Consider the following 72,089-nt stretch of genomic DNA (forward strand, 5'->3'; position numbering starts at 1 on the left):
GAGTCTCACAACAGAACCACCCAAGGCCTATGTCCGCACATTGGCTGCGTCTCAATCCAGGGGCTAGACTATTATGACCACGTTCATGTTTTGCTCTAGGATGCCCACAGTACCAGTCAAAAGTTTGGACACCTACTCATTCCAGGGTTTTTCTTTATTTTTACTATTTTTTACATTGTAGAATAGTAGTGAAGAAATCAAAATGAAATAACACTTATGGAATCATGTCATGTGTGACTTGATAAAAGTTCATTTGTGGAATTTCTTTCTTTCTTAATTTGTGTTTGAGCCAATCAGTTGTATTGTGACATGGTAGAGGTGGTATACAGAAGATAGCCCTATTTGGTAAAAGACCAAGTCCAGATTATGGCAAGAACAGCTCAAATAAGCAAAGTGAAATGACAGTCCATCATTACTTTAAGACATGAAGGTCAGTCAATGCGGAACACTTTAAGAAATTTTCTTCAATTGCAGTTGCAAAAACTATCAAGCGCTATTATGAAACTGGCTCTCATGAGGACCGCCACAGGAAATGATGACCCAGAGTTACCTCTGCTGCAGAGGAGTTACGAGCCTCAGATTGCAGCCCAAATAAATGCTTCACAGACTTCAAGTAACAGACACATCTCAGCATCAACTGTTCACAGGAGACAGCGTGGATCAGGCCTTCATGGTCAAATTGCTACAAAGAAATGACTACCAAAGGAGATCCAATAAGAAGAGGAGACTTTCTTGGACCAAGAAACACAAGCAATGGACATTAGACCACTGGAAATCTGTCCTTTGGTCTGATGAGTCAAATTTGAGATTTTCGGTTCCAACCACTGTCTTTGTGAGATATTTTGATTTGTTTAACACTTTTTTGGTTAATGCATGATTCCATGTGTTATTTCATAGTTTTGATGTCATAACTATTATTCTACAATGTAGAAAATAGTAAAAATAAAGAAAAACCCTGGAATTAGTAGGCGTGTCCAAACTTTTGACTGGTACTCTATATATGGAGACTGTTTAGTGCTAACATCTTTTTTTATCCTTTATTTAACAAGGTAAGTCAGTTAAGAACAAATTCAAATTCTTATTTACAATGACGGCCTTCTTTTTGTTGAGTTTAGTCACAGAAATTCTCAATTTGCTGTAAGTAAGCCAGTCAGATGTACAGCCAGACTTATTAGCCACTCCTTTTGCCCCATCTCTTTCAACCATTCTGTTTTTCAATTCCTCATCAATCCATGGAGCCTTAACTGTTCTAACAGTCAGTTTCTTAGCAGGTGCATGTTTATCAATAACTGGAAGAAGCAATTTCATAAATTCATCAAGTGCAGTGTCTGGATGCTCCTCATTAATCACATCAGACCAACAAATATTTTTAACATCATCCACATAAGATTCACAGCAAAATATTTTGTATGATCTCTTATACACTATTTTAGTTCCAGCTGTTGGAACTTTGGCTTTCCTGGATATAGCCACTATATTGTGATCACTGCATCCAATGGGTACGGATTTACATCACACACACTATCAAGAATTTCACACATATTATTTAGATACTGACTGTTAGTACTTGGTGGCCTATAGCAACACCCCAAAAGAAAAGGCTATCGATGTGCCAATTGAACCTGCAAGCACAACACTTCAATAACACTTGACATAAGTTATTCTCTAAGCATTACAGGGATATGACTCTGAATAGATACATCAACTCCTCCCCATAAGCATTTCTGTCTCTTCTATAGATGTTATATCCTTGTATTGCTACTGATGTATCATCAAATTAATTAGCTAAGTGAGCATCAGAAATGGCTAATATATGAATGTTATCTGATGTTAGCAAGTTATTGATTTCATGAATCTTATTTCTAAGGCTACATATATTAATATGGGCTATTTTCATCCCTTTCTTGGGTAGCTTATCAGAGATAGACATAATGTTGAAAAGCGCAGACAAAGCAAGAGAAACAATATATACATTCAGCAGTCCATTAATCAATTGGTGTGTGTGTGTGTGCTGCGGGGTTGAGGCTACGAACCCATAGGGTTGGCTCTCTCATCCCTTCCAGGATTCTGGGAAGGAGGGTGGACAATGAGCCTGTCATAGTGGACGCATGTCCCCATGCGCTCTGGCAGCTTTCATGCCTGGGATCAGTTCTTTCCACTTCTGGTGTACAGGTCCTGGACTCTCTGGTCAGGTTGTCCATTCTTTTATTAGTAGAATCCACGAGTATTTGGACAAAACACTTTAACCTCTCTGGTACAAGTGGGACGGTAGCGTCCCACCTTGACAACAGCCGGGCACCAATTGCAGGGCACCAAATTCAAAACAACAGAAATCCCATAATTAAAATTCCTCAAACATACAAGTATTATACACCATTGTAAAGATAAACTTCTTGTAAATCCAACCACAGAGTCCGATTACAAAAAGGAAATTGGAAATTTCCACTGTCCACTGATTGAAAGTCCTGTATCTCCCTCATTTTTCAGAGTAAAAGCCTGAAACAATGCCTAAAGACTGGCCACATGTAGAGGAAGCCACAGAGCTCGTGAACTGGGTCCTAAGTCTTTGTATAGGCTTTCAATGGAAAAACAGCATTTCAAAATAATAGTGCCATATCAGTTCTGTTATACTCACAGACATTATTTTAAACAGTTTTAGAAACATTGGAGTGTTTTCTATCCAAATCTACTAATTATATGCATATCCTAGCTTCTGGGCCTAAGTAGCAGGCAGTTTAATTTGGGCACGCTTTTCATACGAAATTCTGAATTGCAATTGTTCCCGAATGAGTGAGCATTCATGTGCAACAAATTAGCATTTCAATTGTTATAATTATCAACTCTGTAGTGACTTCTCAGCTGACCCCCACTCTCCTTTTGTCTAACAAGCCGCAATGCCGGTTTAGCCCACTAGGGCACGTCCCCAAAGTAAACAGGCTATTTTGTCAGGACAAGATGCTAGAATATGCATATAATTGACAGCTTAGGATAGAAAACACTCTAAAGTTTCCAAAACTGTAAACATATTGTCTGTGAGTATAGCAGAACTGATATTGAAAGAAAAATCCAATCAGGAAGGGACTCTTATTTAGAAAGCTCTGCGTTCCTATGCGTCCCTATTGAGCAGTGAATGAGATATCAACCAGATTCCTTTTTCTATGGCTTCCCTAATGTGTCTAGTGTCACAATACATAGTTTCAGGCTTTTATTTTGAAAAATGAGCCTGAACATCAACATTGCGTCAGTGGTCAGCTGAAGTCTCTCAGAGTGTTTTGTGCGTAAAGGACAAATGCGGCCATTGATTCTCTCTTTCCTACTAAGAAGCCACCAGTCCCGGTTGATATATTATCGAATAGATATTTGAAAAACACCTTGAGGATTGATTATAAACAACGTTTGCCATGTTTCTGTCGATATTATGGAGCTAATTTGGAATATTTTTCGGCGTTGTCGTGACCGCAATTTTCGGTCGATTTCTCAGCCAAACGTGAAGAACAAACTGGAGCTATTTCACCTCAAAAAATAATATTTTTGGAAAAAATGAATTTTGGCTATCTATCTGGGAGTCTCGTGAGTGAAAACATCCGAAGCTCATCAAAGGTAAACGATTTCATTTGATTGCTTTTCTGATTTTCGTGACCAGGTTGCCTGCTGCTAGCTAGGCATAATGCTATGCTATGCTATCAATAAACTTACACAAATGCTTGTCTTGCTTTGGCTGTAAAGCATAATTTCAAAATCTGAGATGACAGGGTGATTAACAAAAGGCTAAGCTGTGTTTCAATATATTTCACTTGTGATTTCATGAATAGAAATATTTTCTAGTAATATTTATGTCCGTTGTGTTATGCTAATTACTGTCAGTTGATGACAACGCTCCCGGACCCGGGATGGGTAGTATCAAGATTAAGGTGCCTTTTGGCAAACTCCAATTGGGTTGAGGAGTGACTTTGGTCTGGCCACTCTACCATAAATGCCTGATTGGTAGAGTGCTGTAGAGATAGTGTAGTTGTCCTTCTGGAAAGTTTTCCCATCTCCACAGAGGAACTCTGGAGCTCTGTTAGAGTGACCATCAGGTTCTTGGTAACTTTCCGGACCAAGGCCCTTCTCCCCTGATTGCTCAGTTTGGCCGGGTGGCCAGATCTAGGAAGAGTCTTGGTGGTTCCAAACTTCTTTCATTTAAGAATGATGGAAGTCACTGTGTTCTTGGGGACCTTCAAAATTGCAGAAATGTTTTGGTACCCTACCCCAGATCTGTTCTTTGACATAATCCTGTCTCGGCGCTCTACAGACAATTCCTTTGATCTCATTGCTTGGTTTTTGCTCTGACATGCACTGTTAACTGTGGGACCTTATATAGACAGGTGTGTGCCTTTTACAAATCATGTCCAATCAATTGAATTTGCCACAGGTGGTAGAAACATCTCAAGGATGATCAATGGAAACAGGATGTACCTGAGCTGAATTTGGAGTCTCACAGGGTCTATATATTTATGTAAATAAGGTATCTGTTTTTTTTATTTTAATGAATTAGCTCAAATTTAAATAACCAGTTATTCCTTTGCCATTATGGGGTATAGTGTATAGATTGCTGAGGATTCCTTCTTTTAAAATACATTTTTGAATAAGGCTGTAACGTAACAAAATGTGGAAAAAGTCAAGGTGTCTGAATACTTTCCAAAGTTAAATTCACTTCAATCATTGTAGATGAAGGGTAGGAGACAGGTAAAAAAAATGTTTAAACCTTCATACAACTGAGACATGGATTGAGTGTGCCATTCAGAGGGTGAATGCAAGACAAGAAGTGCCTTTGAACGAGGTATGGTAATAGGTGCCAGGTTCACCGGTTTGAGTGTGTCAAGAACTGCAACGCTACTGGGTTTTTAATGCTCAACAGTTTTGCGTGTTTGTCAAGAATTGTCCACCAACTAAAGGAAATCCAGCAAACTTGACACAACTGTGGGATGCATTGGAGTCAACATGGGCCAGCATCCCTGAGGAATGCTTTTGACACCTTGTAGAGTCCATGCCCCATCAAATTGAGGTTGTTCTCAGGACAAAAGCGGGTGCAACTTAACATTAGGAACACTTTCTAATGTGTTGTACATTCAGTAGCAGCATCGTATATGATGATTTTATGTAAGTTGGTCTGCGTGTGTCTAGAATCAGAATAAATTGATATTTTGTGTGTGTGACATTATGGCGTGAGCGTTTGTGTATGTGTTGGAGTGTCAGTGTGTGTGTGTGTGTGTGTGTGTGTGTGTGTGTAGGGCCCTGTCAGTGCGCAAAAGTGAAAATAAAATAGAAGGGTCAACTCACATAGTCCGTGTAGAAATGTTGTTATTTATTCAGTTAGCTATTTAGCAGTCTTATTGCCTGGGGATAGAAGCTGTTCAGGATCCTGTTGGTGTCAGACTTTATGCATTGGTGCCGCTTGCCATGCAGAGGCAGAGAGAACAGTCTATGGCTTGGGTGGCTGGAGTCGTTAACAATTTTCCAGGCTTTTCATTCACACCGCCTGATATAGAGGTCCTGGGTGGCAGGGAGCTCGGCACCAGTGATGGACTCGGCTGTCCGGACTACTCTCTGTAGCACCATGCGATCGAGTGTGGTGCTATTGCCATACCATGCAGTGATGCAGCCAGTCAAGATGCTTTCAATGGTACAGCTGTATAACCTTTTGAGGATTTGAGGTTGTTGTTCCGGCACCACACTGCCAGGTCACTGATTTCCTTCCTCCTCCATCTCATTGTCGCCGGTGATAAGGCCTACCACCGTTGTGACGTCAGAAAACACATTGATGGTGTTGGAGTTGTGCGATGTTGCCTACCCTCACCACCTGGGGTCGGCCCTTAACCTCTAGTGACACCCCATCCCGTGAACGGGACCGTTGTCATCATCTGACACTAATTAGCATAACGCAACGGACATAAATCTTCCTAGAAAATCTTCCTATTCAAAATATGCTTTACAGCCAAAGCTAGACAAGCATTTGTGTAAGTTTATCGATAGCCTAGCATAGCATTATGCCTTGCTAGCAGCAGGCAAAATGGTCACGAAAATCAGAAAAGCAATCAAATTAAATCGTTTACCTTTGATGAACTTCGGATGTTTTCACTCACGAGACTCCCAGATAGATAGCCAAAATTCATTTTTTCAAAAAATATTATTTTTGGAGGTGAAATAGCTCCGTTTGTTCTTCACGTTTGGCTGAGAAATCGACCGGAAATTGAGGTCACGACAACAACGAAAAATATTCCAAATTAGCTCCATAATATGGACAGAAACATGGCAAACTTTGTTTAGAATCAATCCTCAAGGTGTTTTTCAAATATCTATTCGATAATATATCAACCGGGACAATTGGTTTCTCAGTAGAAGCTATTGGAATAATGGCTACCTAAGAATTTCTCTGGGAGCATCAGGTGACCACTTGCGCAATGAAGCCGCCTACGGGTATTCTTCAACATTAATGTGTAAAACTACGTCACAATGCTGTAGACACCTTGGGGAATACGTAGAAAGCGTAATCTGGTTGATAGGGCATTCACAGCTCAATAGGGACGCATCGTAACGCAGGGCTTTCAAAAGATGAGTCACTTCCGGATTGGATTTTTCTCAGGCTTTCGCCTGTAACATCAGTTCTGTTATACTCACAGACAATATTTTTACAGTTTTGGAAACTTTAGAGAGTTTTCTATCCTAAGCTGTCAATTATATGCATATTCTAGCATCTTGTCCTGACAAAATATCCTGTTTAATTTGGGAACATTATTTTTCCAAAAAATGAAAATACTGCCCCCTAGTACCAACAGGTTTTAAGGAAGTCCATGATCCAGTTGCAGAGGGATCCTGGTGTTAAACGCTGAGCTGTAGTCAATGAACAGAATTCTCATGACGAAATGTATTTTATCTAGGTCGGTTAGCGCAATGTGGAGTGCAATTGAGATTGCGTCGTCTATGGATCTGTTGGGCCAGTATGCAATTTGGAGTGGGTCTAGCGTGTCTGGGAGGATGTTACCAGCCTCTCAAAGCACTTCATTACTACAGATGTGAGTGCTACAGAGCTGTTGTAATTGTGGCATGAAACCTTAGAGTTATTGGGAAAATGAATGATGGTGTCACACCCTGATCTGTTTCACCTGTCTTTGTGATTGTCTCCACCCCCTTCCAGGTGTCGCCCATCTTCCCCATTATCCCCTGTGTATTTATACCTGTGTTCTCTGTTTGTCTGTTGCCACTTCGTTTTGTTTGTCAACCAGCGTTTTGTGTCTCAGCTCTTGTTTTTTCCAGTCTCTCTTTTTCTCCCCCTTCCAGGTTTTGACCCTTGCCTGTCCTGACTCTGAGCCCGCCTGCCTGACCACTCTGCCGGCCCCTGACCCTGCCGACCTGCACCTTTGCCCCACCTCTGGATTATTGACCTCTGCCTACCCTGACCCTGAGCCTGCCTGCCGTCCGGTACCGTTGCCCCACCTCTGGTTTTCTGACCCCTGCCTGCCTTGACCTGTCTATTGCCTGCCCCTGTTGGATTATTAAACCATTGTTAATTCGACGAGTACTCCGGTGGGAGCGAGTACTCTGGTGGGCCATATGGAGACCTTTTCTGCTTCCTTTACTCGCACCCCTTTCATGTCATTCCGCTGTGGGGAAAACAGTCCAAATCTTTCCGGGTCCTCATTGAGTCTGAGGCCGATGAGAGCTTTTTGTACGTCACACTGGCTTCCGAGCTGAACATCCCCACTCAGCCCCTCTCTGTTCCCATGCATGTTAAAGTGCTGGACGTGTGCTCTATACGTCAGGTCACCCTTAATCTTCAGTTTACCCCCTACTTTTTTGAACATTCTGTTAAAAATCGCGCAACATTTCAGCGTCCTGCTACTCATGCCAGGAATATAGTGTATGCATATGATTAGTATGTGTGGATAGAAAACACTCTGAAGTTTCTAAAACTGGTCTGTGACTAATGTCAGTGACTATAACAGAACGTGAACAGCAAGCGAAATCCCAAGAAAAACCTGGTCACAAAAACCACAGAAAAGTATTAATCCGCCAGTCTCTGAATTGTTTATTGCAAGCAAAAATATATAGCAGGGAGCTTGCAGTTCCTACAACTTCCACACGATGTCGCCAAAAACGTCATTTTCATTGACAAAAATCTTTTGTGTAATGACAAATAGATCCTTCATTTCGTCCAGCATACAGCAATCGATTTTGGAAGAGAGACAAAGGACATTGTTTTCTTGAGTAGCTGCTATTGAATACAGATCGCCCAGTGATCAATTTGATCGCTTATTAACGTTTACAAATACCTAAAGTTGGGTTACAAAAGTAGGTTGAAGTGTTTTGTCAAAGAATATAGGCAAAAATGACGTTGCGTGTTGGAAGGGAGCTTTTTTCCTGAACCAGACAGGCTATACAAATGGATATTTTGGGCATACATGGACGGATTTAATCGGGAAAAAGACCCAATTGTGATGTTTATGGAACATATAGGAGTGCCAACAAAGAATATCATCAAAGGTAATGAATGTTTTATATTTTATTTCTGTGTTTTGTGTAGCGCCGGCTACGCTAATTATTTTGTTTACGTCCCCTTCAGGTATATTGGGGTGTTGCATGCTATCAGATAATAGCTTCTCATGCTTTCGCCGAAAAGCATTTTCAAAATCTGACTTGTTGGCTAGATTCACAACGAGTGTAGCTTTAATTCAATACCCTGCATGTGTGTTTTAATGAACGTTTGAGTTTTAACAAGTACATTTAGCATTTAGCGTAGCGCATTTGCATTTCCAGGTGTCTAGATGAGACATCTGCATCTCAGGTAGGAGCAAGAAGTTAACACCACTCCCACCAATCTACTTGTGTCAGGGAATCACAGCAAGACCATTCAATTCCTGCTCATCAAGTCCCCCCAGATTCCTGTGTTTTTGGGATTCTCCTGGCTCCAGCGACACAATCCCCTCATCAACTAGTGTACAGGTGCTATCATGGGCTGTTGTCCGTTCTGCCACACCCATTGTCTGAAGTCGGCGCAACCTGCCCCGGGACGTTTTTCTGGGGGCTCGGATGAGGTTCCAGGACCTCCGGGAGGTGTTCAGCAAGTCCAGGGCCTCTCTCCTTCCTCTGCACCGCCCCTATGACTGCGGAATTGACAGTCTCCCTAGCACCACCCCGCGGACGTCTGTACTCTCTGTCGAGAATGGAGACCAAGGCTATGGAGACCTACATTGGGGACTCCCTAGCTACATGATTTATTTGTTCTTCTTCCTTTCCCGCAGGTTTCTTCCGCGGAGAAAAAGGACAAGACCCTGTGCCCCTACCACCTGGTGCGGATACGAGAGGGGGACGAGTTGAAAATCACCTTCAATGTTGCCAGCGGCCACCATGAATAACTCGTCATGCCTTTTGGACTCACCAACGCCCCTGCTGTGTTCCAGGCTCTGGTGAATGATGTTCTCCGTGACATGCTGAACCTGTTTGTCTTCATCTACATTGATGACATCCTCATCTTCTCCCGCTCCCCCCAACAACACGTGCTCCACATCCGACAGGTTCTCCAGCGCCTTCTGGAGAACCAGTTGTTTGTTAAGGCGGAAAAGTGTGAGATCCATCGCTCCACCATTCCCTTTCTGGGCTACATAATCTTTGCTGGGAGTGTCCAGATGGATCCCGAGAAGGTGAGAGCAGTGGTGGATTGGCCTTAGCCTACGTCCAGGGTGCAGCTGAAACATTTCCTGGGGTTTGCCAAATTTTATCGCCACTTTATCCAGGGTTACAGCACCCTGGCCTTCCCCCTGTCTGCACTCACCTCTACCAAGGTTCTGTTCACGGGGTCCTCTGCCGCAGACCTTGTCTTCCGGGACCTTAAACACTGCTTCACCACTGCTCCTATCCTGATTCATCCTGACACTTCCTGTCAGTTCATGGTGGAGGCCGATGCTTCAGATGTCGGAGTGGGGGCTGTTCTGTCCCAATGTTCTGCCCTGGATCTTAAGCTGCATCCCTGCGCCTTCTTCTTCCACCGCCTCAACGCCACAGAGAGGAACTACGATGTCAGGAATTAGGAGCTTCTCACGGTGAAGATGGCGTTGGAGGAATGAAGACAATGGCTAGAAGGGGTGGAACATCTGTTCATTGTGTGGACCGACCACAAAAACCTGGAGTATTTCTGCACCGCTAAGCGACCCAACTCCAGGCAAGCGAGATGGACCCTGTTTATTTACCCAGTTCAAGAACATCAAGCGGGATGACCTGTCTCGCAGCTATAACCCCACGATTACCACCCTAGAGCCCAAGACCATCCTTCCCACCTCTTGCCTGGCGACAGCAATCAGCTGAGGTATAGGGAAACAGGTCCGAGAAGCGCAGTGGTCCCAGCCGAACCCTGGGGGGACCATATAACCGGAGGTTTGTGCCTGACGCTGTCTGCTCTGCGGTCCTGGAGTGGGCCCATTCCTTCAGGCTTGCCTGTCACCTGGGCTCTCGTCGGACCCTGGCCTCCGTGCGACAACGCTTTTGGTGGCCTACTATGTTTCCAGAGGTTGCCACGTTTGTCGCCACCTGCACAGTCTGCGCACAGAACACGACTCCTCTGCAAGCTCCGACTGGTCTTCTCCAACCACTGCCTGTCCCTCATCATTCCTGGTCCCATATATCCCTGGATTTTGTCCCAGATCTCCCCCTGTCTGAAGGCAACACACCATCCTGACTTTGGTCGACCAATTTTCCAAAGCGGTCCATTTCATTCCTCTCCCCAAACTACCCTCGGCCAAGGAGACGTTCCAGCTTATGGTGCAGTACGTCTTCCTGATCCACGGACTCCCAGTGAACAATGTCTCCGGCCCAGGGTCCACAGTTCTCGTCCCAGTTCTGGAAGGCGTTCTGTATGCTCATTGCGTCGTTGGCCAGCCTGTCCTCCAGATTCCACCTCCTAGTCCAACGGCCAGTCGGAACCAACCAACCAGGACTCTTCGCTACCTTGTCTCTGCCAACCCTACCACCTAGAGTCAGCAACTGGTATGGGTTGAGTGCGCTCACAACACCCTTCCTTTCTCTGCCACATATCTCTTGCTCTTCGAGTGTTCCTTGGGATATCAGCCTCCACTCTTCCCTGATCAAGAGGAGGAAGTCAGCAATCCCTCTGCCCAGATGTTCATACCTGGAAGAAATCCCGGGCCACTCCGTTGAAGACCACTTCCAAGTATAGGCGACAAGCGGATCGCCACAGGACCCCTGCTCCACGCTATCGGCTCAGGCAGAGGGTATGGCTCTCCTCCCAGGACCTGCCCCTCCGGGTGAAGTCCCGTAAACATTTCATCGGCCCGTTCCCTATCTCTAGGGTCCTCCGTATTCATCCTACTTTCCTTGTGTCTAGGATTAAGCCCATGTCTTACAGCCCTTTGTCTTCAGTTTCCAGGCTCTCCCCCATCCCTTCCCGAGTCATTGATGGCCATCCAAGCCTCCTGAGTGTTCGACCAAGGGGCAGGAGTTTCGAGTACCTGGTTGACTGGGAGGGTTATGGCCCAGAGGAGAGGTGTTGGGTCCCCGCTAGAAACATCCTGGACCCAGCCCTCATCGCTGACTTCCACCACCGGCACCCCGGTCAACCAGGTATGCGCCCAGGTAGGACGACAGGTGGCACCCCTAGAGGGAGGCGTACTGTCACACCCTGATCTGTTTCACCTGTCTTTGTATTTGTCTCCAGCCCTCTCCAGGTGTCGCCCCTCTTTCCCATGATCCCCTGTGTATTTATACCTGTGTTCTCTGTTTGTCTGTTGCCAGTTCGTCTTGTCAAGTCAACCAGCATTTTTGTGTCTCAGCTCTTGCTTTTTCCAGTCTCTCTTTTTCTCGCCCTCCTGGTTTTGACCCTTGCCTGTCCTGACTCTGAGCCCGCCTGTCTGAACACTCTGCCTGACCCTGAGCCTGCCGACCTGCACCTTTGCCCCACCTCTGGATTATTGACCTCTGCCTACTCTGACCCTGAGCCTGCCTGCCGTCCGGTACCGTTGCCCCACCTCTGGTTTTCTGGCCCCTGCCTGCCTTGACCTGTCTATTGCCTGCCCCTGTTGGATTATTAAACCATTGTTAATTCGACGTTATCTGCATCTGAGTCTTACCTTCGTACCTGATAGATAGTGGTCATTTTCTGTTCTGCGCATGGTGATGACCTGATAAATGACTTTACTCACATCAGCTCGGACATCGAGATCACCCAATCCTCTGGGTCGGTGGTGCACCTAACACCAGGCGTGATGTTGTTATTGTCGAAGTATGCATAAAATGCATTAAGTTCATATGGTAGGGACGCATCGTGGGGCAGCTAAAGGCTATGTCTTCTTTTGTAATCCATAATGGATGGTAGTCCCTGCCACATATGGCGGGCGTCGGAGCCTGTGTAAAATGATTCCACCTTATTCCTATTTTGTCCTTTTGCTCATTTGATGACTCTGCTGAGGTCATAGTGGGACTTCTTGCACTTGTTCCTGTCCTCAGCTGTAGCCTCACGGTTGTCTGCTATAGTTCTGTGTGCAGTAGCCATGTCCTTAAATTTAGCACCAACCTCTGTGTTAATCCAGGGCTTTTGATTTGGGAAGCAGCGAACCTTCACTATGGGGACAAAGTTGCTGATGCATTTCCTAATGAAACCGATGAAGGAGGTGGTTAGCTCGTCGATGTTATCAGTAGAGTCTTAAAACATATTCCTATCAGCGATAGAAAAGCAGTCCTGTAGCATAATCTCTGATTCTGGTGACCATTTCTCGATGGAGCGAGTCATAAGTACTTCCTGTTTGAGCTTCTGCTTGTAAACAGGAAGCAGGAGTACAGAGTCATGATCTGTTTTGCCAAATGGCAGACGACAGAGGGCCTTGCATGCTTGTTTGTTGTTAGAGCAACAGTGGTCTAGGACTTTATCGTCCATAGTGGCGAGGGAGATGTGTTGAATTAAAATCGCTGGCAACCAGAAAAGCAGCCTCTGTATGTAAGGTTTCCTGCTTGTTTATAGCCTTCTACAGTTCGTTAAGTGCTAGTTTGTTATTTTTATTGTCCTGAGGTGGAATGTATACAACTGTCAATAACAGCTGAAAACTCCCTCTGGAGGTAGAAGGGTCGGCATTTGACCATCAGGTATTCCAAGGTGGGTGAACAATGGGTTGAAACTTGCACCACTTTCGAGTCAGCTCACCAGTTGTTATTGATGAAGAGGCAAACCCCTCCCCATCTAGGTATCCCTGACTCCACTGTCCTGTCCGTGTGTGTATAGAGTCGACTGTCCCTGTCAGCACGTCTTAATTAGCAGTAGAGGTCTGACAACTGGATCTGTGTGTTTGTTTACAGGATGATCTTCTAACACTGTGTCTGTGATTACACCCTCTACACGCACACACACACATTGTATTTGTTTGAGGAAGAACCCCTCATCCTCCAGAATCTCGCCATCTCACTCCCCTCTTCTCTTACTCCCTCATTTCTCATCTGCCTTCCTTTCTCCTCAGGCCTGGTGGGTCACTCCAGGTCTGAAGAGAGAGAAGAGAAAAAAAGGAGTGAAGAAGAGAAAAAGAGGGAGCAAGGAAGAGAGTGAAAGAAACAGAAAGGGATGAAGGGTAAGGGTCAGCCTGAGGTCCAGATAATTTCTAGCAGATGAAACATGACCTTTGTGCGCACACACACACACACACACACACACACACACATACATACACTGCCCTGGTGCCTGCAAATCTGGAGGAAATCAAATGGACCCCTCTGCCCTAGCACCCTGCACCCCTTCTCCGCAAATGATGCCCAGTTCCAAACCAACCTTTTAAGAATCAAATAAACTTTTATTTGTCACATGCTTCGTAAACAACAGGTGTAGAGTAACAGTGAAATACTTACATGCAGGTCCAACAACGCATAGTAAAGATGACGATACAAAGTAAATGACATAGAATGTGCCTGCACCTTTATTAACTCCTAAATGTGGCAGGATGAACTGGATGGTTACAGAGTGTATGTGGAGGAGCTGTTAAGTGGACATTCTTAGCCATATCTTACAGAAACAAAACAAACCAAGGTGCTGAATACTGCATCGTGCAGTCTTAAATGGTTCCAGTGGTATGTAACAGAGCGCTACCAGAGCTCTAATCTCAGTCTAATATCTGAAAGCACACACACACACATGCTTCTATCAGATCGTTAGATTGAACTAATGGAGTTTTACTCAACCCAAAGCATGTGAGTGATCTGTACACATCTGCTTCTAGTTACGAGGGTATGAGGGTGTGTGTGTGTGTGTGTGTGTGTGTGTGTGTGTGTGTGTGTGTGTGTGTGTGTGTGTGTGTGTGTGTGTGTGTGTGTGTGTGTGTGTGTGTGTGTGTGTGTGTGCACGTATGTGTGTGGTTATGAGAGTGAAAGTCCCTGATTCATTGGCAGGGATTGTTCATTATCATGGAGAGTGACTCTGCGGTTTCTTTCTGAGTAACAAAAAACCTCCTATTAGTCATCTACAAAAAGAGAGAGATAAAAATGAATATGCATAGTGTGTGTGTGTGTGTGTGTGTGTGTGTGTGTGTGTCTGTGTGTGAGATCGATTATAAAGGAGGCGAGGTGATCCCACAAGTCCCAGGAGATATGGAGGAGAGGAGGTAGTTCATCCTGGTTGAGGATGATGTGTGTCACCCATCAAGACAGAACTGTTTATAGAAGCTGAGATAAACTCTGATACTTTTGCTCATGTGTATCATGCTGTCATCACTGGGACTTTTCCACTGATATTCCACTGATATACCTACCCAACATATTGTTCAACAGTGAGTGAGTGGGGTAGAGGAATAAAGTGGGAGGAGAACTGACAGTGTGTAATATGGCTGGCGCTGAGAGAGAGAGAGAGAGAGAGAGAGAGAGAGAGAGAGGTCCACACGGTGTGTTTCTACTCAGAGGCATCTCTGCTGTAGCTGAGTGAAAATCCCCAGTCTCTTCGTACCGTCGTCTGGACTTTATCAACGGACGGCAATACCTTTACTATTATTGGGATATCATATAGGTAATAGTTTGGATATCGTGAACAGCCTTTGAAACAACCATGTGGATTTACAACATTATTTTTATGCTCTTAATTGTCCACTATTCTGGTAAGTTGAGGAGACAGTCGTAATAGGAATTCAGCCTTGCAGCTTGTTATTGAGATTCAGCATAGTTGTTTAACTTTTCTCCAGCCTGGTCCCACCAAACTTATCTCAGCGTACATTGCATTTGTGATTTAATAAAATCTTATTTTACGAAGGTAGGCTCTGAGCCTAATGTCGAATGGTGGAGTTTATTGATTTTTATTTTTTTTGTAGCACAGCACAATAACCTGTGTAAAATCTCTTACCTTGCAGTCAGCTGAGCAAGTTTTCCATTCTAACTGACTACCATCTCTTCGATCTTGCTAATGTAACATGTCAGGGCAGAAGAGCTTCGATTAGATAAAAAAAACTGTCATCCTACAAAATTAAACTGTAAAAATAAACAACAAAAACATTTTGCGATGCTCTCTGTGGGGAATGGAGAAACTGTGAACCTCATCTCTATAGACTTTCAGTGATGATTCTACAGCAAACTTGCATAACATTATTTTATTTTTGAAAAGCCCAGCGAACCCTGTGTGCTTGGCGGCCCGCCTATTTTTATATATATTAAACTGCGTCTAACGATCTGTAGCACGAGATGCAGCCTCTCAGGTAGAAGCACGTGCACCATCTCCAGCTCTCATATCTCCATTCAGCTATAGATGTGCTGGTGGAACTATAGACGATGTAAATTTGCGGTTTTCTCTCATGATAATCACTCATTCTAAAGCTTCTAGAAGAGTCTGACATGGACTCTGATCCCCGTGCTTTCACTATTTAGAAGGAAAGTATATCATGTTTGTTACAGGCTATTGATAATACTTGTGTAGACTAGGTATTTATCCATAATATGGTTCATATTAACTTAGACTTTTTTCTCTATTACTTTTATTGAGGAAGAAAATACCGGAGTTTTAAGAAACATACACATAGCCTGACTGTCTGCTACTGGGCTGTTTATGTATTCACGTATGAGTCAACACAGCATGGTGTGGAGATGAGAAACAACATAATGAGTCTATCAATCCCTGCTGGAGAGAGGAAGGGGGATTGAGAGAAACGGTGTGTGTGTGTGTGTGTGTGTGTGTGAGAGAGAGAGAGAGAGAGAGAGAGAGAATGCATCCCATTAAGTAATGTGGCAGTGGAACCAGGCTAATTGACACATCATGATGCTGCTGGTTTTGTCTCTGTCCTGATGGGAACATCAACACAGCCTCACTGGCCAGGGGATGGACACTGCATTCAACACCTTTATTTCATGCTGTGTGTGTGTGTGTGTGTGTGTGTGTGTGTGTGTGTGTGTGTGTGTGTACACTAGAGTGCAGGAGGAATGCATTGCAGGACTACCAGAGAAGCGATAGTGTGCGATTGGTCCAGCTACCAGACTCTGCCCTCCAGACTATAAGCAGGAAGTTGAGCGTAGTGAAGTGTGCCCGGGGCTGCAGCCGCAACAAGCGACTACTCTTCACCTGCAGGTACGTGTGGTGCATCTGTGAAAAAACTCCTGGGGTTCTGTGCCTGTAGCTTCACCTGCTGTGTTTCTATAACTTTCTCATCTCCGTATGATGTTTTGGCTACTCTGGGGATTGTTTTTCACCTGTAGGTAAATATATGTATTGTCCATGCCAGTATGACATCATCCCCTCGCTTTCCTTGGCAGCAGTCCAAACTCTCCATTGTAAATATGGCAGCTCTAACTCTTACTATAGTCTAATACCCTCCCATTCTCTAATGAGAAGTCTGGTTTCTCTTAGTGTCGTTCAGCAGCAGCAAGCTTGAGTCTGGTGTGCAGGACTAGGTTTCCCCTGGCAGACTGAGTCCTCTCTGATATCTCCTCTCAGCAGTAGCAGGCTAAGGGTCAATCCTATTTCAATTCAGGACACATACTGTATAGTCTCAGCCAGATTGCTCAAGATCCACTTCGAAATCCGACGTCCGTCCAGGTAAGCAGGACATTGAGAGATGACTTCAAAACTGGCCACTAGGGCCAATGGTGAGCACTATTATCATCAAGTAGCTTGGGGTTTGCTAGGGTGTTCTGGACGGGGATGGTGGATAGACGCAAGCCATGAGTTCCGGCTCTGAGGTTCGCATGTTCAATCTCAGTGCTAGGCACTCATTTTTTTATTTGTTTGTTTAAAACCTATCCCAAAACTTAACCCTTACCATTCCAAATGAATGCCTAAACTTAACCATTATGTCAATGTTTTTCCTTATCCCAGACCTTAACCCTTAATTTAACCATTCAGAATGAATGCTTAAACTTAGCCTTCGAAATGTGACGTTTCTTCAGTGAGACTGAGACCACTATCTGCATGTTAATTGTAAGTTGCTTTGGATAAACATGCCTGTTAAATTATTATATTACGTAAATCGATCAATATCTCTCTCTTTCTCTTTCTGTTTCTCTCTCTGTTTCTCTCTCTGTTTCTCTCTCTAGAGCATTTCTGTACGATCAGAAAAACAGGAAATGCCAGTGGCTTTCATTCGACAGGAACTCACCAGGAGTCCATAGCCAACACGACTTCAACTACCAACTCTACCAGAAGAAATGTATTGTACTATATTCTCTCTCTCTCTCTCTCTCTCTCTCTCTCTCTCTCTCTCTCTCTCTCGTCAGTAGAAAGGCACTGCAGTGCTTACACTATGTGTCTAAAGCAGGGCTGCATCTCTTTCTCCTTGTATCATCAGAGTTTGGTTGCCGGGTTAGTATTCTCACATATTGGAACAGTGAAATGGAGCATTATGGTAGATGTGAGACCTGTCTTAACATGATCTGTCAGATGAGTAAAACAGAAAAACATATTTTTCAGATTCTGTTCTTTCAAACACTCACAGTCTGTTTTTCCATTCCTTTGTTGACTCTTTCTCTCTCTCTCTCTGTAGCCTATGTGCAGGAGTGCATAGTAGGGACAGGAGTGAACTACAGAGGGAGGAGGTCAGTAACAGCCAGTGGAATAAAGTGCCAGGCATGGGCCTCTCCTATCCCTCACGAACACAAGTAAGCTAGAGCCTGTGTTTGTGTGTGCATGTGTGTGTGTGTGTGTGTGTGTGTGTGTGTGTGTGTATGTATATATAAGTTGGTGATTAGTCCTAAGGGACCGGTTATTCATCAGTACTAGTCCTCTCTGACCTCACTCTAACACTACACAGTCAGGGATCATTTCCTGTTGTAGTCACACTGTTTATATATGTGTGTGAGAGAGAGAGAGTTTACACTGTAGTAAAACCTAATTAATTTAGTGATAAAGTATACAACCTGTGACAAACAGCAGCCCTGATACAGAGATAGTAGCAGAGGATGATGACATGCAGCCTTGTTACGGGAACAGAGAGAGAAAGTGAGTGAGATAGAGAGGGACAGGGAGGAGAGGACAGCGAGAGAGAGATAACAGAGACATCTCGTGCCAGAAGTTCATTAGAGCAGCACAACCAGAGGACAACCAACCATAACAACCCCGCCTTCCTCATCCTTACTCTTCCTCCCATGTCTTCTCGTGTTCCCCTCTTACCTCCCCATTCTCATATTTTCTCCTCTTCTCCTTCCTCCTCTCTCCTCTCCAGTGAGCTCACACTGGGACAAGCACACACACCTCCATCACTCCGTTACCATATGTTGCATTATGTTGCCTAACTCTGTGCCTTCCAAACTGTTTCAGCTGTGACCCATATAAACCAAATGATCATGTGACTCAGCAAACAAAACCACAATCTAGTGAGGACCTCAGTCAGTACGTAGATGTGTATGACTCAGTGTTGTTTAACTACCACATGTTTCACAACACATGGAGCAGGCCTGGTCTACACTACGCAATGGAGATTTCCCTTCTGCTTCTCAACTTTCTGCACCAGATAGAAAGGGAATATTGTCCTGATGCTGGGAGGTATTGATTAACACTAACTGAAGTCCTTCTCTCGCTCCAGTTTCCTACCAAGGAGGAACAGGAAGAAGGACCTGAGAGAGAACTACTGTCGTAACCCTGACAATGCTACCTCAGGACCATGGTGTTTCACTACAGACCCCAATGTCAGACACCAGGACTGTGGAGTACCTCAATGCTCACAAGGTAGGACACATACACGCATGTCCATTTCCTTTTTCAGAATACCATTTAAGTGTACTGTCAGATATGAGCTCTCCCTTCTCCCTGTGGCACTGGACCATAGCCTGCTGTGGTATCTACAACTGAAGGACGCAAACTGTCACAGGATAAATTATCCTCTGTGGATATTTTTTTATGTATGTATAGTTAATAAACAGCTGACAGTGATGTGATTAGGTGTGTATGAGAATATACAAGACCATCAGGGATGTGTGTGTGTGAGTGAGGAATCTACTGGGTTGTTTTCAGTCTGAGGAAATGTAGTGGGTCTGTCCAGAGAGAGTGTGTGTTCTGGTCAAAGGAAAAACTGGTTAAGTTGATTTCAAAATAGGTTTCCAGTAATGACGAACACTGGAACATGAGATAACCAAACCCACAAACAGACGGGCGGACGGACAGACGGACAGACGGACACACACACACACACACACACACACACACACACACACACACACACACACACACACACACACACACACACACACACACACACACACACACACACACACAGATTGTTGACTCATTTTACATTACATTCTAAATAGATAGACAGGACAATTATCCGGAAACATTTGTGGTACAGCACCTCATGTTGATTATGTATATAACAGTATATGCAAAAATAATGTCAATGGCATGTGAGAAGATTAAAATATCACCCTTGTGTGTGTCCAGTGGAGTGTGTGAGCTGTAACGGGGAGAGCTACAGAGGTCCCATGGATCACACAGAGACAGGATGGGAGTGTCAGCGCTGGGACCTGGAGGAACCACACAAACACCTCTTCCACCCCAAGAGGTAACACACACATATGCACGCACACACACACACAGAAACACACACACTCACGTTCTCTCAGTATGAGGCTCTGGGGCCTCTTCATTACAGAAACAAAGGGATGATTAAAGACGTGTTAACAAGTCTAACACTAATCCACACCACCTGCTGCTGGGGCAGGACACACACACACACATTCACACACACACACACACACACACACCCTTCACCTCTGTGATGAAGATGCCCTCAGCACCTCTGAATCTCTGTTAGTATTACATTAAAAAAAATATATATTATTATATATAGATATGTTTTTATCAGGGGAGCCCAATTGAGACCATGGTCTCATTTCCAATGGTGCCCTGGGACCATAAAGTAAAAGAACAAGCACACTACACCAGAACATCACCAACATCACAGCCATCATAAACAAGTTATTACATCAATGTTTCAAAACAAATGCACACCTCAGTGAACTAATTTATCATCAGGGTTTTAAAATGCCCTAGTGGCACCAGGAAATCCAAATGTAATTAATTGTATAAGTGATTCCAAAAATGTGGCGCATGAAAACTAAAAGCTGATTTCCCAAATTCCATGGAAACTCAAGGAATCTGAATATTTACCAAACCCGTTCACAGGGTTGGTTATCTCATTCTTTTATACATTAGCAATGAAGTTAGGGAAGTTGGAAGCTTGTGTAGTAGGGCTTTGTAAACACAAATGGAGTAATGCATTTATCTAAGGGACTTTAATGAGGGCCAGCCAACCTTTTGATACGGGATGCAGTGGTGAATATTAAATCTATCACCAGGAGGAATGAGATGGAGAACACCTGCACTATAAAAAGTAATCACTTCTGCTAACAACATTTTTGGCTGGAAACCAGTTGCCTAGAACCATTCAAGTAACCCAACTAATTGTATTTCAATGTTCAATACGCACAAAAAGCTTATTTCTCACAAACGTTGTGCACAAATTGGTTTACATCCATTTTAGTGAGCATTGATCCTTTGCCATCTACCTGATATGTGTGGCATATCAAGAGCATAATCATTACACAGGTATACCTTGTGCTGGGGAGGATAAAAGGCCATGCTAAAATGTACAGTTTTGTCACACAAAACACAATGCCACAGATGTCTCAAGTTTTGAGGGAGCATGCAATTGGCATGATTACTGCATTTTAGAGAATTTGGTAGTACGTCCAACCGGCCTCACAACCGCAGACCACGTGTATGGAGTCGTGTGGGCGAACAGTTTGCTGATGTCCACATTGTGACCACAGTGCCCCATGGTGGCGGTGTGGTTATGGTATGGGCAGGCAGGCATAAGCTACGGACAACGAACACAATTGCATTTTCATCTATAGCAATTTAAATGCACAGAGATACCATGATGAAATCCTGAGACCCATTATTGTGTCATTCATCCGCCGACATCACCTCATGTTTTAGCATGATAATGCACGGCCCCATGTCGCAAGTATCTTGAAACAATTCCTGGAAGCTTAAAATGTACCAGTTCTTCCATGGCCTGCATACTCACCAGACATGTCACCCATTGAGCATGTTAGGGATGCTCTGAATCGACGTGTATGAGAACGTGTTCCAGTTCTCGCCAATATCCAGTAACTTCGCACAGCCGTTGAAGAGGACAACATTCCACAGGCCTCAATCAACAGCCTTTGAATTAATTTTTTCTATGGCAAGACCTGAAAAGAGTTGTCTAGCAATAATCAACAACAAATTTGATAGAGCTTGAAGATTTTTTAAAAGAATAATGGGCAAATGTTGCACCAGGTTTCGAAAGCTCTTACATGCTGACTAGACAGGCACGCACGTACGTCTGCGTGCGCAAACACGCACGTATTGATTTTGTTAATTCACACTAGACACGATCAGGACACACAGGTTGAAATATCAAACGAACTCTGAACCAACTATATTAATTTGGGGACAGGTCGAAACACATAAAACCATCATGCACATTTAGCTAGCTAGCTTGCTGATTCTAGCTAATTTGCCCTGGGATATAAACATTGGGTTGTTATTTGTGACCGACAGCCTTGATTCGGTCATATGTAGCAAAAATATGAATAGTTTTTAAAAAATATTTGATAAAATCAGAGACACAGAGCTACAAACTGGTATATCATACACTGCATTTGAGGACCAATGTGAAAGTAATTCTGCTTTGAAAGTTGATAACCTCTACGGGATTTGTGTCCCTATACCAGGACTGTTGAGCTAAAGTGCACTAATGTGATTAGCATGATTTTGTAAGTAACAGCAAACTTTCCAGGACATAGACATGTCTTATATGGGCAGAACGCTTAAATTATTGTTAATCTAACTGCAGTGTCCAATTTACAGTAGCTATTACAGTGAAAAAATACCATGCTATTTTTTGAGGAGAGCGCACAACAACAAATACATTTTATCACGGCAACTGGTTTGATACATTCACCTCTGAAGGTATATAATGTACTTACATTCAGTAATCTTGCTCTGATTTGTCATCCTAAGGCTCCCAGCGATAAAATGTAGCATAGTTTTGTTTGATAAAATACATTTTTATATTCAAATGTAGGAACTGGGTTCTTATCTAGATTTGTGAAAGTTAGTGTAAGCTAAATGATCCATAATGTAAGACATTCCTGGGAGAGTGTAAACTTACATGTTGTATTACCATATAATTTTTGTATGTTCTCTGTAGTTATTAACTTGAAAATGTATAAATTGACCAATTCGGCACATTTGGGTAGACTTGATACAAAATACTGTGCAGTATTGCAATGCTCCACTGGATCAATCTGAAACTTTGCACACACACTGCTGCCATCTAGTGACCAGCATCTACATTGGGCCTAAACTGCAATATTATATTATGTCCTTCAGGTCCTGAGCAACAGGCCGTTAGATTTGGGTATGTAATTTTAGGCTTTTTTTTTTTTAAATGGTCAGATCCATGTAACCTCAGTTTTGAGAAAATGGTCTATGAATGTTTTGGTATGCACTGGAGACCTCATAGTTGTCTACACCCATTCAGCATTTTTACACCCTCTTAAGCTTTAGCCCCACCCATCTCTTTAAGGGTTGATCCAAGTGTTCTGTCCTAACAACAGCAGTCAAGCACCCAAGCTAGCTAGCTAACGTTGGCTTTTCCCAGACACAAATGAGAGCTCATTGACGATTATACTCACCATAGCAGAGCTGGTTAGGCTATTTTGTTATGTTATCCAGAGCGTTGGTGACTGCAGCTGCGCTCCTTGCAACAATTAACACTTTTCCCCCAACGTTTACTGACACCGGCCATATTCAAAGGGTGTTAAGCGTTCATAAATTTGTCAGTTATTCTGCACTCTGGCACAATCAGATGAGAGTGCACTAAAATCGGAGAAGATAGCCAGAGCGACGTCATGTCCAGCCCACTCATTATCTCAGCCAATCATTGCTGTCTTTTTCTGTGGCTAAACCAACTAGGCTTTTAATTTAACAATTGTACTCATATTTACAGATATTAAGGCACAGGAAAGTTTGCCTGTTCCAGAAGTAATTTCTGCCAAAAACAAATGATTTAAAAAAAAGTTTACGTTCTAATGGCTCTGCTGTGAAGTAGTGACCAGAGACATATGCTTAGTTTCCTGAAATGAGTCACATTTTACCTGACATGCACAAGGTCCTTTTTTTCTGGGTCTTTGTAGAATTTGGACCCATTTTGAGTCATACAAAATTGTGTGTTCTCTACTCAGACAATTAATCCACAAATGAAAGGGAAACCTAGTTAGTTTCTAGTAATCTTTCCTCCTTCAGTCTTTTTCTTCTTCTTCTGTGGACTTTTTATGGTGATTGGCAACCAACTTTAAGGTGCATTACCGCCACCAACTGGACTGGAGTGTGGACCTCAGTTCATCTTTCAATCACCCACGGGGCAGCAGCGGGGCGGCAGGTAGCCTAGTAGTTAGAGCATTGGGCCAGTAACTGAAAGGTTGCTGGATCGAATCCCGGAGCTGACAAGGTAAAAATCTGTCTTTCTGCCCGTGAACAAGTCAGTTAACCAGTTAACCTCATTGCTCATGTGTATCTCTATCTGTCCCAATGACTTGTTGAAATCCTACTCTTCCCTCTGTATGTTGTGTTGCAGGTATCCTGATAAAGGCCTGGTTGATAACTACTGTAGGAACCCAGATGGACGTCAACGACCGTGGTGTTTCACCACGAACCCACACACACTCTGGGAGTACTGCAACATCACAGCCTGCTGTGAGTGTCTGTGTGTGCATGCATGTGTGTGTGGTGTGAGTAACTAATCCAAATGTACAGCTTCCTTTACCTGTCATTCTGCCCCCTCCTCTCTCTCTGATTGGCTAAGGATGAGGAATGCTGTTTGAAGGAATACACACCCTCTCATTTTACTCTGGTGTCCTGCTTCATTCACTGTTTATTGTTCTAAACAGGCCCTTGCAACTGTCCTGTAATTATAGTAATTTTCACACACACACACAAACACACACACATGCACAAGCACACACACATGCATGCACACACTCACACACGCACACAAAGACACACACATACAGTACATGCGTACACAAACACAAACGTATGTGCACACACACTTTAGAAAGCTCAGGTACTCTGCTATATAAACCTCATATCAGACACACAGAAGTCACACATATTATGCTCCAGTTACATACAAGATGAGGGGGGGTGTGTACCTGTTTATACAAGAGAGGAAGAGAGAGAAATACATCTCTATAGTCATCATATTTCTGCTTGTTGAGGGCTGAAGTGAAGAGAGTCTATCTATAGAAGGTTGACAGAGAACAGCACTTAAACGCTGCAAGTGTGTTTTGTTTTTCTCTGACTGGCTCTTCACTGCTCTGTTTGAGTAATCAGGAGCTCTGAAACTCGGTCTTTACAAGATGGCGTCTTTTCAGTTGGACTCTTTCTTTGTCTCATTGTAGTATCTGATACAGGCCTTGGAAGTCAACCCAGTCTAGTTTTATGGTCTAACCCTTAAACTAGGTAGAAGGCAAGGCAGAAAGAAAGACATAGAAACAAAGAGCTATATTGTTTTGGCCTGTTCTACTCCCTGTACCTGTCTTTATTATCCTTACTAGTAGCAGTCTATTTTCAGACAGATCCACAGAAAACTGTCAGTTTAGATTCTGGACAGCTAATATGCTACCGTATATTTCTGGGAAAATTTAGTCAGAATTATGTCCTTCTTATTGCAACTTAATTCATCAGCTAATTGAGTACAATGTATTGTATAGAGCAGTTAAGTCCAAGTCAGCCTTGTCCTTGTTACAGTGTCCGAGTGGCACGTTGGCCTCAAGGAGAAACTATTTCAGTATAACAGAGGGTATAGGTGATATGGCTATGTTTAATCTGTCTCCGTCTCTTTCTCTCTCTCCCTTTCTCAGCCACAGACAGTGTGGTAGAGTTGGAAGTGACTACTATGTGTTTCTGGGGTCAAGGTGAGGGCTACAGAGGGTCAGTAGCAGTAACACCCAGTGGGGTGATCTGTCAACGCTGGGACTCACAGTACCCCCACAACCACTCATACGTTCCCCAGAACTACCGCTGCAAGTGAGTGAACCGCACTTGTATCGACAGCCCTACACACAATATGTTTGTCTTTGTGTGAATCTATCTTTGTGTGTGTGTGTGTTTCAGAGACCTGAGGGAGAACAACTGCAGGAACCCAGATGGACGTGACCTCCCATGGTGCTTCACTTCAGACCCTAACGTTCGCACAGCGTTCTGCACTAACATCCCCCGCTGTGGCAAACAGAACGCTGAACCTCAAGGTGAGAGCCTATTGTAACATAGCTCCAGGAGATGATACAAGTCTTCAGGTCTCAGACAATCATAGTTCAATGAGTGCTGTAGAGTGTGCAAAGCTGTCAAGGCAAAGGGTGGCTAATTTGAAGAATCTATTTTGATTTGTTTAACACTTGTTTGGTTACTACATGATTCCATATGTGTTATTTCATAGTTTTGATGTCTTCACTATTATTCTATAATGTAGAAAATAGTAAAAATAAAGAAAAACCCTGGAATGAGTAGATGTTTCCAAAATTTTGACTGGTACTGTATATTTAAGACCAAAAACTTTTAGACTTTTACTGAAGTAGTATTTTACTGGGTAACTTTTACTTGAGTAATTTTCTATTAAGTTATCTTGATACTTTTACTCAAGTATGACAATTGGCTACTTTTTTCCACCACTGTGAATTATTTTGCTGTAACAATATTGGTAAAATGAAGATCCCACATCTGTAGGACTCTGGTAATGATAGCCCACTACACATAAACAAACTAGCTCTGACAAATTGGACAGTGATGTGAGGCTCTGTCCCATTGGATAGAAGCTATAAACCATTGGATAGAGAGGAGAAAGAAGCTACTGTATGTCCCATTGGATAGTATCAAAAGGGAGGAGCTGTGAGGGACTCTGTGGGATTCATATTATGTAGGGTTGTGCTTTTCTCACACTCAGATGGGAACCTCGGGCCTGGGACAGTTTTGTGACAGTTGTTTTATGGTCATTATACTCGACTTGTTAAAAGTACAGTAGCCCTTATTCAGCTATCCAGTTAGCTAAACACTCATTCAAATAACTCTGTGAGAAGCAGGGTGCCGTTTTGGAAGTTTATTGAATCACAGTGTGAAACTGCAACAAACACAAAAGTACATGTTTTCAGTTACAGTAATATAGAGCACAGAATGTCTTCCACAATAACTGTACTAAATGTATGAAATAAGGAATAAGAGTACTCACTCAAGAGCCAAGTATAAAATAAAGTTACTAGAATGCAACTGTATGCTTGATATTGTTCAGCTAGGTGTCCCTAGGGAGAAATAGCATTGAAGCTGATTCAAAGTACTTCAACTGGGAACGACATCTTCAACGCACGTTCTAATGAACTCGCACACCGAATCAGCGTATTCGTCAATGTTGTTGTCTGACGCAATACGAAACATGTCCCAGTCCACGTGATGGAAGCAGTCTTGGAGTGTGGAGTCAGCTTGGTCGGACCAGCGTTGGACAGACCTCAGCGTGGGAGCCTCTTGTTTTAGTTTCTGTCTGTAGGCAGGGATCAACAAAATGGAGTCGTGGTCAGCTTTTCCGAAAGGGGGGCGGGGCAGGGCCTTATGCGTCGCGGAAGTTAGAGTAACAATGATCCAAGGTCTTTCCACCCCTGGTTGCGCAATCGATATGCTGATAAAATTTAGGGAGTCTTGTTTTCAGATTAGCCTTGTTAAAATCCCCAGCTACAATGAATGCAGCCTCCGGATAAATGGTTTCCAGTTTGCAAAGAGTCAAATAAAGTTCATTCAGAGCCATCGATGTGTCTGCTTGGGGGGGGATATATACGGCTGTGATTATAATCGAAGAGAATTCTCTTGGTAGATAATGCGGTCTACATTTGATTGTGAGGAATTCTAAATCAGGTGAACAGAAGGATTTGAGTTCCTGTATGTTTCTTTCATCACACCAGGTCACGTTAGCCATAAGGCATACGCCCCCGCCCCTCTTCTTACCAGAAAGATGTTTGTTTCTGTCTGCGCGATGCGTGGAGAAACCCGTTGGCTGCACCGCCTCGGATAGCGTCTCTCCAGTGAGCCACGTTTCCGTGAAGCAAAGAACGTTACAGTCTCTGATGTCCCTCTGGAATGCTACCCTTGCTCGGATTTCATCAACCTTGTTGTCAAGAGACTGGACATTGGCAAGAAGAATGCTAGGGAGTGGTGCACGGTGTGCCCGTCTCCAGAGTCTGACCAGAAGACCGCCTCGTTAAACTGCCACAAGGGGGTGCTAAACAACTAACAGGTCCAGAACACTCCACGCCTGGGGTCTTTAACGATCCCCATTAACCTAACTCTGACCACTGTGGTCTTCTGAAGAAAGAAGGATAACCACTTCAGAGGTAGGCCGAGAGAAGACCTTCAGAGTTCCCTCCTTGACAATTCTCACATTGACTTTCCTCACCATCCCATCCCAGCTGTTAAGGGTGTTCACAACGATGGCCATAGGCCATTTATTTATTTTAGGCTGACTGTCCTTCATTAAGACAACTTCCCCTTCTTTAAGATCTGTGCTCTTGTCCTGCCACCACCGGTTCCAAAAGGTGTCAGCAAGACTTTGTACCTGCTTCCACTCTTGCTTGTAGTGTGACGACCCTCCCACTCTGTCTGCCGTATTCTCTCTTTGTTGTTTCCTTATTAGGATGCTGGTGGGTGGAGTTGGGAGGGTCGTCAGCTACATGGGAAACACCTGGGCCCGGTGTCTCCCAGGATAAATACACCACTTCCCCATTCATGGAGGAGACTCTTTCCATGCAGACACTTTGATAGTTTTTGTTGTGTGTCTTGGTGGTTTTTGGTTGTTTGCCTTAGCACCTTTCAAAACCCTGCATTATCACATTCATGCATGCAAAACACTCACTTACACTACTGATTACACACACCATTGTATATTTTCCTTAGTTGCTTTAGTTAATAAATATATATTTTGTTACTCCTTATCTCCACGTTGTCTCCCTTTTGTTACGGGCTTTGAGCCGGTTCGTGACATGTGGGGGCTCATCCGGGATATTTGAACTATTGGTTTGGGAGACCGTGGAGGTACGTGTTTGGTTTGCATATTGTGTTTGAGTTTGATAGGCCCAGTATTGGTTGCCTTTGTTGTTTGGTTTGTGTGCTGCGTTGGAGAGAGTATAATGGTTAGTTTCCAGGCCCTGCCTTTCCTGGAAACTCTTGTTCTACTTTCTGTTGGGACGTCAGTCTGAGGTGAATAATCGGCTGTGTACCTCGGTGGGAGATTTGGGTAGGGTAGTGGAACTTGCTACCCGGAGCTATAGCCTTTTTCCCCTGATAGGCTTAGTGACATGTTTCATTTTTTTGGAATATGTTGGGCATGGTTAATGTTTGTTATTTTTGTGTGGTGTCTGTGGACTGAGCAGTTGTCTCGGGGGCACATCCGTGGCTTGGTGGAATTTGCCAGCATGCTGGGGAGTTTTTCCTTGCCAGCGGGCTACAGTGCGTAAATTCCCACCGCAAATCCGCACGAAGACAAGGGTTGAGCCCGACTCCCATGGTAAAGCTAACTTTGGGCAGGAGTGTCACTACTGTCAAGGTTCAGGTCATTGGAAAAATGAATGTCCACTTCCCAAAAACGAATGTTCTGCTTCCCAGAACATGCCTGGTGGAGGAGAGGGGACACCAGTCTTCTGTGTCAAGAGCATAGCTGGGATGAGGGGTGATTCCGGGTCTGAAGATGCTTGGATGAAAGCCTGGCATTCGTCACAGCAGTGACCTCAGCCATCAATGCTGTCAGGACTTTGTGTGTAAGGCACAAAGTGCCTTTGTGTACAGCTCTTTTGCATAAGCACATGAACATCGCCACCCACCATTTGCTATTGGCATGACCTCCTCTGGTGAGGCGTGAGACCACCTCCCATGGTCCAAAAACGTCCACACCGACGTAGGTGAAAGGTGGTGCAACCTGTAGCCGCTCAGCTGGCAGTTCTGTCATCTGCTGGTGTTCCGTCTTCCCGTGGAGCTTCTTGAACACGACACACTTGAAGAGTGCACTCCTGATATACATCTCTTAGCTCCAACCAACCAGAGTCCATCTGCTTGGATGGCATCCTCTGTGAAATGTCTCCCTTGATGTTTCATGGCGGTGACACACAAGTAAGATTGCCAGGTGGCAACGACCTGGATTGATGATGGTGTTGACATTGTTTGTTCCTAATTTAGATTGCTTGATTTGGCTTCCAACTCTGAGCAGCCTGTCACTGTCAACGATAAGATGCAGACTTCGTAGACTGCTGTCAGTGGGAAAACTGTGTTCTGCTGTTATGCACCTAAATTCCTCTGCATAACATTCGTCTTGGACACTTTGGCTCTTTCCAGCTCTTCTTCAGTGGGATTCTTCAGACAGATGTTTCATCCATGGCAGCTGCTCTCTTGTGCAGACTGAGAGAAGATCCAAGCTATGTGGATTAAGCGTGCTACTGTCCTTATGAGACTGTTCCATTTGGAGAAACGCTCAAAACGTTTGGAGCTCAGCAGGTTCTTGGAGACTTGAGTGATATTAGAAGTCACCTGTGGCCGTATCTCAGAGTCGGAAGCAGAGTTGATAAGGCCAAACAACTCTAGAGATTTGGAGGAGTGCAGGGCAGGATTCTGAAGAAAAGCTGGTCCAGACAACCATGTTGTGTTGCTGAGGGCTACTGTTACGGATCTAAACTCATGGTCAGCTGGGTTGAGATCTGCGGGCACGTACCTCCATTGGTCTGGGGACGGGGATTCGCTGAACTCTGTTGCTCACGTAGCCGTAGTACCGCCTTGTTTGGTTGTGGATGTACACAAGCACCACTTTGCTGTCCGAATAGTATGTGATGCTGTCAAACTTCAGATCCATCTCCTCAACTATCAACTCTGCGATCTGGACTGCCACCATGGCTGCACATAGTTCCAGTCTAGGGATAGTGAGTTCTGACTGGGGAGCCAGCTTGGCCTTTCCAAAGACAAAGCCAACTTCACTTTTTTTTCGCTTTGGCAATAACTATACTAGCCCTTGAACTGGCTGACGACCTCGAACTGACTGACGATTTGTAAGAGCGCAAACTTATAGACTGTGAATTGAATGTTCCATGTTTCTCTTTAATGTTTTCATCTTTCTGCGTAGAATTGTCCTTACTACTTTCCTCCATGATGTGAGGTAAGCGTGGCATGTAGGGGAAGACTAAAGCTGGCGATGTCGTGATGGCTTCTTCTGCGCCGAGATGACAGCCCATTAAATCTTTAATCCTTACTGCTAAACATGGAGGTTCCTCTCTTACGTGTAGCCGTGCCTGTCTTTTCACTATACTGGACTGGCTAAATGTACAGTAGCCCTTTCACAGTGTGAAACTGCAAACACAAAAGTACATGTTTTCAGTTACAGTAATATAGAGCACAGAATGTCATCCACAATAACTGTACTAAATGTATGAAATACGGAATAAGAGTACTCAATCTAGAGCCACATATAAAATAAAGTTACTAGAATACAACTGTATGCTTGATATTGCTCAGCTAGGTGTCCCTAGGGAGAAATAGCAGTGAAGCTAATGCAAAGTAGCTAACAGCTAACTCAAATATTCATATTTTACAGAAACATGAACATTTTTTGTGATAAACATTTATCTTGTGTTAATAAACACATGTACTTACAGACATTGCGTCATATGAAGCTTATAAAGAATGATGTTGAAGGATTGTAACTACTCTGTCACACTTGCACATTGCTTCACATCTGAAACTGCTTCCTGTCACATGACACAAACAGGTACATTTTACACTGCTGCACATAAACTGCCACTAGGTGGTGCTAAACAACTAACAGGTCCAGAACAGTCATGTTGTGGACTACCAGTCAAGACAACAGAGATCAGTATAGTTTTCCTAATATATTCCCCTGGGGCTGGTTTGTAATATTCTATTACATTAACATAAATATGTTTTCATATTTCATTAGCTTGGTCTCATGTATGTGTTTCAGACTGCTACACGGGTAGTGGAGAGAACTACAGAGGCGAGGTTTCCAGGACTAGGTCAGGTCTTCCCTGTTCCCTCTGGAGTGACCACAGCAACAGGTAGCAAAACCACACACTACACATCTTTGATGGTAGGGAGTGCCCTACCTATATGGAAAAAACCCATGCATTTCACATGTAAATGGATGAAGTGTCCCAAAAACACTTAGTTTTTGCATGACCTGACATATCAAACAAAATGGATGACGTAATACACAATTTGATGACGTAGTAAACAAAAAATGTGAGCACTACTGTCTGAAATCACACAAACGTTTGAGAGTGCGTCTTTAACCTGTAGTTGATCCCCTCGTTGGGACATTCCCCACGTCCCCATAAAGACAAAGGTTATTTTAAGCTTACAGTAGGTGTTAGGTTTAGATTTAGGGTTACAGTTAGAATTAGGGATAGGGGTTAGGGAAAACATATGCTGTGTGTGTGTGTGTGTGTGTGTGTGTGTGTGTGTGTGTGTGTGTGTGTGTGTGTGTGTGTGTGTTTGTGAAAGCATCTGGGACATGCTTCAAGCCTCACCTCTGAACCTGAGCCTCCTCATTTTTCGGGAACACTTCAAATCCAAACAGCTCCTCTGCTTGGCTCCCACCCAGGGGTTAGACGTCAGAGGTCAGGGATAGAGTTTAATATTTTCCCGGTGATTTACAAATGTTTAATCCCGAGAATTAATCACTTTTCCCCCGGGTGACCTGGTATTTCCAGTCAAAACCGGAAGTGTCATTCTAAAACATATAAAGCATATAAATATGTCTCAATTTGATTAGAGCACGAATCGGCATGAAAATTCAAGCATGATGCTACCTGAGCTTGATGAGCCATACATTAAAGACATTTTAACAGTCCATTCCCAAAAGAGTGTAAAAGATTGTGCAGTTATCCAAGACAGCATTTACGGTGCATTCGGAAAGTATTCAGGCACGTTGACCTTTTCCACAATTTGTTACGTTACAGCGTTATTCTAAAATGGATAAAATCGTTTTTTCTCCTCATCAATCTACACACAATAGCCCATAATGACAAAGCAAAAACAGGTTTTAAGACATTTTTGCAAATGTATTAAAAATAAAAAAGTTTACTCAGTACTTTGTTGAAGCACCTATGGCAGCAATTACAGTCTCGAGATCCTCTCAAGCTCTGTTAGGTTGGACGGGGAGCGTTGCTACACAGCTATTTTCAGGTCTTTCCAGAGATGTTCGTTCAGGTTAAAGTCCAGGCTCTGGCTGGGCCACTCAAGTACATTTAGAGACTTGTCCCGAATCCACTCCTGCGTTGTCTTGGCTATGTGCTTAGGGTCGATGTCCTTGTTGGAAGGTGAACTCTCTCCCCAGTCTGCGGTCCTGAGCGCTCTGAAGCAGGTTTTCATCAAGGATCTCTCTGTACTTTGCTCCGTTCATCTTTCCCTCGATCCGGACTAGTTTCCTATTCCCTGCAGCTGAAAAACATCCCCACAGCGTGATGCTGCTACCACCAAGCTTCACCGCAGGGATGGTGACAGGTTTCCTCCAGACATTACGCTTGGCGTTCAGGCCAAAGAGTTAAATTTTGGTTTCATCATATCAGATAATCTTTTTTTTTCATGGTCTGAAAGTCCTTAAGGTACCAACTTGGCAAACTCCAAGCGGGCTGTCATGTGCATTTTACTGAGGAGTGTATTCCGTCTGGCCATTCTACCATAAACGCCTTATTGGTGGAGTGCTGCAGAGATTGTTGTCCTTCTGGAAGGTTCTCCCATCTCCAAAGAGGAACTCTAGAGCTCTGTCAGAGTGACAATTTCTTCGACCTCATGGCTTGGTTTTTGCTCTGACATGCACTGTCTACCGTGGGATCTTATATAGACACGTGTGTGTGCCTTTCCAAAACAAACAACAATTAATTGAATTTACCACAGGTGAATACCAATCAGTTGTAAAAACATCTCAAGGATGATCAATGGAAACAGGATGCACCTGAGCTCAATGTTGAGTCTCATAGCAAAGGGTCTGAATACTTATGTAAATAAGGTATTCTGTTTTTTTTTTTTTTTTTACATTTGCAAACATTTCTAAAAACCTGTTTTTGTTTTGTCATTATGGGGTATTGTCTGTAGATTGATGAGGATTGGATTTGATTTAATGCATTTTAGAATAAGGCTGTAACATAACAAAATGTGGAAAAGGTCAAGGGGTCTGAATACTTTCCGAATGCACTGTATAATATACTGTTTATGCTACCGCACATTAAGCATGACAGAAAAACATAAAAGGCCATAAATGTAGCTATGCTCTCTTTGGTTTATAAATGTGTTAAGCTCCAGTAGGCCAGTATTTTTGAGTGTGGTATTACTGTACTGTATTGTATTGTATTATAGGACTGGAATTACTAACCTCTTTCAATGAAGCTCGGAGAGAACATGCGATGCTGGTGCAGGATATGTGTTCAACAAGTCGGTTTGTGATATTTCTGCCCTGCTAGAGCTGCCCTGGTCAACTGTAAGTGCTGTTATTGTGAAGAGGAAACATCTAGGAGCAACAACGGCTCTTCCGCAAAATGGTAGGCCACACAAGCTCACAGAACGGAACCGCTGAGTACGGAAGCGTGTAGCGCATAAAAATAGTCTCACTCACTACCGAGTTCCAAACTGCTTCTGGAAGTAATGTCAGCACAATAACTGTTCGTCTGGAGCTTCATCGAATGGGGTTCCATTGCTGAGCAGCCGCACACAAACTTATGATCACCATGCGCAATGCCAAGAGTCGGCTAGAGTGGTGTAAAGCTCGTTGCCTTTGGACTCTGGAGCAGTGAAAATGCCTTCTCTGGAGTGATGAATCACGCTTCACCATCTGGCAGCCCTACGGACTAATTTTGGTTTGGCTGATGCCAGGAGAACGCTACCCGCCCCAATGCATAGTGCCAACTGTAACGTTTGGTCTGTGGCTGTTTTTTATGGTTCGGCCAAAACCCCTTAGTTCCAGTGAAGGGAAATCTTAGCGTTATAGCATACAATGGCATTCTAGACGATTCAGTGCTTCCAACTTTGTGGAAACAGTTTGGGGAAGGCCCTTTCCTATTCCAGCATGACAATGCCCGTGCAAAAAGAGGTCCATACAGAAATGGTTTGTCGAGATCGGTGTGGAAGAACTTGACTGGCCTGCAAAAAGCCCTGACCTCCAACCCATCAAACACATTTGGGATGAATTGGAACACCAACTGCAAGCCAGCTTAATCACCAAACATCAGTGCCCGACCTCCCTAACGCTCTTCTGGCTGAATTGAAGCAAGTCCCCGCAACAATGGTCCAACATCTATTGGAAATCCTTCTCTGAAGAGTGGATGCTGTTATAGCTGTTATATGGGGACCAACTCAATATTAATGCCCATGCTTTTGGAATGAGATGTTTGAAAAGCAGGTGTCTACATACTTTTGGTCGTGTAGTGTGTGCGGATCTATATACAGTTGAAGTTGGAAGTTTACATACATTATTCAACAATGTAGAAAATAGCAAAAATAAAGAAAAACCCTGGAATGAGTAGGTGTGTCCAAACTTTTGACTGTTACATAAAAAATAAAAAATAAAAAAAAATATATATATATATATATATATATATATATATATATATATATATATATATATATATATATATATATGAATCTTGAACAGTATTATCTGTTTTGGAGGCAATTTTAAAGGAATAGATTGCGAGAAAGATTGCAATAGTGTGCATGCTTATTCATTGATCCAAAGCAATGATTTTCAAGTGATAGGCTGTTTTACCAACAACAACAAAAAATCTCTACAATTAAAAAGTTAAGGTGACCCCCGAAAGCCAGATGGAGATGTGTAAATTAGATGCGCATTCGGTCCTTACTACAGTAGCATGATCTATGCTGCCAACTAGTGTAACAGGGTTATATTGGTGATTCCCCTTGCCACTTTATTGTTAAGCCAATGGGTTTTTGGTTTTAGTTTTGTCTTGCCTTCACCTACTCAACATGGTATCTTATTGGCTGGTTTGCGTGGCTTGCTTATGAGGGAGGATGTTTCATTAGAATCGTCCCAGTGAACAAGCACCAAACCAGCAGTAAGTTGTTGGTTGCAAAGCACTATGTCAAAAGTGATTTTTATACTCCCAAGTGATGATTTAAATGTACAATTTATATCAAATTGTTTGCAAATGTTATTAGAACACCACACATAAGATTTAGTGTTTTTTGGTGCATGTTTGTTGTGCATTTTGTTGTAGAGAATTCCAGCTAATACTAGCTAGCAACTTCCTGTGTCTGGTGGGGGGGTTCGTATATATTTTGTGAGTGCAGAGTTGGATGGTGAGCCGTGCCTTGCATGATGTGCAATTTTGTGTTGTTTCTATCAGAATAAATCTCCATGACTGGTGCTACAAGTTGGAGTTTGTGTCGATGATTGATTGTACACAACGCAAGAAGAGTACTGTTACACTAGCTCTCAAAGTCACACTTCAGAATTAGACGTTCATCCATGTTTCTCAAATGTCAAATTTCGAGGTTGTTACAAATGTCAAATTTCAAAGTGTTTAAGGTTAAGTTTAGGCTTTAACTCAACATTTTTAAGGTTTGGTTTAAATTTATTAATTAACTCTGAAATCTTAAGGTTAGGCATTAACTCTGAATGGTTAACGCAAGGGTTAAGGTTTGGGATAGGCTTTCTATCGCTGGATTCGAAATTCCAACTTTTGGAATCCGAGGTAGATCCACCATCCCTGTGCCTTAGACTGCTGTGCCTCTCAGGGATTGTGCATGCAGATAGAAGGCCATAGAGAAGACAGATTTAGACATTGCATACAATTGAACAGTTCCATTTCACATCATGCTGTTCATAGAAATAATTTATTATAATATACCGGTTTTCTCGCAGGTATTTATCCCGTGAAAAGGAAGTGGGTTTGGGCAGGAAATCTCGGTAACCCGTTTCCCGGTATTCAACCCTAGTCAGGGATCAGCGGTTTATTGTTTATGTTAAAGAGACTCAGAGGGATCATCCCTCTCTCACACTCAAACTCACACTCACACACACACACACTAGCTGTGCGTCAGTGATGGGTCCTCCTCTGAATTCCCCTCTTCTTATCATCCAGGAATGTCTGGGAAAGAATTCTGTTGGTCACGTTCCAAACATTACGATAATTTCTCTGTCAGTGGAGGTGTGAGGGTGTATGTGAGGGAGAGAGAGAGAGAGAAAAAGAGAGCGAGAAACCATACACACCTGTGGTAGGCTTAATATGCTAGGCTGACTGTATCTCTTACACTGTTATATAAACTCTACGCTTCTTCTTTGCGTGTGTTTAGTGGTGACAGAGATGCAGCGGTGCTGACTGTCAGACAGGAGGGGAGTTTCTGTAGGAACCCAGACAGAGATACATACGGCCCCTGGTGTTACACTAACAGCACTGCTATACCATGGGACTACTGCAGCATCAAACTATGTGAGTCTCACACACACACACACACACCTGCTGTAGTGGCATCATCACTATGTTGTCACTGAGACCTGAGACCTGAGACCTCCATCTTGTGTTTCATCCTCTGTCATACAGGTGAATCATCAGAGAACACCATTCCACAGAGAGGTCAGTCCTTCAACTCACGCCTTCTGGTTTTCATCTTGTGCCTCTTCGGGTAAACCAAGTTTTTTCAACATAGTTTCCTCTTTCTAAACTTGTCAGTGGAGGTGTCCAAGGTGTTGTGTTTCATCCATAAGAGGACCAGGATAGTAGGAGGAGCTCCAATTGCCATTACAGACGGAAGCTGGATGGTCAGCATACAGAAAGGGTAACCACACATAGACACACAATTGGCTTTGCATCTCTGTATTATATAGGTGTAAACTGCTCTTGTGGCAGATGTATAGACCATCTGTCCCAGTGTTGGAGTTGGCAAAGGTCCATCCCCAGTGTGTGATATCATGTGTGTTGTGTTTCTTCACCAGGTCCAATCACTGGTGTGGAGGTTCTCTTATACGGGAGGAGTGGGTTCTCACTGACAGACAGTGTTTCTCCTCATGGTAACTGGACCTCTAGCTCTCTCTCTCCCTCTCAATATTCATTTTTAGCTCTATTCCTTTCTTCCTCTGTACCTATTTCTTTCTTATACTTACATCTACCTGTCTCCAACCAGTGTTCCAGACCTGAGTGAGTACCGTGTTTGGTTGGGTGTGTCAGACATCCGTGGCTCGGCTCCTAATGGCTCCTTCAGACAGGAAGTCTCCATCTCCCATGTGGTCTGTGGTCCTGAGGGCTCCAACCTGGCCCTCATACGGCTGGCCAAGTGAGTGCATAAACAGAAATATACAAACACAGCTGGTCGATTTACATAGTTCTACTCCTGAAATAACTTTTTGTTGATGTGATTATGTCTTTGTCTCTGTAAGGCCTGCCCTCCCTGCCGACAGTGTTCACACCATTCAGCTGCCGGTGGCTGGGTGCTCTATTGCTGAGGGTACGATGTGTAGCATGTATGGATGGGGCGAAACCAAAGGTACACACACATACCATCATACCCATCAGGATTTTATCATCTAGATAAGGAACTGGTTATTCATTAGCTCTACTGATCAAAATCTCCCCACTTCTCTCGCTCAGGGACGGGTCATGAGGGTGTTCTGAAGGTGGTCCATCTGCCCATGGTCAGTAATGAGAGATGTAGAGAACAACACAGAGGGAACCTCCACATCACAGACACCAAGATCTGCGCTGGGGGGAGGAGGGATGAGGGGGTCTGTGAGGTAAGGAGGCTGGTGAACTGCTAATGAAATGTTCTGCACTGAAACACTTGAGCAGAGTTTGCCCTCACCAGGAGAGTACTGTATGTCCTTACTAACGTATGTTTTATGTCTCTCTCCGTCAGAGGGACTATGGCGGCCCCTTGGTGTGCCAGGAAGGAGAGAGCAGGGTCATAGTGGGAGTCAGTGTCCATGGCAGAGGCTGTGCCCGTGCCAACCGCCCTGGCATCTTCATCAACATCCCGTTCTACACACAGTGGATCCACAAGGTGTTCAGACACTACCCTGAACCTCAGATCAACTAGAGACAAACTTTTATCCCATCATCAACTAGAGACCCAACCTTGAGACATCCTACAACCAGTGGATCCATAAGATCTTCAGACACTATCCTGACCCTTACCCTGATCTGACCAACCAGAACCACCTTGATATAGATACGTGTAAGTCCAGTAAGGAACAGCTGAGTCCTTGTGCATTTGAAAGGGGGGAAAATCCAGCTGTATTGTAAATAGCAGACGCAACTCCAGACTTGATGTTGGACTGCTAAAAGACTCATCATGGGCTGTGGAGTGGAACATAATTGTGTTGATAAGACTGCTGGATTGATCTTTAGATAATATAAATATGCATTGTTACAAACATGCTACTAAGGACAACAGAGGTGTGGATATGTTGTCGGCCAACGACCATGTCCTGAAGCTGGTAAGGTTTGGAGTCAGAAAGACGCTGTAGATAAGATGGTAAAAGTGGGAATACACTTGATTCCGGACGTTACTTGAATGTACTGAAAACCAAAAGGCAGCAGCTCTCTACTTCTGTAGTGTGCTTCTGTAGGGCACTGTCAAGGGAACTAAAATACAGTTGGGTCGTTCCACCAATTTGGCCTTTTGAGAAGTGTAAAACATTTAATTTGACCAAATTTTAAAATTCTGCCACAAAGAGCACATGTTCAACTTAAAAAATAAAACATTTCCCCATCTCAAGAGGTTAAATAAAAAATGATGATTTCATCTAAAATCAGCCATAAAACCCTTGTGAAAGCGGGATGGAAGCGTCAATTGAATGCCAGCTTCACAAAATGTTTTAAATTGTTAAAACATTTCTAGCCTGTCTATCTATGGGTAACAGGGTTGACATGTTATGCTTGACCGGCTCAGTTTTCCACCACAAAACACCAGAAAATGGCCAAAAAGAGTAGAACCAGCTCACCTGCTTTTACACTGTGATTTGACTATTAGATGTTCAATGTTTCTTTTGTTTAATATATTTATGTAGGAATAGTTTCACCATATTCAAATTAGAGTTCAATTCACATAACAGGTTAGACCTCAAAATGAAATGGTAAATGAATCACAAATTACATGAAATAAATTACTTTACAAAGCAACACAAATAACTAGGGCTTTACAATGATGGTGAAAACATGGAGAAATGTGGTTAAGGGGGTTAAAATCATCCTAGAAGTCACAGAGGGTTCATGAAAAAACATGTAAAAAGGCAGACTTTATCAAGTCTTTATTCCTATAAAAATCTGATATAGTGAATATATTGACATATTGAATTCTCCATGTGGTCTGTATTAAAGGGCACTTCATTTAATTGGTGCACCATTTCTACTTTAATTTCAAAGGGAAGCGAAAGGCTCTCTTTTCGTGGAACAACCCAGATCTGTACATCTGAGGGCATTTTACTGTACTATGCCTATACGTGTCTCAGTGTAAATAGTTTTCTGAGTGTAAATCTGACAGGCTGAATGTGATATGGGTCTTATAGACCTGTGAGAGGATGGGGACGTTGGCCTTTTTAGGAACACGGAAAGATCAACATGAAGCCGTTGAAGGTAAATAAATGTATGTGTAAATATGTTTTATTTCTGTGTATGTATTGTAAAGGTGAAAGGGTATGCAGCTACAAGGCTTTCCAGTTTCCACTGACCCTCTCCCTCTCTTTTCTATCAATTTTAACTCTCCTTGTCATCTATTCTCCCCTTCTCTCTTCCTGCAGTGATGTATTCTGTTTGATACACACACAATCAGTATGACTGATTGTGTGTGTGTGTGTTTGTATGTGCGTGTGTGTGCGAGTGGGTTCTGTGAATTCTATCAGAGTGAGTTATATTCCCTCACCTCCCTCAGCCTCTGGCAGACATCCAGTAACTATCTACTCTGGAAATGAATTTTCACAGAATCTGTCACTGCAAACTGTTATCAAAATGGAGCTGTTGGCTACTGTATGTTCAGTGTTATTGTGAGAGTATTAGCCTCTATCTCTATCACACATTGATCTGACTATTTCACCTGTGAATGTGAGTGGTCCCTCAAACAAGTATAGCTTTAATTGTTTTTTGTGTGTGTATTTGTAAATGTAGTGAAGTTGCATTCTGTGTCTGTGTGTATATGTGAATTGTTTATGCTGCTATACAAGGTTGTAAAATATTACATTATATGTACATGTATACTATAGGCTACTGTTCATATATTGTTTTTAATTTGAATACTCCATGTCAATATTACAGTACTATGATACCATGTCAATATTACAGTACTATGATATACCTGTAGTACACCGTGTTCCTATCTTAATGTATCTGTAAGTTAATCATTGAATACTGTTTTAATGTGTTTATATTTTAGTGTTACAGTATATTACGTCATGGTACCATACCCACATACAATGAGTTTGTTCATTTAATTTGCATTAGGGTGTTGTGAGTGCAATCATTAGGCCTTATTTCAATGTTTCAGCGAGAATTTGATGCGTTCATCACCAGGCGTTATAACAGTAGACCTAGGCTTCTAACAGGTGTCTATTCAATTCGATTCAGAAAGCATCCATCAAAGGATGGAAGGAAGATGTATTTGACACGTATCTCACATAGGTCTGTAATGCATATTGAAAACTCCAACACTGACATACATGGGACAAGAAAATAAAAAGGTAGGCGCTAATGTCTATAAAAAAAGAATGGAAATGTATGCACTCACTACTGTAAGCAAAATAAAATAACAATAATAATGGCGCTGGAGGGGAGGACTGCCATTTTACGGACTCCTAAACAACTGTGTTATTTTGTTTTTTCGCATTGTTTGTAACTCATTTTGTACATACTGTTGCTTCTACCGTCTCTTATGACCGAAAAGAGCTTCTGGACATCAAAATAGCAATAACTCACCTCGAACTGGACAAAGATTTTTCTTTAATATGTCCGATGCAAAGGATATACTGCTTTGTCAAGAAAAAGCCCAAATCCTTGTCAGTGTGAAGAAAAGAGTAGAAAAAGGGTGAGGAGGGTGGTGTGCCTTGTATAAATTCACAGATGAGTAGGTAAACCACCACTACCCTCGGAATTATTGGCCAATGTGCTATCATTGGAAAACAAACTAAACAATCTGCGATTAAGACTATCCTACCAACGATATATTAAAAACTGTAATATCTTATATTTCACCGAGACTTTACTGAACACCGATAATAGATAAATGAATACATTTTTTAAAAATATATATGGAATTAAGGATTTTTTGTGGATGTTTGCTTTTGCGTTGAATTTGTAGCCTACTGTAGAAGAAGCCTGGTGGGAGGCCGGGAGCAAATTGTTGGCCAGCCTCACGGTCTGTCAGAGGGCGCTATTATTCCTTACAACATTCACCCTCTGATGTCCCAATGCAACAAAATAAAAACGTAGAAAATATGTCTTAATATAACACAATGCTAGTGGCTATTTCTACTTCCTGAGGTTGCGTATGGAGCTCAGTCAGGTTGCAGCAGTCTGTTGTTTACCCATAGCTTTAGATGGAGAATTCTAATGCCCAAAAAGCATATTTTAGCATGGGCTGCACCATTGAGGACTTTCACCATTTTGAAGTACTGGGTGGGACTTCCTATCGACGGGTTGGTTGATAACGTCACAAAAATTATGCAAGCTGCCATGTGAGGAATCTATGGTGGCTCGTTTCAACTCATTGTCATTGCTACCATGTCTGGTTTGTGGTGTTTTGACTCGTGAAGTCTATGCTAATATGGCAAAAATATTGTTAGCTAGCTAACAAAGAACTGTAGCAATGTATTTGAGAGACAAGTGCTCATTGTGAAAATGTGTTTCGGTTTTCAATAAATATGTAGAGACAAAATATAGATATACATGTCAACAACCTAACCCAACCCCATCTGTTTTGCCACATGGTTGTGCACCCATTGGTTTTATTGTACGGGTCGGTTTTGTTGCTTACCAACCCACCCGTCTAGTTGTTAAGGAAGGATCATATAATTCCATCCAGGTCACCAGGAGGGATCAGCCAATGAATTATACTCGTGAGAAAACATTCCATAACTGCAGCTGGCTGTAAACAGCCAACCTTGGCTTTCTACCCATTCAAACAACACACTCCAGGTGGCACTATGCATCTGTTCAGTTTGTTTTCCAACTCATAGTAAAATAATAAACTCCAGGTGGCAGTATGCACCCATTCAGTTTGTTTTCCAACTCAGTAAAATAATAAACTCCAGGTGGCAGTATGCACCCGTTAAGTTTGTTTTCCAACTCAGTAAAATAATAAACTCCAGGTGGCAGTATGCACCCGTTAAGTTTGTTTTCCAACTCAGTAAAATAATAAACTCCAGGTGGCAGTATGCACCTGTTCAGTTTGTTATACAACTCATAGAAGTGGTCAAATAATAAACTCCAGGTGGCAGTATGCACCCGTTAAGTTTGTTTTCCAACTCAGTAAAATAATAAACTCCAGGTGGCAGTATGCACCTGTTCAGTTTGTTATACAACTCATAGAAGTGGTCAAATAATAAACTCCAGGTGGCAGTATGCACCTGTTCAGTTTGTTATACAACTCATAGAAGTGGTCAAATAATAAACTCCAGGTGGCAGTATGCACCCGTTAAGTTTGTTTTCCAACTCAGTAAAATAATAAACTCCAGGTGGCAGTATGCACCCGTTAAGTTTGTTTTCCAACTCAGTAAAATAATAAACTCCAGGTGGCAGTATGCACCCGTTCAGTTTGTTTTCCCACTCATAGTAAAATAATAAACTCCAGGTGGCAGTATGCACCCATTCAGTTTGTTTTCCAACTCGGTAAAATAATAAACTCCAGGTGGCAGTATGCACCTGTTCAGTTTGTATTCCAACTCAGTAAAATAATAAACTCCAGGTGGCAGTATGCACCTGTTCAGTTTGTATTCCAACTCAGTAAAATAATAAACTCCAGGTGGCAGTATGCACCTGTTCAGTTTGTTATACAACTCATAGAAGTGGTCAAATAAGAAACTCCAGGTGGCAGTATGCACCTGTTCAGTTTGTTTTCCAACTCAGTAAAATAATAAACTCCAGGTGGCAGTATGCACCCGTTCAGTTTGTCTTCCCACTCATAGTAAAATAATAAACTCCAGGTGGCAGTATGCACCCGTTCAGTTTGTATTCCCACTCATAGTAAAATAATAAACTCCAGGTGGCAGTATGCACCCGTTCAGTTTGTTTTCCCACTCATAATCAAATAAGAAACTCCAGGTGGCAGTATGCACCTGTTCAGTTTGTTTCCCACTCATAATCAAATAAGAAACTCCAGGTGGCAGTATGCACCCGTTCAGTTTGTTTTCCCACTCATAATCAAATAAGAAACTCCAGGTGGCAGTATGCACCCGTTCAGTTTGTTTTCCCACTCATAATCAAATAAGAAACTCCAGGTGGCAGTATGCACCTGTTCAGTTTGTTTCCCACTCATAATCAAATAAGAAACTCCAGGTGGCAGTATGCACCTGTTCAGTTTGTTTCCCACTCATAATCAAATAAGAAACTCCAGGTGGCAGTATGCACCCGTTCAGTTTGTTTTCCCACTCATAATCAAATAAGAAACTCCAGGTGGCAGTATGCACCCGTTCAGTTTGTTTTCCCACTCATAATCAAATAAGAAACTCCAGGTGGCAGTATGCACCTGTTCAGTTTGTTTCCCACTCATAATCAAATATTAAACTCCAGGTGGCAGTATGCACCCGTTCAGTTTGTTTCCCACTCATAATCAAATATTAAACTCCAGGTGGCAGTATGCACCCGTTCAGTTTGTTTCCCACTCATAATAAAATAAGAAACTCCAGGTGGCAGTATGCACCCGTTCAGTTTGTTTTCCAACTCAGTAAAATAATAAACTCCAGGTGGCAGTATGCACCCGTTCAGTTTGTTTTCCAACTCAGTAAAATAATAAACTCCAGGTGGCAGTATGCACCTGTTCAGTTTGTTAAACAACTCATAGAAGTGGTCAAATAAGAAACTCCAGGTGGCAGTATGTACCCATTCAGTTTGTTGGCGAACTCATAGAAGTAGTAAAATAAAAAAATTAACTACTTCAATGGTGCTGCCCGAGCTCTCACATTTGCTATAATGGAACAGATACAACGATGCAGTGTATGTGTTTAGAAAACCAGTCAATATCTGGTGTGACCACCACTTGCCTCATGCAGAGTGACACATCTCCTTTGCATAGAATTGGTCAGGCTGTTGATTGTGGCCTGTGGAATGTTGTCTCACTCCTCTTCAATGGCTGTGTGAAGCTGGTGGATATTGTCGGGAACTGGAACACGCTTTCGTACACATCGATCCAGAGCATCCCACACATGCTCAATTGATGATATGTCTGGTGAGTATGCAGCCCATGGACAAACTAGGACATTTCAGCTTCCTGGAATTGTGTGCAGATCCTAGCGACATGGGTCCATGCATTGTCATGCTGAAACATGAGGTGACGGCGGCGGATGAATGGCACGACAATGGGCCTCAGTATCTATTCACGGTATCTCTGTGAATTCAAATTGCCATCGATAAATGCAATCGTGTTCATTATCCGTAGCTTATGCCTGTCCATACCATAACGACACCACAATCATGGAGCACTCTGTTCACAACGTTGACATCATCAAACCGCTCGCCCACACAACATCATCTGCCGGTACAGTTGAAACCGGGATTCATCCGTGAAGAGCACACTTCTCCAGCATGCCAGTCGCCATCGAAGGTGAGCATTTGCCCACTGAAGTCGGTTACGACACGGAACTGCAGTCAGGTCAAGACCCTGGTGAGGACAACAAGCGTGCAGTCGAGCTTCCCATACACGGTTTGGTTGTGAAAACCAACAGTTTCAGCAGCTGTCTGGGTGCCTGGTCTCAGACGATCCCGCAGGTGAAAAAGCCAGATGTGGAGGTCCCAGGGTTACTTGGTTACACGTAGTCTGCGATTGTAAAGCCGGTTGGACGTACTGCCAAATTCTCTGAAACAATGTCTTATGGTCGAGAAATTAACATTAATTTCCCTGGCAACAGCTCTGGTGTACATTCCTGCAGGCACCATGCCAATTAAACACTCCCTCAAAACTTGAGACATCGAGTGGCGAAGTGGTCTAAAGTACTGCATCGCAGTGCTTGAGGTTCGATCCCAGGCTGTGTCACAACCAGCTGTGACCGAGAGTCCCATGGGGCCATGCACAATTGGGTCGGGTTAAGGGAGGGTTTGGTCAGTGGGGCTTTACTTGGCTCATCGTGCTCTAGCGACTCCTTGTGGTGGCCCGGGCTCCTGCAGGCTGACTTCAGTCATCAGTTGAACGGTGTTTCCTCCAGCACATTGGGGGAGCTGTTGTGTTGTGTGTGTGACAAAACTGCACATTGGTCTTTTATTGTCCCCAGCACAAGGTGCAACTGTGTAATGATCATGCTGTTTAATCAGATTATTGATATGACACACCTGTCTAGTGGATGGATTATCTTGGCAAAGGTGTAAAAGGGGTTTAAACAAATGTGTGCACGGAATGTCAGACAAATAAGCTTTTTGTGCGTGTGGATTATTTTTGGAATCATTTATTTCAGCTCATGAAACATGGGATCGACACTTTACATATAGCGTTTATATTTTTGTTCAGTATAGTAAAGCAGAAAACCGACATCTTTGCACCATGAATGGAGGATGTTTTATGTACGAGCTGGCCGCGGGGGACGCGAGTGTGTAACCCACTGGGCAGGCTGAGTTGGGACGTCAGAGGTCAAACAGCGTCAGGAATAATAGCGCCCTTTGGTCGTATCTTGGGGCTGGTTGTTGGCTGAGTAAGCTAGTCTACAGTTGGTCGTGAATCAGCTGCCTGAATTGTATCTCATCACTAGCCTACACCCAGTATGGAAATGACATATTTCATGTTTCACCTCAATGGCGGACGACCTGCAGAAGCTGGTCAAACTCCCCTCAGATGCATCCTAAATTATGGTATTATTTCTAAGTTAGTTAGACTGAAATGCTGTGAGAAGGATCACCCATCTAGCCTATTTATAGGCTAACAACTACTGTATGTGTGGAGTCATTATGGAACTCTGCTGTAGAGACACTGGTTGGCCACTGGGCTGTGCTAGCGTACAGGCAATATGTGGAGGATGAATAAGACCTAAATATCTATGAGCCACACACACACAGGAACACACATTCAGGGCTCTCTTTGGCTCAGGACTGTGTGTTTGTCACGGCAGTGATGTTGAGCTAGAGCATAGTTCTCTCCCTAACGATGTCTTTAATGTTGGCTGCTCTTATAGCCCTGCACCCACATCATGGCCCACATAACCCACTCTGTATCCAAAAAACGCTTAACAGGGACATGACTGAGAGACACTGAAACCCAAGGGAGAAAGAGGGGAGGAGGGGTGGAAAGGGAAGGGAGAGAGAGGGAGAGGGGATTAAATACTGAATCCATTGATGTAGCATTAAAGGTCCAACGCAGCCATTTTTATCTCAATATCAAATCATTTCTGGGTAACAATTAGGTACCTCACTGTGATTGATTTAAAATTAAATTGTCAAAATAGCTTCTTAGCAAAGGGCAATTTCTCAAGCAGGAATTTTGCTAGCACTGTCTGGGAGTGGTCTGAGTGGGTAGGGGAAAACAAAAAAATAGTTGTTATTGGCAGAGAAGTTTGGAACTCTCTTTATATTGGTCGATTAAACCTCCATCCCAACCAGGTCATACACTAAAAGGGCATTATTGTCATTTTCACAATTTCACAGTATTATTCCAACCTCATATTGTGACCTGGCCAGTTTACAAGGAACACTCCCCTAGTATGGATTGGACCCCCCTTTGCATCCAGAACAGACTGAATTATTCAGGGAATGGATTCTACAGGGTGTCGGAAACATTTGTTGCTCAATTGGTATCAAGGGACATAACGTGTGCCAGGAAAACATTCCCCACGCCACGGCCCTCCCTTGGGTTGTGCTGTGGGGGAGATCTTTGTGGGCTATACTCGGCCTTGTTTCAGGATGGTAAATTGGTGGTTGAAGATATCCCTCTAGTGGTGTGGCGGCTGTACGTTGGCAAAGTGGGTGGGGTTATATCCTGCCTGTTTTGCCCTGTCCGGGGGTATCGTCGGATGGGGCCACAGTGTCTCCTTACCTCTCCTGTCTCAGCCTCCAGTATTTATGCTGCAGTAGTTTATGTGTCTGTTGTATCTGGAATATTTCTCCAGTGTCCTGTGTGAATTTATGTATGCTCTCATTCTTTCTCTCTTTCTATTTCTTTCTCTCTCTCTGAGGACCTGAGCCCTAGGACCATGCCTCAGGACTACCTGGCATGATGACTCCTTGCTGTCCCCAGTCCACCTGGCTGTGCTGCTGCTCCAGTTTCGACTGTTCTGCCTGCGGCTATGGTACCCTGACCTGTTCACTTGATTGATTGATTGATACACCACCGCCACCAGCTTGTACCAGGCAGGATGGGTCCATTCGACAAATACTGCTTACTCCAAATCCTGACACTGCCATCAGCATGGCAGAACAGAAACCGGGATTCGTCGGACCAGGCAATGTTTTTTCACTCCTCAATTGTCCAGAATTATTGATTACGTGCCCACTGGAGCCTCTACTTGTTTTTTTTCCTGATGTGTGGTCATCTGCTGCAATAGCCGTTCCATAACATGGATCGACGAGTTGTGCGTTCCAAAATGCCGTTCTGCACAGCACTGTTGTACTGCTCCACTACTTGTCTGTTTGTGGCCCGCCTGTTAGCTTGCACAATACTTGCCATTCTTCTTTGACCTCTCTCATCAACATGCTGTTTTCGCCCCCACAGGACTACATCGGACTGGAAATGTTTTGTTTGTCACACCATTATTGCTAAACCCTAGACACTGTCATGCATGAAAAGTCCAGAAGGGCAGCCGTATCTAAGATACTGGATACTGCTCGCCAGGCACCGACGATCATACAACACTCAGTGGCTTAGGTAACTTGTTTTGCCCATTACTATTATATAGAGTGGAAGTTGGAAGTTTACATACACTTAGGTTGGAGTCATTCAAACTAGTTTTTCAACCACTCCACAAATTTCTTGTTAACAAAGTATAGTTTTGGCAAGTCGGTTAGGACATCTACTTTGTGCATGACACAAGTAATTTTTCCAACAGTTGTTTACAGACAGATGATTTCACTTATAATTCACTGTATCACAATTCCAATGGTCAGAAGTTTACATACCCTACCTAGTTGACTGTGCCTTTAAACAGCTTGGACAATTCCAGAAAATGATGTCATGGCTTTAGAAGATTCTGACAGGCTAATTGACATAATTTGAGTCCATTGGAGGTGTACCTGTGGATGCATTTCAAGACCTACCTTCAAACTCAGTGCCTCTTTGCTTGACATCATGGGAAAATCAAAAGAAATCAGCCAAGACCTCAGAAAAAAAAATGTAGACCTCCACAAGTCTGATTAATTCTTAGGAGCAATTTCCAAACGCCTGAAAGTACCCCGTTCATCTGTCCAAACAATAGTACGCAAGTATAAACACCATGGGACCACGCAACCGTCATATCGCTCAGGAAGGAAACACGTTCCTAGAGATGAACGTACTTTGGTACGTTCACAGAACAACAGCAAAGGAAAAAAAAGCATACTTCCAAAGTTCTGGCATAATGGCTTAAGGACAACAAAGTTAAGTTATTGGAGTGTCCATCACAAAGCCCTGCCCTAAATCCTATAGAAAATTTAGTTGGGCAGAAATGAAAAAGCAAGGAGGCCTACAAAATGACTCAGTTACACCAGCTATGTAAGGAGGAATGGGCCAAAATTCACCCAACTTATTGTGGGAAGCTTGTGGAAGGCTACCTGAAACGTTTGACCCAAGTTAAACAACTTAAAGGCAATGCTACCAAATACTAATTGAGTAAACTTCTGACCCACTGGGAATGTGATGAACTAAATAAAAGCTGAAATAAACCATTCTCTCTACTATTACTCTGACATATTCACATTCTTAAAATAAATTGGTGATCGTAACTGACAAAACACAGAGAATTTTTACTAGGATTAAATGTCAGGAATTGTGAAAAACTGAGTTTAAATGTATTTGGCTAAGGTGTATGTAAACTTCTGACTTCAACTGTATATATATTTTGTGTATTTTACCCACTTTGTTCTCCTAATTTCATTTACGATCTTGTCTCATCGCTGCAACTCCCCAACAGGCTTGGGAGAGGCGAAGGTGAAGTCAGTCCGAAACATGACCTGCCTAATCGTGCTCCATAACACCCGCCAGCCTAACCTGGAAGCCTACCACACCAATGTTTCAGAGGAAACACCATTCAACTGGCGACCGGGGTCAACCCAGGTCTGTAGTAATGCCTCTAGTACTGCGATGCAATGCCTTAGATGGCTGCGCCCCTCGGCAGGCCCGTTCTGCTCATTCTATTGTTCAATCGAACAGTAACTGAATGTCTCGATACCTGTCTGTCTGCTTTATATAGCAAGCCACGGCCACAATCCATTTTTGTGAACAGTGTGATGTACCTAATAAACTAGCCAGTGAGTGAATATATAAAACAGGACAATCATGTGTTTTACTGCACTGGGTCTTTAAAGAATTTAAAGCCAGCAGAAAATAGACAGAATATACATTTTATCTGTTATGTGTGAGTTCTTCATGCTAGTGCTGACATGCACAACACACACACACACACAGAGACAGACAGACGGACGGACGGACAGGACAGACAGACAGACAGACAGACAGACAGACAGACAGACAGACAGACAGACAGACAGACAGACAGACAGACAGACAGACAGACAGACAGACAGACAGACAGACAGACAGACAGACAGACAGACCGAGAGAGGCCATGTCCGAACTGCATACTGTGTACTAATTGTGCTATATACTATTTAGCATGTACTGTTTAGTAAAAACGTATGCAGTATGCCACGTCGGCGGTAACATATGACTTTTGGTGCATTTTAGACAAATGGGAACTCAGAGCTCAGACTGGGGAAAATGGGGGCCGCCTCGAGCAAGCCCATCAGTTGTAGGAACGTTTGTATTTTCACCAATGCATTCAACTGAAATTGTTGCAGAAGAAGAATGCTGTCCATGCCATGAGGGGTTATACAGGCCCTCATGGTGTGAGAGTTCAGAGTCATGACAATTAAGGTGACCTTTGGCATGATGTAAAGTTGCTGTTTTCGTTGTTCAAGGTAAGATGAGCCAGTCACTGAGGTAAGGAAGGATCTTGATCCCCTCTAGCTGGAGGAAGCTCAGGGCGGCACTCAAGCATCTTGGAGCCAGGGAGCCGAATCACAGGAAACGTCTGTGTTCAAGTAACACAGGAATGTGAAAGTAAGCATTCTTTAAGTCCAGGGACGTGAACCATACCCCTGTGGTTACGGTCAACCATCCGCAACATGTGGAAGGGGAGAACTTTTAGGAAAACATTGAACCGTTTTAAATCCAGAACTGGACGGAAGCCTCTGTCTTTCTTGGAACCAGGAAATAGGTTAAGTAAAATCTGTTATGATGCTTTTAATCTTGTGACCGCACTCTTCTCCAGGAGAGATATAATATTCTGGTTGAGGGTGTAAGCTTTCAGGAGGTCTGTGGTCATTCTGACCCCTGAGAATGGTGGGGGTCAGCGTCGGAACAGCAGCCCTTGAAAGAGTCATTACTACCCATGGGTCTGAGGAGTGAGATGAACAGTAGGTCAGCTGCTGCTGTTTGGTAAACTGGCCGACTCCCGCCATAGCTTCTACCCCTATGAGTGTTTGTGGCTGCATCACCACCTGGGTCCGGCAAGCACCTGCGTTAGGCTGGTGATAGGGCCAGGTGTGTGTGTAGTGAGAGCGGCAAGGTTCACGCACATCAGGCCTCCCTCTGCCACAACTCTGTGATGCCTTGTTTCTGGCCTGACTAGGCTGTTTTCTACGTTTGATGGCCCGCTCAGTCAAGGGGCCGAAGACCTGTCCAGGGACCACTGGGAGCTTTCTCAGCGTCCGTCTGGAGTGGTCGGATATGGTGGCTTAAGCGAATCAGGCCTGCCGAAGAGTCACAAACGTGTCATTCAGGTTGCAGAGGTCCAGGTCTGTGTGCACTGGTTGGAGCATCTTTTTCTTTTCTAGCATGAGCACTGAGAGAGAATTCCCAATACGGGCCATGCGGGCTGCTGTGTCGTAGACCCATGACAGTAGTTAATCAGTGGACCTGCACAGAGGTCTGGGGCAGCGGATGTCATACTTCCGGACTTCATCTGGGGAGATCATCAGCTATGCTATGCATTCATCCACCTTAGGCATATAGTAGAGCCCATGTTGTTTTGCGTCGCTCATGACAGATGGAGTCTAACTATCCTTGCCGTGGTGGGCAAGAGCCCACCGGTCTGCCAAGCATCTTTGAAGCCCCTTAAGAAAAGCTGGTGAAGGTGGCACACCTTCAGGGGCTGTGGCTTGAGGGTCATTAAGCTCTAGCCGAGCTAAGGCCGCACGCAGGACAGCATGTAGTGAGGCAGAGCTTTCTTCTGACTGTGATCAGAGCCTTGGATTGACTCCTCTGACCATCCTTAGCGTTGATGTTGAATGGGTCCACAATACTAGTTGGCAGTTCCCTAGCCATGTTGGCTGAGTCCTCATCCGGTTCAATAAAGGCCGCCATCGGTTTCATGACTTTTCCCTATTTTGGTGGCCCTGGAAAGGGTCCTGGTGAACAATGCCAGACGCTGGTAAATTATCTGTGGAAACCAGGCCCTCAACTCTGGCTAGCCATGCTTCACTCCTCCAAAGGCAGGATGGCACAAATAATGCAGGGGTAAGAGAGGGCCTTTCACAGGTGACCAATGCCTAGGAAGGTCGGGCACAGGTCATGACCATCTTCCATCTTCCACTTGTAGTTCAGCTCCACAAGAGGAGCAGCCATGCACAGCATCATGGTGATGTTTTGTTCTCACAGCACTTTTAATTCTATCACACTCACTGTATATTTTTTTATTCCATATTTGTTTCATTTGGAGCTGCGAGAACAACGAAATAATAATACAGTAACATAATATGTACCAGTATGTAATATGCTGTTCATTTATCTAAATGTTGATTATACGATCTGTCTGTTTTATTGATGTTTGATCTGAGTCTGATTGGTTATATGTAAGAATTCCTATAGGGGCACACTTGGCTTCCCAGCTCACCCATTACAAGTGATTGAAGCCGAAGCTACATCTCCATGTGATTTATTTATGTATGTATACCCTTTCGGGTATGAATGCAATTTCTAATGTATTTGTTCATGTCAGAATGTTACAGATGTTACTGTGTGTTATTTAGTCGGCAGCAAAGATGTTTACAACAGAACATTTGTATGGTTAGACCACTTTGAAATTAGCTGTTCTGCTAGCGAGCTTTCTAGAAGGTTGCTCACTTGCATGAGGTGACTATAAATATGGAAGTATAGACTAGCCAAATTGTTTACCCTGAGCATAACCACAAAACTAAGGACTTATTAGCCAGCTCTACTTTCTTGTTTATAATTTGTTGTCATGGAGGACTGATTGGGCTCATTGATTCGAAAATAAACGCTGCGCTCATGGAATGGCATGCTTGATCATTACTGAAAAGTGCTATTTACGTTACGTTACAGCCTTATTCTAAAATGTATCGACACAATTCTGTCTTGGAGCTCTACCAATACCTTATACTATGGGACCTTATATAGACAGGTGTGTGCCTTTCCAAATCATGCCCAAGCAATTTCATTTACCACATGTGGAGTTGCAGAAGTTGTAGAAACATCTTAAGGATGATCAATGGAACCAGGATGTAACTGAGATAAATTTTGAGTCTCATAGCAAAGAGTCTGAATAATTATGTAAATAAGGTTTTTCTGTTTATATTTTTTTCATAAATTTGCAAAAATGTCTAAAAACCTATTTTTCATTTGTCATTATGGAGTATTGTGTGCAGATTGATGATGGAAAACTTTTCGAATAAGGCTGTAATGCAACAAATTGTGGAAAAGGGGAAGGGGTCTGAATGCTTTCAGAATGCACTGTAAATACATTTTTTATTTGTATCGACAGTTCATAGTATTATCACAGATGTGTCTTGTTTCCGGAAAGTAGGCATATGTTGCACGTTACTACATTACAGGAGAGGCATTTGAACATAAAATTATATTTGATCAAAATTAGTTTTTTTTGCAGAAATGCCTTCTGGAACATGTGAAATTTCATCTGCCTTAATAACAAACTTGTATGCCATCTGTAAATATGAACACATTTTGTTAAATTATGAGCCTAGTTGGTTTAACCACGGAAAAAGTCAGGAACCTTTCCGCTAGCCATGATTGGCTGACATAATGGATGGGCTGGAGATGCTGCGAGATGAGTTTGGCTGGTCTGCCATGTAGCACGCTTCTGCTCAGTATGTGTAGGTAATCATTTCTAACATGGCTATTTTGAAAGATATCACCAGGAACTGCATAAGCGTTGCTAATGCTCTCCACTTCCTTGAGGACCTAGTTTTGAAATCAGTGGAATGCAGAGTGTAAGCAGAGTAAGATTGCTAAGGAGATACATTTCTGGCTTTTTATTGCAAATAATGTGATAGGAGTTAAAAAGAGAAAACATATAAGATGTCTGTTGTATAAAACACTTGTCCCTGCATTATATCTTCAAACTAAGGGCAGCCATAGCATCCATGACAGAGAGAGAGAAGTGCTCATCCATGTATACTGGTAAGATAGTTTAGCTAGCTAAAGTTACTGTTAGCTAGCTAGCTAAAGTGAACTGGATGGCTCGCTTGCTAACGTTATATGTATGATCTTTGTAGTAATATTATTCTTTATTTTTTTTATCTCAGAGCCATTTGCATTGCTAGTTATAGCCTAATGTTAGCTAACACTGAATCTCGCTAGTTGGTTAGCCAGCTGATTCGTGCAGGGTAGTGGTGTTATGAGTTGGGATAATGGTTAATTGTTTAGCTAGCTAGCTACATGTCTAAATAAAAGACTCCACTATGCAAGTAACCAATTCACTGTACCGTTTACACCTTCTGTATCCTGTGCATGTGACAAATAAACTTAGATTTTATTTGATATAGTGTATGTTTCCCAGAGACAGTAATGTGATAAACAACAAGACCTGCACCAAAGTCAAATTAGGATATAACGTTAGGCCAACAAGACCATGTCCAAGTTCTACAATTCTCTGGTAGAATGCCTTGCTTTTATTTCATCACACTTACAACCATAAGCTATTTTCTGTAATTCGCTTGCCGTTAACTTGTAAATAATTATCTTGTTGTGAGATTATTTTCCAGTAATAACGAATATAATTGAGCTAAAGTTAACACTTTGTCAAGTAAATTATCTATTCATTATTTTAACTGGCTAGCCAGCTAACTTAACATTAGTTAGCTAGCTAACAAGCTAGAAATGAACCAAAACATTGTTTAGAAAGTTGCTTTTAGTTGCCTGGTTTGCTATATTGATATATACTAAATTCATTTTTAAACTGATGGGTTTATTGGTGTGAAAATACACCAGTTATGCTATTTTAGACCACCAGGCTGCTGAGGTCATGCAGCCTGTCGTTTTTGTGTTTATACTTTTTCATAACGACAACGACAAGCTTGATGTTGGACGACAATAGAATGTTCATGATGTCACTGCGACAACTGTCTACAGACATGCCGATAAGTATAAACCAGCCTTTAGTCATGAAATCTTTGGTTGTTAAGTGCACTACCATACTCACTGTGTTTAGCACATGGACTCGCATGTGAATCCTTAAAGATATAGGTGGGGCTAAGGCTTAAGATGATGTGAAAGATGCTGAATGTGTGTAGACAAGAGGGGCTCTCCAGTAGGTGCACCAAAATATTCAAGGGCCATTTTCTTAAAAGTGGGGTGACAAGTTGATCAACTTTCAACTTTCCCATTGCTCCTCAAATGTAGTGGGTGATATACAATTTTCTAGCTCTGAGTCTGTACTTTTATCCAATGTATAAAACAACATTTCAAGTTTTGCTACGTAAGACCACCAAGCACTTCTGGACATCAGATTGACAGTTACTAACCTCGATTTCGACTTCAAATCCGACGACAATTCTGACTCAGCTGTTCCTTTGTTACCATACCAGACCCCATTCCTTTGCTTCATGGGCTACCAAAACGCTATAGGAGTAGATACGGTAGATGAGCCAGCATCCTGGTTAGACTGAGGCGAAGAGAAAATTGCACTCCCCTCCGTTCTGTTGGCAAATGTCCAGTCACTCGAGAATAAGATGGATGAGCTTAGTTTGAAAGGCTTCTATCAGAGAGACTTGAAAATCTACAATATTATGTGCCCAGCAGAGACGTGGCTGGATGACTCCATATACGTAGAACTCAGTTGTTTCTCAATGCAGCGACACGATCGGACAAAACTGTCCTCGGGCAAGTCCAAAGGAGGATGGGTGTGACTTTCCATAAGCAACAACTTCCAGTGTGAAGGAAATCTCAAGCTTTTGCTCACCTTATATAGAATAGCTTGTGGTAAGCTGCAGGCCATTTTATCTAACAAAAGAGTTCTCATCTGTAATTATCATGGCTGTCTACATCATCCGCACAGTCGTGAAGATGGCCTGATAGCGCCTCTTCCCCCACAGGAGGCTGAAAATATTTGGCATGAGCCCTGTGATCCAGAGGCTTTTATCTATCAAGAGAGTTCTCATCTGTTATTATCACAGCTATCTACATCAGGGGTTCCCAACCTTGGGGGTGCACTCCTCAAAGGGGGCGCCAATGTTTTATGTCGGGGGCGTGGGACCTTCCTTGAACAAACATATTTACTGATCTAAAACTATCCATATAGTCGTGATGACTTAGGCTAGAAACAAGCTGTAAAATGCCAGTGGAAGATGCAACTCTAAAGCACATGGGAATGTGGTATGGCTCTATGACATTCTGAAAGCTGAGCTATAACTTTCTAAAGTCAAAGAGTCAAATTAATTGAACTTTGCATGGGAAGTAATCTTATACAACGTGTGACTCTGTCGCTATCAATTGATCTATCCACTTTATGTAAAACAGAATATGTATATTTAAATTGAGAGTTCATATAAATTATGATAATAAATCACATGTAGTAGTGGAATAACTTTTGGGGAAATCAGGTCAAGACTATATTTTCCTTATAAATTATTATTATTATTATTAAATAGCCTACGTAAAATATGTCAAGAGTGTAGTTACACTATGAAGAATTACAAAAACTAGCTTCAAAACAACATTTTCCTAGGTCCCTTAAGTGACATTTTTCAACTGTTAAAAAGGGGGCCCTGGGAAAAAAAGATTGGGAACCCCTTGTCTACATCCCTCCACAAGCCAACATCACTTTGGTACTCAATGAACTGTATGGGGCCATAAACAAACAAGAAACTTCTCACCCAGAGGCAGTGCTTCTGGATGATGGAGACTTTAACGCATAGAGACTTAAAACTGTTCTACCACACTTTGACCAACACTTCCTGCATCACTCTGGGCACTAACACTCTATACCACTTGTATTCTACCCACAGAAATGCATACAAGATCCTCCCTTGTCCTCCTTTTGGCAAATCTGACCACAACTGTATTCCCCTGCTTCTTCTTTACAAACAAAAGCTCAAATTGACTTTCCAGTGTCGTGCTCAATACGGAAGTGGTCTGATTAAGCAGACGCAAGGCTACAAGACTATTTTGCTAGTACAGACTGGGATATGTACCTGGATTCCATCCAACAGCATTGAAGAGTTTAACACATCTGTCACGGGCTTCATCAATAAGTACCTACTAGCTCAGCATTTAACAACATAGTCCCCTCTAAGCTCATCACCAAGCTGGGGACCCTGGAATTGAATATCTCCTTCTGCAACTGAATCCTGGACTTCCTGATGGGCAGGCGACAGGTGGTGAGGGTAGGCAACAACACCTCTCCCACGCTGACCCTCAACATGTGGGCCCCTTAGGGTTGTTTGCTTTGTCCCTCCTGTACTCCCTGTTCAACCACAACTGCACAACTCCAACACCATCATCAAGTTTGCTGATAACACGATGGTGGTAGGCCTGATCACCGACGGCAATGAAACAGCCTACAGGGAGGAGGTCAAAGACTTTTCAGTGTGGTACCAGGATAATAACTTCTCCCTCAATGTCTGTGAGACCAAGGAGGGCATGTCAGCACCTCTTTCCACTCAGGAAGCTGAAAAGATTTGGCATGGGCCCTCAGATCCTAAAAAAAATTCTATAACTGATCCATCGAGAGCATCTTGACGGGCTGTATTACCGCTTGACATGGCAAATGCACCACCCTTGAAGACAAAGCGCTGCAGAAGGTGGTGTGGACAGCCCAGTACATCACTGTGGGTCAAACTCCCTGCCATCCAGGACCTCTATATCAGGCGGTGTCAGAGAAAGGCCCAAAGAATTGCCACCCAAGCCATACTGTTCACTCTGCCACCATCCGGCAAATGGTACCGGAGCATCGGTTCTCGGAACAACAGGCTCCTAGACAGTTTCTACACTCAACCCATAAGACTGATAAATATTTAATTAAATGGTTACTCTGAGTATCTGCACTAACCCTATCTTGAACTGACTCTATGCACACTCACAAACTATATATGCACACTATGTACACACTCACACACTCTCACACAAAACCCACACACATTCACATACACTACATACACACGCACACACATAACACACACACACATAACGACACAACACAAACACATGCACATGTACGCACACATGCATACACACAGAAACATACACACACACTTTTACACTCATCATATGCTGCTGCTACTCTGTCCTTTATTTTACTCTTATTGTTATCTATCCTAAAGCCCATGTGACCTTCCACAAGCTTCCCACAATAAGTTGGGTGAATATTGGCCCACTCCTCCTGACAGAGCTGGTGTAACTGAGTCAGGTTTGCAGGCCTCGCACACGCTTTTTTAGTTCTGCCCACAAATTTTCTATGGGATTTAGGTCGGGGCTTTGTGATGGCCAATCCAATACCTTGACTTTGTTGTCCATAAGCCATTTTGACAGAACTTTAGAAGTATGCTTGGAGTCATTGTCCATTTGGATGACCCATTTGAGACCAAGCTTTAACTTCCTGACTAATGTCTTGAGATGTTTCTTCAATATATCCACGTACTTTTCCTCCCTCATGAAGCCATCTATTTTGTGTCGTGCACCAGTCCCTCCTGCAGCAAAGCAACATGATGCTGCCACCCCCATGCTTCACGGTTGGAATGGTGTTCTTCGGCTTGCAAGCCTCCCCCTTTTTCCCCCAAACATAACGATGGTCATTATGGCCAAACAGTTCTATTTTTATTTCATCAGACCAGAGGACATTTCTCCAAGACATACAATCTTTGTCCCCATGTGCAGTTACAAACCGTAGTCTGACTTTTTTTATGGCGGTTTTGGAGCAGTGGCTTCTTCCTTGCTGTGCGGCCTTTCAGGTTATGTCGTTATAGGACTCGTTTTACTGTGGATATAGATACTTTGTACCTGTTTCCTCCAGCATCTTCACAAAGTCCTTTGCTGTTGTTCTGGGATTGATTTGCACATTTCGCACCAAAATGCGTTAATCTCTTGGACACAGAACGCGTCTCCTTCCTGAGCGGTATGACGGCTGCGTGGTCCCATGGTGTTTATACTTGCGTACTATTGTTTGTACAGATGAACGTGGTACCTTCAGGCATTTGGAAATTGCTCCCAAGGATGAACCAGACTTGTGGAGGTCTACACATTTTTGTGTAGACTTGTGGAGGTCTTGGCCAATTTCTTTTGATTTTCCCATTATGTCATGCAAAGACACACAGAGTTTGAAGGTCGGCCTTGAAATAAATCCACAGGTCCACCTCCAATTGACTCAAATGATGTCAATTAGCCTATCAGAATTTTTTAAAGCCATGACATAATTTTCTGGAATTTCCCAAGCTGTTTAAAGGCACAGTCAACTATGTGTATGTATACTTCTGACCCACTTGACCCAAGTGAAATAATCTGTCTGTAAACAATTGATGGAAAAATTACTTGTGCCATGCACAAAGTAGATGTCCTATCCGACTTCCCAAAACTATAGTTTGTTAACAAAAAATGTGTGGAGTGATTAAAAAACGAGTTTTAATGACTCCAACCTAAGTCTATGTAAACTTCCGACTTCAACTGTATCTATCTCAAACACCTCCTACTCCTGCATATTAATCTGGTACTGGTACTGGTACTCCCTATATATAGCCTCATTCATGTGTATTTTTTCCTCGTTTTACTATTTGAGTTTCTTACTCTGCATCGTTAGGAAGGGCTCGTAAGCAAATTTTTTTCTCTGCATCATTGGGAAAGCCTCGCAAGCAAGCATTTCACAATAAAGTCTACCCCCTTTCTGACAAATAAAATGTTATTTGATTTGAAGCATGAAGCTAAAGTTATGGCAGGCAGCAGGCTGTTAATCTGTTTTCAAAGATGTACAATAAATTAGTAGTGATCATTTTAAAAGAACAAAAACTACTTACCCATACATTTGAACCCCACCGCAGAATCTTTGCTAATCACCATCTTCCAAGTAGTTTTGTTGTTTACTTATTATAGTGAATGGAAAAATGTAAATCTTTGTGTAAAAAATCTAAAGATTAGTAGTCAATCATGGTACCAGTAATTGCTTCTAATACACCAGATGTCTGTTATTATTTTTATTTCGCACCCAGAAGAAGTTAAATGGATACTTTTGTTGCTACTGGCAGCCTACAGTACCCTGGTCGGCCTTCGTCTTGAGTTACTACTCAATGAAAGGGGGAAGCACTGAGCTAGCCTCCTTCTCTTCCTGGAATAGCTCAAACTGCCCATGTTATATCTTCATGAGATGCAATAATAACCCACTTCATTTGGCTTCAAAGCGTTATTGAGTCTTCACATTCATTCATATATATATTGTTATAGAGACACGCACTCACTCACACACACATACACACATGGCCACCAGTCTCCCAGCAGACGTGTTGTGTCTTCTCTAAAGGCTCAGACAGCGTGACAACCCTGGCTCCCATCTGGTTAATGACCCGTAGCACACAGCTACTGTCACGGACCATCACGCCTGGTTGACTGCTGACTGCTCATACATGTAGGAGGGAGGGAAGGAGGGAGGGAGAGGGAAGTGAGAGAGGGATAAAGAGGGCCATAAGGCTGATGAAAATGTCATTACGATATTCACTATTGGTTTTAATCTTACTGCTGTGTTTCTTAAAGAACAACTAAATGTGCTTTTAAAGGTTGGCTGTATAACATTTGAAATAGAATAGGAGTAAAAGTCCTTATAAGTGATGTGTATGAGTTCTCAGGCAGATCAGTCAGTGCCGTTCTCATGCAGATCAGTCAGCTTTACATTCACTCTACAGAGGCCATGACTGCATGTAGAGCTTGAAGTACATTTAGAGATATTTACAGCCACGTACCACAGTCCCCCCCTATATGTCTGTGTGTTAAAACATGTTATTGTCATGTGCATCGGTACAGTGAAATGCCTTTCTTTCTTGCTCTTTCCCAACAATGCAGTAGTACAATACATTTTTAAAAAAAAAGTAAAGTAGAACAAAAACACACAACAGAAATGTTGCATAATAAAAATATCCCCATAAAACTCGCTCAGTTTAAGCTCAATCGACCATATGCGCCTATGTCGCACTTCCACATCTGCGGTGAAAGGTGACAGAGCTACAGCCGTGTTTATCCGGAAAATCAGTCTACTCACAAAATATCTGTAGCGTCTGAACGGTTTGGCCTACAAACTATTAGGACCCCTCTATGGAAAAATGAGATGAACAAAAACACGTAGGTCTGAAGGTCCCCCAGTACCAGTTGAAAACATGAATGGTAGTATATATAAAAACTGCTTAGATCCAAAAATAAGGGATTAAATACATGTAGAGAAAACAAACAAATGTTTCCTTTCTTACATCTCCCAGATATAGGACAGACACTTCAGATGTTCAATGTAGTGAATCTGTTAATCATTGCATTTGTATGGGCTTATGTAAGTAAGGTCAAAAATAAATGTAATGTTTTTTTTATTCTTCAAGGGATCTTGAAATTCTAAATCAAGCCTCTCTTCCTCACTCATCTCTGCGGCCACTCTCTCCATCTCTGCGGTCGCTCTCAGTTGTAGCCATCTAGGAAGGATGGGTGGAGGGACCCACATGAAACAAATACTACAGTACTTGCTATATAATTCTGTTATAAACTGTACAATACTGTAGAATACTACAGTATACTACACACTGTGGTATCCCTTCATCATGTTTAGTGCCTACTGTAGAATACTATAGTAAATATTACAGTATCATCCACACAAAAAAACATACCTACAATTTATGGGAAATTTGCTATTTTAGTAGTTCTCCTCAAGGAGAAAGCCTTGTCACCTCTGTATCAAAGATAATAAAACAAAACACTAAAGTAAATACTACAGTGATGTCCTCAAAATCACTACAATAAAATACTACAGTATACTACAGTCTGCAAAAACACTACATTATATAATACGGTATACTACAGTCCAAAAACACTACAGTAATTACTATAGTAGATAATACAGTTGGTTTTACTACAGTATTATCTACTATAGTAATTACTGTAGTGTTTTTGGACTGTAGTATACCATATTATATAATAATAATATACTGCAGTAAACTGTAAATACCACAATACTACAGTAAAGTCCACAAAAACACTCCAGTAAATACTGTAGTATTGGTTTTGGTTGGAGGTGTGTTTCTGTGTGTGACACCTCTTAGTCTCCTGTTGTGTGTGTGTGTGTGTGTGTGTGTGTGTGTGTGTGTGTGTGTGTGTGTGTGTGTGTGTGTGTGTGTGTGTGTGTGTGTGTGTGTAGGTAAGTCAGTGCGTGAGTGTGTCTGTGAGTTTCCTCACCTGTATGTGTATACTGTATGTATGTGTGTTTGCCAGCTCTCCTGCAGTCTGTGAGTATGTGTAGTGCGTCACCCTGCTCTCTCTGTCCCAGGTCCCCGGTAGGAATGGGCATATGGTAACCCTGGGATGCGGGCTGGACTTAATGATGTTACTGTCACCACAAACACACTTCTGACATCACTGGCCTCCTCCTGAAACTAACCAGAGCCCTGTAGGCATCCTAACGCTGCCAAAGAGGAGAGAGAAGCCACACTCATATACATGACTAAAGGTATGTGCCCGTCGAACATCTCATCCTAAAATCATGGGCATTAATATGAAATTGGCTCCCCCTTGGCCGATACTCTTCTGGGAAGGCTTTCCACTAGATGTTGGACAATTATTGTGGGGACTTGCTTCCATTCAGCCACAAGATAATTAGTGATGTCGGAAACTGATGTTGGGGAATTAGGCTAGGCTCGCAGACGACGTTTCAATTCATCGCAAAGTTATTTGATGGGGTTGAGGTCAGGCCTCTGTGCAGGCCAGTCAAGTTCTTCTACACCAATCTCAACAAACTATTTCTGGATGGACCTTGCTTTTTGCAGGTTGGCATTGTCATGCTGAAACAGGAATGAGCCTTCCCCAAACTGCTGCCACAAAGTTGGAAGCACAGAATCATCTAGAATGTCATTGTATGCTGTAGTGTTAAGATTTCCCATCACTGGAACTAGGGGGCCTAGCCTGAACCATAAAAAACAGCCCCAGACCTTTATTCCTCCTCCACCAAACTTTACAGTTGGCACTATGCATTAGGGCAGGTAGCTTTCTCCTTGCATCCGCCAAACCCTGATTTGTCTTTCGGAATGCCAGATGGTTAAGCGTGATTCATCACTCCAGAGAACGCGTTTCCACCGCTCCAGAGTCCAATTGCTGCAGGCTTTAGAGCACTCCAGCCGATGCTTGGCATTGGCAATGCTGATCTTAGGGTTCTGTGCAGCTGCTTTGCCATGGAAACCCATTTCATAAAACTCCTGACGAAAAGTTATTGTGTTCACGTTCCTTCCAGAGGCAGTTTTGAACTGGGTGTGTTGTGAGTGTTGCAACCGAGGATAGATTATTTTTACGCGCTTCAGCACTCGGTCCCGTTCTGTGAGCTCGTGTGGCCTACTACTTCGCGGGTAAGCCATTGTTGCTCCTAGACGTTTCCACTTCACAATAACAGCATTTACAGTTCACCGGGGCAGCTCTAGCAGGGCAGAAATTTAACAAACTGACTTTTTGGACGGTGGCATCCTATGATGGTCCAACGTTGAAAGTCTCTGAGCTCTTCAGTAAGGCCATTCTACTGCCAATGTTCGTCCATGGAGATTGCATGGCTGTGTGCTCGATTTTATACACCTGTCAGCAACGGTGTGGCTGAAATAGCCGAATGCCCTAATTTGAATTAGTGTCCACATACTTTTGTATACATTGTGTATCACAACACTGAGATTTTAACACTTGCAAATTTGCTGTGTGACTGTGTCTGTCTGTGTATCTGTGTGTCTGTTTATATGTACAGTATCAGTCAAAAGTTATAGACACACCTACTCATTCAAGAGTTAAAAAAAATATTTGTATTTATTTTCAACACTGTTGAATTGTAGTAAAGACTTCAAAACTATGAAATAACACTTATGGAATTCTGTAGTAACCAAATAATTGTTAATTGTTAAACAAATCAAAATATATTTTATATTTGAGATTCTTCAAATTAGCCAACCTTTGCTTTGATGACAGCATTGCACACTCTTGGCATTCTCTTAACCAGCTTCATGAGGAAGGCTTTTTCAACAGTCTTGAAGGAGTTCCCACATACGCTGAGCACTTGTTGGCTGCTTTTCCTTCACTCTGCGGTCCAACTTATCCCAAACCATCTCAACTGGGTTGAGGTCAGGTGATTGTAGAGGCCAGATTATCTGATGCAACACTCCATCACTCTCCTTCTTTGTCAAATTATCCTGACACAGCCTGGAGGTGTGTAATGGGTCATTGTCTTGCTGAAAAACAAATGATAGTCTCACTAAGCACAATCCAGACGGGATGGTGTATTACTGCAGAATGCTGTGGTAGTCACGCTGGTTACGTGTGCCTTGAATTCTAAATAAATCACTGAGAGTGTCACCAGCAAAGCACCCCCGCATCATCACACCTCCTCCTCCATGCTTTACAGGCGGGAACCATACATGCAGAGATCATCCATTCACCTACTCTGCGTCACACAAAGACACGGCTGTTGGAACCATAAATCTCAAATTTGGACTCATCAGACAAAAGGACAGATTTCCACCGGTCTAATGTCCATTGCTCGTGTTTCTTGGCACAAGCAATTCCAACATGAAGGCCTGATTCACGCAGTCTCCTCTGAATAGTTCATGTTGAGATGTGTCTGTTACTTGAACTCTGTGAAGCATTTATTTGGGCTGCAATCTGAGGTACAGTTAACTCTAATGTACTTACCTTCTGCAGCATTGTTAACTCTGGGTCTTCCTTTCCTGTGGCGGTCCTCATGACAGCTAGTTTCATCATAGCGCATGATGGTTTTTGCGACTGCAAATTTTTCAGATTGACTGACCATATCTTAAAGTAATGATGGACTGTCGTTTCTCTTTGCTTATTTGAGCTGTTCTTGCGACAGTATGGACTTGGTGTTTTACCAAATCTTCTGTATACCACCCCGACCTTGTCACAAGTTATTGCCACAAACGCATCAAGAAGGAAAGAAATTCCACAAATAAAATGTGAACAACACACCTGTTAATTGAAATGATTTCCAGATGACTACCTCATGAAGCTGGTTGGGAGAATGCCAAGAGTGTATAATGCTGTCATCAAAGCAAAGGTTGGCAATTTTGAAGAATCTCAAATATGAAATATATTTTGATTTTTTTAACACTTTTTTTCATTACAAAACCCAGCAAAAAAAGAAAAACCCTCTCTCTGTTACTTTCAGCAAACGTAACATGTGTAAATATTTGTATGAACATAGCAAGATTCAACAACTGAGCCATAAACTGAACAGGTTCCACAGACATGTGACTAACATAAATGGAATAATGTGTCCCTGAACAAAGGGGGGGTCAAAATCAAAAGTAACAGTATCTTGTGTGTCCACCAGCTGCATTAAGTACTGCAGTGCATCTCCTCCTCATGGACTGCACCAGATTGACCAGTTCTTGCTGTGAGATGTTACCCCACTCTTACACCAAGGCACCTGCAAGTTGCCTGACATTTCTGACGGGAATGGCCCTAGCTCTCACCCTCCGATCCAACAGGTCCCAGATGTGCTCAATGGGATTGAGATCCGGGCTCTTCGCTGGCCATGGCAGAACACGGACATTCCTGTCTTGCAGGAAATCATGCACAGAACGAGCAGTATGGCTGGTGGCGTTGTCATACTGGAGGGTCATGTCAGGATGAGCCTGCAGGAAGGGTACCACATGAGGAACCACATGAGGGAGGAGGATGTATTTTCTGTAAAGCACAGCGTTGAGATTGCCTGCAATGACATCAAGCTCAGTCCGATGATGCTGTGACACACCGCCCCAGACCATGATGGACCCTCCACCTCCAAATTGATCCCTCCCCAGAGTACAGGTCTCGGTGTAATGCTCATTCCTTTGACAATAAACGCGAATCTGACCATCACCCATGGTGAGACAAAACGTGACTCGTCAGTGAAGAGCACTTTTTGCCAGTTCTGTCTGGTCCAGTGACAGTGGGTTTGTGCCCATAGGCGACGTTGTTGCCGGCGATTTATTTTGAGGACCTGCCTTACAACAGGCCTACAAGCCCTCAGTCCAGCCTCTCTCCGCCTATTGCGGACAGTCTGTGTACTGATGGAGGGATTGTACGTTCCTGGTGTAACTCAGACGGTTGTTGTAGCTATCCTGTACCTGTCCCGCAGGTGTGATGTTCGGATGTATAGATCCTGTGCAAATATTGTTACACGTGGTCTGCCACTGTGAGGATGATCAGCTGTCCCTGTAGCGCTGTCTTAGGCGTCTCACAATATGGACATTGCAATTTATTGCCCTGGCCACATCTGCAGTCCTCATGCCTCCTTGCAGTATGCCTAAGGCACGTTCACACAGATGAGCAGGGACCCTGGTCATCTTTCTTTTGGTGTTTTTCAAAGTCAGCAGAAAGGCCTCCTTAGTGTCCTAAGTTTTCATAACTGTGACCTTAATTGCCTACCGTCTGTAAGCTTTTAGTGTCTCAACGACCATTCCACAGGTGCATGTTCATTAATTGTTTATGGTTCATTGAACAAGCATGGGAAACAGTGATTAAACCCTATGCAATGAAGATCTGTGAAGTTATTTGCATTTTTACGAATTATCTTTGAAAGACATGGTCCTGAAAAGGGGACGTTTCCTTTATTTCATAGTTTTGATGTCATCTTTATAAATAAATAAAAACCCTGGAATGAGTAGGTTTGTCTAAACTTTTGACTGGTTCTGTATCTCTTCACGCGTGTGTGTGTGTGTGTGTGTGTGTGTGTGTGTGTGTGTGTGTGTGTGTGTGTGTGTGTGTCCTAGGGTATATGCTCTGTAATCTCTCTCCCACTGATCTGATTCAGGCTGACTGCTTGTGACCTTGTAGACTCAGTTAGAGGACTAGTGTTCACTGCCAACTGTGCTACAGGGTTTACCAAATCTCTCTCTCCTCTCTCTGTGTGTGTGTGTGTTTACACAGCATTTACAGTGTTTCCCATTAAAGGGGGGTGAACTGACTGGTTTAGCCTCGGTTTCACTCCTCATTAGGAAATGTGACTGAAATCAATTGTGTGTCTTGGAGGTGTGCTTTGATGCGGGTGTCTCTTGTGTGAGTTGGACACGTGGGAAGTGTTTATACATTCACTCTGCCAAACCCTTCTACATAGCAAACCAGGTAATGTGTCTGGAAGTAGCTTGGGATAGCTAGCAAGCTAGCCAACTTCTTTCACCAATTTGCTTCAGCCAGCCGGTACGACCTTGGCAAAATTGATTTAACTTTGGATTGCACAATGTAAATGGGACAAGATTTTCATGTTGCATACCGTTTTTTTTTTTTTTTCTCATTTGATGCTTTTTTTGGGGGGGGGGGTGCTTATGTTTTTAGTCATTAAAATTTGGATATTTTCTCATGCACCTTGTATTATTTACTGATGGTCCCCAACTAGCAAATATGGGTATCCAAAATGAAACCAAATTTAACAAGGTCATATTGCGTTCCACACCCAGGTGTTTAAGTTGGGCATTACAAACGGTCACGTGCACCTGTGCTCAAAATTATTTATTACTTGAGTGCTGCAAGCTGTGAGCAGGATTAAAATAAACCCAACCCAAGGAAAACTGTTACATACTAGATTCCATACATGTCGCAAATCTCTGTTTGGGACGATACTGACTTTATGACCAAATCTTACACTTTGTAGTCAATTTTGACACTATAATAAAATGTTCTGATTAATATTGATGCCACAGAAGCCAGTTTTAACCAGAGAAGCTGTTTTTTTTGGTTCAGTTGCACATTAACTGTATCACATCTGGCCGTGATTGGGAGTCCCATAGGGCAGTGCGCAATTGGCCCACCGTCGGTTTGGACGGGGTAGGCCGTCATTGTAAATAAAAATATGTTCTTAACTGACTTGCCTAGTTAAATAAAGTAAACAAATAAATAAATAATAACAATAACTCCACACTAATCAATTAACTAGTCTAACTCCACAAAAGTACCAACTGTGAAGACCACTCAGGTCTAATAACTGTGATTGATTCCTGAATGACACCCCCCATACTGCGGTCAGCTAGACTAGGGGAACACTTTGTCTCAGACACATGCACACATGCACACGCACACACACATGCACACACACCCACACACACAGGCACACACACCCACACACACAGGCACACACACATCCACACGCACTCACACACACGCACACACAGCTACATGTCCCCTGTCCTCTGGCTGCTGCCTTGTGGGTTCAGCTGAAGATCGAAGCTCTCTCTGAGGCAATGTCTGTTGTCTCTCTGTGTGTGTTTTTGTGCATACGTGCGCTTGAGTTAGTGTTTGTGTGTGAGTGCGTGCGTGCATGTTCTTGCGTAAGTGTTTATGTCTGTATGTTTGTGTCTGTGTGCAAGCGTTTGCATAAGTGTATGTGTGTGTGTGTGTGTGTGTGTGTGTGTGTGTGTGTGTGTGTGTGTGTGTGTGTGTGTGTGTGTGTGTGTGTGTGCGTGTGTGTACGTACGTGTGTGGGTGTCAGGCTGCCATTGTCAGCCTACTGAATGATTGACCTTCCAGAACTCGACTGCTGTCCAAATACACTCATGCTATTTTTCTTCCTGTCTTTTACTTTCCATAATATTCTCTTCTGTGTTCTATTCCTTAAGTGATTATGTTGGTTCTGGTTCAATAGTTTGTTCATGAGGGAGTGGTAATTTCCCTTGGACTGATAGGTCTAATCATCATATCTCACAGATAGTCTTCTCCTAAAGGAAATATTAAGATGCAAAGTCACAAACAATAATCTTACATTATGATTTGTTAATGCAGTGAAAATACAAACTAGATGACAGCAATATTGATCATGTCCCCTTCTTGTCGCAAGGGGATGAGAAGAAGCACAAGCACCTGAATGCTCATGACTCCTTTCTACTCATATCAAAATTACGATCTTTCTCTGAATTGCTTTTTGAAAGCCTAGCACTGTAAAATCATATTTTATCATTTAACTAGTCATGTTGGCAATGGAACAAGCTTTCAAATCATGCCCACCTGACCCGGAATGCCAGTTACAGATGTCGGATCTTAACTTGATCACTCTTTTGACGCAAATAATTTTCCTGCTACATTAGGAAATTCAAATGAACCTTGTGATTCCTTGAAAATGAGCAGTTCTCTTTCTCTCCATGTGTTGGCAGCCAAGTAATTGGGATCAGGCCTGCTATCAAAATAATATTCTCTCTCACTCGCTCAAACGCTATGCCTAGGTCCTATTACTGCAACATGAAATGTATTTATTTCCATCTGAAATGCAGCCATACTCATCAACAACCTGTTTTATATATCTTAATAACAGAAGATACATATTTGTTTCCACTAGGCTATGACGTTACGAAGGAACAGTCAAAATTGAGTTCAACTGTGGCCTGGTGTGGTCTAGTGGTTAGGGCTGCTGCCTTCTGTGCGCCCATACAGTATAGGCCTACCATATGGTTTCGATTCTGTGCCCTTCTGGCATAAATAACTCAATCCCCCGATTGACTTGATTTAGTTACACATCTCAAATATGGACGGTCCAGGGATATTTCTTGATAAGAAATGATTATACCAGACACTTTTCTTTTAAAGACAGTTGTATTTAATGGATAACATAAATAGGAAACACATACAATAATAGCAGTAGGCTACACCAACATTACTTTCCATTCATACAGAGTGTCAGGTAAATTGCCACACTAGATTTTCTGTGTTAAACAAGGAAATACTTGATTTCTATTGTGTGGAATGCTTGTCAAATAGATACATCTCCCTTAGTCTGTTCCAAAAGGACTAAGTTGTTCTAATAATAATACCAACTAGAGAGCAAACTTATCTTGAAAGACTTTGGTTGCAAGAAAGACTAAGGTAACACCGAAGTCATCTTTTAGGGAGTGGTATTGAGATCAGCTGTGTTGGTGAATTTAGCACATATTGATGTTTTAACGAAACATCAGCTGGTGATAATCTAGTGCCATCGATGGATGCAATTGTCCTCTTGCTATTTGATTAATGTTCCAATACATTCTGTAGGCTACCCATTAGCCTATTCATTGTCACATAATGAAAGGTGTGAAAACCGATAATAGGCTACTGTTTGTGTTTCCCTGGCTGAGTTGATGAGCTGATTTGGGCCATCAGTTGATTGACAGATGTAGGCCTACTGTAGAATGGTAAACTTTCCTCCAGTGTAGATGCTGGGGTATATAGCGGCCGTTTTACGGGCTCCTGACCAATTATGCTGTTTTCTGTGTTCTTTTGTGCTGATCTGAACTTTTTTGTACTTAATATTTCGGCCATCGTTTCCTGTGACCGAAAAAATCTTCTGGACATCAGAACAGCGATAACACACCTTGATTTGGATGAAGAACTCTACTTCAATGACTCGGCCTCGCAGAACATACTTTTTTTTGGTACGTTTTTTTTTTAACAATAAAAAACATAAATTCAGCAAAAAAAGAAACATCCATTTTTCAGGACCCTGTCTTGCAAAGATTATTCGTAAATATCCAAATAACTTCACAGATCTTTATTGTAAAGGGTTTAAACACTGTTTCCCATGCTTGTTCAATGAACCTTAAACAATGAATGAACATGCACTTGTGGAACGGTCTTTAAGACCCTAACAGCTTACAGACGGTAGGCAATTAAGGTCACAGTTATGAAAACTTTAAGATACTAAAGAGGCCTTTCTACTGACTCTGAAAAACACCAAAAGAAAGATGCCCAGGGTCCCTGCTCATCTGCCTGAACGTGCCTTAGGCATTCTGCAAGGACGCATGAGGACTGCAGATGAGTCCAGGGCAAAAAATTGCAATGTCCGTACTGTGAGACACCAGAATGGCAACAACAACTGCCCGAGTTACACCAGGAACGCACACTCCCTCCATGAGTGCTCAGACTGTCTGCAATAGGCTGAGAGAGGCTGGACTGAGGGCTAGTAGGCCTGTCCTCACCAGACATCACCGGCAACAACGTCGCCCATGAGCACAAACCCACTGTCGCTGGACCAGACAGAACTGGCAAGAACTGCTCTTCACTGACGAGTCGCGGTTATCTCTCACCAGGGGTGATGGTCGGATTCGCGTTTATTGTCAAAGGAATGAGCGTTACACCGAGGCCTGTACTCTGGAGAGGGATGGATTTGGAGGTGAAGGGTCCATCATGGTCTGGGGCGGTGTGACACAGCATCATCGGACTGAGCTTCTTGTCATTGCAGGCAATCTTAACGCTGTGCGTTACAGGGACGACATTCTCATCCCTCATGTGGTACCCTTCCTGCAGGCTCATCCTGACATGACTGTCCAGTATGACAATGCCACCAGCCATACTGCTCGTTCTGTGTGTGATTTCTTGCAAGACAGGAATGTCAGTGTTCTGCCATGGCCAGCGAAGAGCCCAGATCTCAATCCCATTGAGCACGTCTGGGATCTGTTGCATTGGAGAGTGAGGGCTAGGGCCATTCCCCCCAGAAATGTCCGGGAACTTTCAGGTGCCTTGGTGTAAGAGTGGGGTAACATCTCACAGCAAGAATTCGCACATCTGGTGCAATCTATGAGGAGGAGATGCACTGCAGTACTTAATGCAGCTGGTGGCCACACCAGATACTGGCTGTTACTTTTGATTTTGACCTCCCCTTTGTTCAGGGACACATTATTACATTTCTGTTAGTCACATGTCTGTGGAACTTGTTCGGTTTATGTCTCAGTTGTTGAGTCTTGTTATATTCATACAAATATGTACACATGTTAAG

At 42.9% G+C, this 72,089-nt stretch overlaps 1 protein-coding gene and 1 long non-coding RNA gene across 4 annotated transcripts; one reads left to right on the forward strand and one right to left on the reverse strand.

The window, feature by feature from the left end:
• The first annotated feature begins 14,596 nt into the window (after positions 1–14,596).
• Positions 14,597–41,374, forward strand: hgfb (hepatocyte growth factor b). Of its 3 annotated transcripts, none has more exons than XM_021599209.3 (18): positions 14,597–15,110; positions 16,408–16,564; positions 17,530–17,642; positions 17,976–18,090; positions 19,014–19,156; positions 19,868–19,988; positions 24,117–24,235; positions 25,405–25,570; positions 25,658–25,791; positions 31,539–31,632; positions 36,884–37,020; positions 37,132–37,164; positions 37,261–37,366; positions 37,524–37,598; positions 37,712–37,861; positions 37,965–38,071; positions 38,176–38,318; positions 38,441–41,374. In XM_021599209.3, exons 1-18 carry the CDS (start codon positions 15,062–15,064, stop codon positions 38,618–38,620), a joined length of 2,142 nt encoding a protein of 713 aa, XP_021454884.3. In that variant the 5' UTR covers positions 14,597–15,061; the 3' UTR covers positions 38,621–41,374. The 3 variants fall into 3 exon arrangements, with proteins under 3 accessions (XP_021454884.3, XP_090039292.1, XP_090039293.1); XM_090183166.1 differs by having other exon boundaries at positions 14,602–15,022; XM_090183167.1 differs by lacking the exons at positions 36,884–37,020; positions 37,132–37,164; positions 37,261–37,366; ... (3 more) ...; positions 38,176–38,318; positions 38,441–41,374 and adding an exon at positions 34,036–34,189 and having other exon boundaries at positions 14,859–15,110.
• On the reverse strand, positions 26,622–31,312 carry LOC149985478 (uncharacterized). Its single transcript, XR_016482814.1, has 2 exons — positions 31,211–31,312; positions 26,622–30,907 (listed from the first exon to the last, which is right to left on the reverse strand). It is a non-coding gene; the product is annotated as an uncharacterized LOC149985478 (long non-coding RNA).
• Positions 41,375–72,089: the final 30,715 nt, after the last annotated feature.

The sequence above is a fragment of the Oncorhynchus mykiss genome, chromosome 1 (assembly GCF_057628025.1).
Source record: "Oncorhynchus mykiss isolate SJ-2025 chromosome 1, ASM5762802v1, whole genome shotgun sequence".
Lineage (NCBI taxonomy): Eukaryota > Metazoa > Chordata > Actinopteri > Salmoniformes > Salmonidae > Oncorhynchus > Oncorhynchus mykiss.

Excerpts from the sequence above, each read along its gene's own strand:
- hgfb (XM_021599209.3), top strand. The coding sequence starts at position 15,062 with ATGTGGATTTACAACATTATTTTTATGCTCTTAATTGTCCACTATTCT. Across the intron at positions 24,236-25,404 it reads CTGCAACATCACAGCCTGCT|CCACAGACAGTGTGGTAGAG; the intron begins GTGAGTGTCTGT and ends TCCCTTTCTCAG. Across the intron at positions 37,165-37,260 it reads GAACACCATTCCACAGAGAG|TGGAGGTGTCCAAGGTGTTG; the intron begins GTCAGTCCTTCA and ends TAAACTTGTCAG.